This window comes from Salvia splendens, chromosome 5, assembly GCF_004379255.2.
Source record: "Salvia splendens isolate huo1 chromosome 5, SspV2, whole genome shotgun sequence".
In the NCBI taxonomy this organism is placed as follows: Eukaryota; Viridiplantae; Streptophyta; class Magnoliopsida; order Lamiales; family Lamiaceae; genus Salvia; species Salvia splendens.
Genome location: NC_056036.1, coordinates 25,268,881 through 25,340,969, shown reverse-complemented (window position 1 = coordinate 25,340,969; position 72,089 = coordinate 25,268,881). Strand labels below are relative to the sequence as shown.

The 72,089-nt window shown below is 48.9% G+C and overlaps 2 protein-coding genes across 2 annotated transcripts; both read left to right on the top strand.

Annotated features, from left to right (window-relative positions):
• The first annotated feature begins 31,660 nt into the window (after positions 1-31,660).
• On the top strand, positions 31,661-38,864 carry LOC121804014. The gene is made up of 4 exons (XM_042203569.1): positions 31,661-31,910; positions 32,052-32,309; positions 38,019-38,546; positions 38,622-38,864. The coding sequence occupies exons 1-4, from the start codon at positions 31,661-31,663 to the stop codon at positions 38,774-38,776; spliced, it is 1,191 nt and encodes a 396-aa protein (XP_042059503.1). The 3' UTR covers positions 38,777-38,864.
• Positions 38,865-41,513: 2,649 nt separating this feature from the next.
• Positions 41,514-42,564, top strand: LOC121804013. Its single transcript, XM_042203568.1, has 3 exons — positions 41,514-41,520; positions 41,714-42,241; positions 42,317-42,564. Exons 1-3 carry the CDS (start codon positions 41,514-41,516, stop codon positions 42,469-42,471), a joined length of 690 nt encoding a protein of 229 aa, XP_042059502.1. The 3' UTR covers positions 42,472-42,564.
• The last annotated feature ends 29,525 nt before the right edge of the window (positions 42,565-72,089 follow it).

Below are 72,089 nucleotides of genomic sequence, written 5' to 3'. Positions count from 1 at the left end.
CCCCCTCTTGAGGGAGAGCAAACCCCCTCGGACCAACAAATGAAGTTTTGCTCGAAGGAATCAAACTCCCCGAAGGAGCCGTCTAAGATAATGGCGCTGAAGGCTGCTAAAGCAAAGATCAAGGCTCGAAAGAGCACTCCGGCCCCGACTACTAAAGGGGATGGTCGGAAGAGGTACGTACTCTCCCCACTTCCCGAGGACAAGCAACTAAGGAAGAGAATCGACTTTGGGGAGGAAGATGGCGCCCCGGTTGTGAGCCCTAAATGCAAAAACTCGATCTTTCCGGTGCTTGTAAGTCCCAACATGGCGGACGCATTGCAAGAGGGGGAGAATGTGCAAGAAGAAGTTGAAGAGGAGATTGAAATGGAAAGGCCACATGTGGTCCGAGGCGCAACTTCCGACCTGGTGCTTTTCTCCGGCCAAGATTCCGTCCAAGTCGCCGGAGAGGAGATGGCCGACCACGACATGGAGCCTTCTCAACCGAGCCATGACAAATCCATTGTACTTGGTGCTGCAAAAGTACAAGGAGCCTTGGGGGAGGAGATGGTCAACTTGCCCGATAAGGATATGGGAACAAAAATGCTTTTGGAAAGTAGGTTGGTCCCTTGCCAAAATGGAGAGTCACATGATGCACTAGCCGTTAGTGAGTTTTTGCAGCCTAACCCTACCAACCTTCTCCATGTTGCCTCCTTGGATGCGGCGGACATGCTAGACACCTTGGCGGCGCAGCCACTTCTCAACGCCGGCACGGCGGAGTCCGGCCGGCCGGCGGCCGAGCCAAACCATGCACCTCAATTTGGTTTGAACGTCCCCTTGCTATCACCTTCAACCGCTTTCAAGGCCTACCAAACGGAGTTCCCACCCTTGGAGAAAGGTCGAACTCTAAAGCTACGTGATTCCTTTGAGCGTGGCCGACCGAAAGGTGCCGAGATGGTGCCGAGTCCGTGCTCGAGTCAGCACGATCTCCCTTACACGCATGTCAAGCCGGGTGCGGGAGAAGGCCCCACGGTCTCGGCCAGCATGCCCGAGCCCCCGAAAATTGGGGCGAGCCCGTCATCATCTCCTAACTCCGGGGTAATGGCTGACCTCTTTAAGGTAACTCCATCAGCCACAATGAATGGACCACAGTGTAGTAGAGAAGAGGGAGCCGGGGTCGGTTCGAACGGCAACTTGCCGGCCAATGGTGCCGAGATGGGCTCGGTAACCACAAATGCATAGCGCTCAATGGCGGACCTGATCAAGGGAGCCCCCGATCCGAATGGACCGCAAGTGTTTGTGGCCGACAAGATCCAAACCATTGGATTAGCATCAGTCTCAAATGGGATACCATCAATCTACTTCTCGGGGCTGGAAATCCGGAAGCTTGCCGAAAACGTAGGGCACGCCATTGTAGGTAAATTCTCACACTCTATCCCGACAGCCGGACAAATTCAAAAGGCTCTTAATAACATGAAATTTCAATGTGGCTTTACTTGGAAATACATTAATGCCAAGCACATTCTTATTCAATGCGAGGACTTGGCGGATTACAAAAGGCTCCTTGGTGGCCCGAAGGGGACGCCGGTGTGGCTCATCGATCGGCATCCAATGAGGGTGTTCAAATGGTCTCCGGATTTTGATGCCTATTGTGAGTCCCCGATTGCAGCAATATGGTGTAACCTAATTGGCCTTCCGATCCACCTTTTCGATCAATCAGCCCTCTTCGCCATTGGCAAGCTCCTAGGGACGCCAATACAAGTTGACCGAGCCACCGCGAACAAAACAAGGCTCTCCTTTGCGCGCATTTGCGTCGAGATTGATATCACGAAACCACCCCCCGAAGAAATCATACTTGATATTTGTGGAAGAGAGACGGCCCAACAAGTGCGGTGGGATAAAATTCCAGCCTATTGTCGGGAGTGTAAGCACGTCGGCCACTCGAGCAATGTTTGCTATGCTGTGGGAAAGACCGAGAGGCCACCGAAAAGAAACTACAACAATGCAGCCCCCCAAAAAGCAAATCAAGATGGAAACAGTCCCACGGAAAAGCAAGCCACGGAAAAGCAAGCCAATTTGGAGGCCAAGCAAAATGATAACAATGAGTAGAGACGGCAAAGGAGAAACAAAGGAAAGGGATCACCCCCGAAAGCTAGGCAGAGTGGGGAGGAGTCGGTCTGGGAGGGTCCGGACATTGTGGGCAACCTTCAAGAAGATGATGGGCTTGGGAAAGGTCAACTTAACACAAGGCCGGTCCAAGGTGAGGAAGCCGCTACTAAATACTCAATGGGGCCGAGTCGAATAAAATCGAAAGATGAGGAATCAACGGGTGTGCCGTGGGAACATGGAGACACAAGCCGTCGGATGGCTTTGAGCTCCCGAGGTGGGTCAAGAGGGGGCTCGAGAGGGCGAGGGTGACATCCCTCATCAAACCATGGAAGGAGTGAAGATGAGTGGACGGGCAATGTCATGAGCCTACTCGCTCATGGCTAACGGGGAATTTGACGTCGAAGCATGTGGCGAGATGGAAGAGGTGGAAATGGATTTCCAAACCTGTGGTGCACAACCTAAGGATGCCTTGCAACAAGTTGATGCCGACAATCACTCGATGGATGATGACCATCAGATTGTCATATTCCAAGGAGGGCCTTCAAACCTTCCGGGTACGACCCTACCTTGTTAATCATGTCTTACAACCTCATGTTTTGGAACGCTAGGGGAATCGCTAATGCGCCGACCCAAAACGTCCTTAAAAGACTAATCAAGTGTTATAATGTCATGTTTCTTGCAATAATGGAGCCACTCACTAATCCCGACCCGGATCGGTATTCCAAGGTGCTGGGACTAAATTTCAAAGGATCAAATACGTCTGGTAAGATATGGGTATTCGCCGAGGAGGGTGCCAACTTCATCATTGAGGAGGACTCGGACCAAGTCCTACACGGAAGGCTTACTTCGCACCGCATGGCGAATCATATCTCCATTTCGGCCATCTATGCTAAATGTAGTAGGTTGGAGCGACACCCTCTGTGGGATAAAATGAGGGAGATATCATTCAGGACGGAAGGAACCCCGTGGCTGATTGGAGGGGATTTTAATACGATCCTTGCACACGAAGACAGGGTTGGTAGTGAAACCAACCGGCAAGCAGAGATGATTGATTTTGCCGAAGCAATTGAAGATTGCCGGCTTTTGGACCCGGGATTCGATGGTGCGGAGTTCACTTGGGCTAAAAATGGCTTGTTTGAGAGGTTGGACAGGCTGCTTGTTAATGAGGCATGGTCTAATGCGTTTGAGGCAACAAGGGTGACTAATCTCCCAAGGGTTTCCTCGGATCATGGTCCGATTCTTGCAAGGTGTAAGATGCCGAGGCTTCCCTCCGGGGGCAGCGCCTTTCGTTTCCAAAACATGTGGGTCCGGCATGAAGGCTTCCTGCAGCTTGTGCAGAATATTTGGGCTCAACCAACATAGGCGAGTGGGCTATTGAATCTCCAAACTAAGCTTGCTAGAAGCAAAAAGGCCCTCAAGGCGTGGAACAAGGAGGTTTTTGGCAACATTCACGCCAATCTCAAAGGAATGGAAGAAAGAATCGCGCAGGCTCAAGCCGACTTTGAGGCTGATCCAACGCCACACAATAGATCCGAGATCAACAAAAGCATTGCCGAGTACATCCTTCTTCTCCGGATGGAGGAGGACTTCTGGAGGCAAAAGGCGGCTCTAAGGTGGCTAGCAGATGGAGATAAGAATACCAGATTCTACCAAAGCTGGGTGAAGCAGAAGAGAGTTAGACTCCGAATTCACTCTATCAATGTGAATGGCCGGGAGATTGCAGATGAAACTGAGATACGGCACTCGGCGGTCGAATTCTTTCGGAGCCTTCTCGCCCCGGACACCCCGGACCTTGAGGACCCGGACCTTGATCTTATTCAACAACTCCCCCCCTCAACGGATCTTGAGGAGCTACACTACCCACCGAACTCCGAGGAGGTGAAGAAAGCGGTTTTTGACATCTCCGGGGACAGTGCTCCAGGTCCGGATGGCTTCTCGGCCGTCTTCTACCAAACATGTTGGGGGATTCTTGGAACGGATGTGGTGGAAGCCATAAAACAGGTCTTTCTCGGGGCCTACCTCCCTCGGAGCGTTACGGCCACAAACATTGTCCTTATCCCGAAGAAGGCCTCGCCCGAGACATGGGCCGATTATCGCCCCATAAGCCTTTGCAACGTCCTCAACAAGATTATTACAAAAGTTCTAACCGCACGCCTTGCGCCTTTTTTGCCACAGGTTATCTCCCCGAACCAGAGCGGATTCGTGAAGGGGCGGCTCCTACATGACAACGCCCTCCTCGCCCAAGAGATGTTCCACGAATTAGCAAGGTGCTCCCCTGCACCGAATGTCGCCATTAAGATCGACATGGCCAAGGCGTATGATAGAGTGCAATGGAGCTTCTTGATCAAGGTGCTTCGGCGCATGGGTTTCTCGGATGCATGGATCGACCTGATTGAAAGGTGCATTGGTTCTTGTTGGTTCTCGGTCCTTATTAACGGTGTCCCAACTGGATTCTTCAAATCTACTCGGGGGCTCAGACAAGGAGACCCCATCTCCCCGGCGTTGTTTGTGATTGCTGCAGAGTATCTCTCCAGGGCCCTCGACAAGCTCATCCTTGGTAAAAAAGAGATGACCTTCAAAGCGGCCAGGAGGTGCATGGAAATCAGCCACTTAGCATATGCCGATGACATTATTATCTTCACTCAAGCAGCTGCAACCCCATTGCGTCGGCTTAGAGAATGCCTTGACGGGTATGAGAGAGTCTCCGGGCGGCAGATCAATCTTGCAAAAAGCAATTTCTATATTGCTGAAGCGCACGAGCATTGGGCGCATGAAATCCAAAACGAAGGAGGCTTTGCTCGGGGGTCCTTCCCATTCCTCTATTTGGGGGTCCCTATATACCGTGGAGTCAAGAAAACCGAAATGTTCATGTTCATTCGAGAGAAGATCGCTAGAAGGATTTCCGGATGGGCGCATCGTCATCTATCTTTTGGAGGAAGGCTAACTCTCATTAAGAGCACTCTTGAGGCAGTTCCTATCCACATCTTCCAAGCCATTGAGCCCACGGCCGGAACCCTTAAGCTACTCGATCAGCAATTGGCTCGCTTCTTTTGGGGCTCGACGACTGAGAAAAAACAGACACATTGGATCAGCTGGGACCAAATGTGCCTCCCCACCAAGGAGGGAGGGCTCGGGATCCGAAAGTTCACAGAAGTTCTAAGAGCATTCAACATTAAACTCTGGTGGCGGTTCAGAGAACAGAACTCTTTATGGGCCCGGTACATGATGAGAAAGTATTGCGCCAATTCCTCGCCACTTTCGCCAAGGATCAAGGGAAGGAATAGCCCGACGTGGAGGAGGCTGGCCAAAGCTTGGGCCCATGCTCACCCGCAGATTCGTTGGATTGTTGGTCAAGGTAAGATCTACTTCTGGGATGATATATGGCTTGGCAACGTCCCTCTTAGGGGGCTATGTTTCGACGAGAGGGGCAGCCCTACAACGATTGTCTCGGATTTTATCACGGATGGTGAGTGGGACGCTCCAAAACTCCAAGTTCTCCACGACCAGGCGGGCCTTCCCCAACAGATCATTGATCAAATTTGCAAAACCCCGATACTCCCCGGGGAGCCGGACATCCCACGATGGACGCTCACGAGGCGAGGAGATTTCTCGCTAGCCTCGACTTGGGAGACGGTCCGGTCGCCTCAACCCATCATCCAAGGGCTCGAGGAGATTTGGACGGCTGGCCTCACAACTACCATCGCTATCTTCAATTGGAGGCTCATATCTAACCGCATCCCTGTTGACGCAAAGCTACAATGGCGCAAGATTGAACTCGCATCCAAATGCCAGTGCTGCCCACACAGGCCTAGTACCGAGTCTCTTCAACATCTCTTCATTCAAGGAGTAGGTGCAACAAGAGTGTGGAGGGAATTCGACGGGTGGTTCGAAGGCTCGGCCCCCACTCTCGTGGTCAATGACACGATCCCAACAAGAATTGAGGTATGGGCGAGAAGAGTGCAGCAGCCGGGAAGGAAGCACCTCAGCCGTGCCATGCCTTACCTTACCTTCTGGTTCCTCTGGGCAGAGAGAAATAGAAGCCGCCATCATGATGTTCAATTCAAACCGAGCAATGTGATTTGGCAAATCCTCACTTTCGTCCGAAACAGCATGGCCAATGGGAGGCTTAAGCCAAAGCATTGGAGAGGGGTTAGGCTCGGAGTCAGTATCCCAAGCCATGCCGAACCTCAACGGCTACCGCGACTCGCTATGATGGTTAAGTGGGAACCACCGGATCAGGCCTGGATCAAACTTAATACAGACGGGTCCTTTAACGAAGCAACAGGAAAAGCTGGGGGAGGCGGCCTCATTCGAGACCATTTGGGTAAGGCGCTCGTCGCCTACGCGCTCCCTCTCGAAGCACATTCACCACTCGAAGCCGAACTACTCGCCATGCACCACGGCTTGATGCTAGCCTCGGAGCTTGAGAAACCAATTTGGCTCGAATCGGACGCCGAGCAAGCACTCAATCTCATTAAAGGGCCAAGTCGGGGGCCTGCTCACACTCGCCAAGCCATGGCCCACATGACCTTACACAAGCGTCAACTCACACTCCGAATTACCTTCATCCACCGTGAAGGCAATAAGGCGGCTGACTTACTTGCGAAGATTGGTGTCGACTTGAGTCACAGTCGAGTGTTGGAGGCCCAAGACTTACCGAGAGCCGTCCAAGATGTCATTCGAATGGAACAAATGGGGATTCCGAACTTCCGGGTCCGTGCCGAGGAAGATGCTTAGGAGGACACCGTAGAGTAGGCGGGTGTCGAGCCATTTGTGACACGACCCCCTACTTACTCTTGTGGTGATTTGGCCTTTTGATTGTAATAGTTAGTTGTAATAGCCGCTTGTAACCCTAAGCCTTGAGCTAGGCTAATTGTAACCGAGAAATATTTTGCTATATAGGGATGAGGGACCCACGAACCCTCCACCGTTAAGGTGTTTGACAAAAAAAAAAAAAAGTGCAAACCTTCATCCATAACAGTATGGCCAATGCTAGCATTAAGCCGAAGCATTGGAGAGGCATGACACTTAAGATGAGTGTTCCGAGCCAAGCTGCGCCGCGGAGGCCAAGACCGCTTGCCATGCAAATCAAGTGGCAGCCCCCGGACCATCCCTGGATCAAGATTAACACGGATGGTGCACTCTCGATGGCGACGGGCAAGGCAGGTGGGGGAGGGATTGTCCGAGAGTTTGCCGGGAAAATTCTTGCCGCCTTCGCGACCCCACTTGATGCACAATCCGCCCTTGAGGCCGAACTCATGGCCATCCTCCACAGCCTCGACATCGTTAAGGAGTTTAATCGGCCCATGTGGATTGAATCGGACCCTGAGCAAGCAATCAAGCTCATCAATGGCACAGCATGGGGCTCGGCACACATCCGCCGAATCATGGCGCGCCTAGCCATCTTCAAACAACAACACAACATCCGAGCCTCCTTCATCCATCAGGAAGGAAACAAGGCGGCTGATTGGCTGGCCAAGTTGGGCCTTGAACAATCAAGTTTCCGCAGCATATCCGAACAAACGGTCCCTAGAATGCTTAAGGCCATTGTCCGAATGGACGATATGGGAATCCCCAACATCCGGGTCCGGAATGGTGACCACGTGTAGTGATGGTGTCGAAGAAGGATGGTCGGATCATGAGCTCACCGGACGCTGAAGAGTACGTTGGTGTCGGGCCTTCCCTGGCATGTCCCCCTCTTACTCTTGTAGCGCAATAGTTCTAGCGGCTTTGTAATTATTTTTTGATTCCCTAGACTTGGATGGATCGGCCTCCTTGTAATCTCTCGATTGTAACCACTTTTGCAATGCACCATGAAGGTGTTTGATTAAAAAAAAACTAATGCACCATGTTTTGAGAAAATTCATTGGAAAATTTGTGGTTGTTTATTTTGATGATATTCTTGTCTATAGCAAAAATGTGGATGAACATCTTAACCATTTTGCGTGCAGTTTTGGATATCTTACGAAAAGAATCATTGTATGCAAATCTCAAAAAGTGTTCTTTTTGCATGGATAAAGTTGTTTTTCTGGGTTTTGTTGTAAGTGCTAATGGGATTGAAATGGAAAAGGAGAAGGTGAAACCTATTTTAGAATGACCAATTCCTCAAAATGTAGCACAAGTTAGAAGTTTTCATGGTCTTGCAAGTTTTTATTGGAGGTTTGTCAAGGAGTTTAAGTACAATTGCTGCACCTTTGAATGAAATTGTGAAAAAAGATGTTTGTTTTTATTGGGGAGAAAAACAAGAGCATGCTTTTAATATCCTTAAAGAAAAACTTACAACTGCACCAATTCTTTCTTTGCCTAACTTTGGTAACATGTTTGAGCTTGAATGTGATGCATCTGGAGTAGGCATAGGAGCTGTTTTGTTGCAGGATGGAAAGTCAATCGCTTACTTTAGCGAAAAGTTGAAAGGAGCTCAATTGAACTATCCAACGTATGACAAGGAGTTATATGGCATCATTATTTGTGGCCTAGAGAGTTTGTAATTCATACGGATCATGAATCTCTCAAGTACTTGAAAGGTCAAGGTAAGCTTAGCAAGAAACATGTTAAGTGGGTGGAATTCATTGAATCATTTCCCTATGTAATCAAATACAAAAAGGGAAAAGAAAACATTGTGGCTGATGCATTGTCTCGGAGGTACATTTTGATCACTACTTTGAGTTCTAAGTTGCTTGGTGTTGAGTTGATTAAGGAAATGTATGATAATGACCTGGACTTTTCTTCTATCTATTTAGCTTGTGAGTATGCTGCATTTGACAAGTTCTATAGGCATGATGGCTATTTGTTTAGAGAAAATAAACTGTACATTCCTAAAGGGTTCTATGCGTGAATGGCTTGTGCATGAAGCTCATGGTGGTGGTTTAATGGGGCATTTTGGAATCCATAAGACAATGGATGTTTTCCATGAACATTTCTTTTGGCCTAAAATGCGTGTGGATGTTGAAAGAATTTGTAAAAGATGCATAACTTGCATGCAAGCCAAGTCTAAATCACACCCACATGGTTTGTACAAAACCGTTACCAATTCCTAGTGCACCTTGGAAGGATATTTATGGACTTTGTCATTGGTTTGCCAAGATCAAAAAGAGGTAGAGATTCAGTTTTTGTGGTTGTTGATAGGTTTTCAAAAATGGCACATTTTATTCCATGTCACAAAACTGATGATGCATCTCATATTGCTGATTTGTTCTTTAAAGAAATTGTCCGTTTGCATGGTGTTCCTAGATCAATTGTGAGTGATCGAGATGCTAAATTTGTGAGTCATTTTTGGCGTGTGTTGTGGAATAAGTTGGGAACTAAACTCTTATTTTCTACTACTTGTAATCCACAAACTGATGGACAAACTGAAGTAGTTAATAGGACTTTGTCTCAATTACTACGAACTTTAGTTAAAAAGAACTTGAAAAGTTAGGAGGAATGCTTACCTTTTGCTGAATTTGCTTATAATCGAAGTGTTCATTCTACTACTAACTTTTCGACATTTGAAGTTGTGTATGGTTTTAATCCATTGAGTCCACTAGATTTGATTCTAATACCTATTGAAGAACGTGCAAGTCTTGATGGAAAAGTTAAGGCTGAAATGGTGAAAAGATTGCATGAAAGGGTAATACGACTTAACATTGAAAAGAGGACAGAACAATATGCAAAGCAAGCCAACAAGGGTCGAAAACAAGTCATCTCTGAGCCGGGAGATTGGGTTTTGTTGCATATGAGAAAGAAGAGATTTCCTTCGAAAAGAAAGTCCAAGTTGTAGTCAAGAAGAGATGGACCATTCCAAGTGATTGCAAAAGTCATTGATAATGCTTACAAACTAGACTTGCCTGGTGAGTTTAATGTAAGTGCTACTTTCAATGTTTCTGATTTATCTCCTTATGTTGGTGAATTAGATTCAAGGACGAATCCTCTTGAAGAAGAAGGGAATGATGGAGACACACCCAAGCTGATCTACAAGGACAAGAAGATGGATCCATTGATCATTCAAAGTGGGCCAATTACAAGAGCTAGAGCTAAGAAGATAAAGGAGTCCATGTTGCTTTTAGTTGCTGAAATAAAAACCCAATTCCAAGACCATTCTACATTGGGCCAAGTGGTGAATATTATTCAAGTTAGTGGGCAGCCCAAGGCATGAAGTTTTGGAGGCCCAAATTGATGATACGTGATGCATTTTCGTCCAAGTTGGAGTAGTCAAAATGAAAAGTCTTTTTTAGTTACATTTTATGCTAAATAAGTGACTTTTTTTTTCAAAAGCACCACGAGGGTGGAGGGTTAAGGCGGACCCACACCTGTGCATTTAAAAAGGGGCAATTGAAACAACAACCATAAACACCGAGCCGTCCAAAAGTGACGACTCGTCACAACCAATTAGATTACAACGATGGCCTCTCTAACAACTAGAGTGGTCATCTATATACTCTTAGGGCACCTATTACAATTACTATGATGCAGCCTGTGCATCAACAAAATCCTGAGTCGATCTCCTAACTAAGTCCCGCGATAGGAATACCTCCACAAGGGACGCATCCTCCTTGGTCAAGGTCCTCAATGAATCCTTCCATCTCCCGCTCAGGGGGGCCCACATTCTACACTCATTGAGCTAGTGCCCGGCTCGATCACGCCTGGTTTATCACTCTCAAATGTCACCGTAGCAACATTCTCCTTCAAATGCCATGCATCAATGTGTTGCGCTTTGAGGGGCACGTCACCCTCATGAACCTTGCCTTCCCTCTTTCTCGACACCAATTGGAATCTATCATCATCCACACTTGGTTGACACCTGATAGCCACTCTTGTCTTCGACGATTCTTCAACCGTTGATCCCTCCATGTTCCTCATTTGGTTGGTTCCTTCTTTGGCCTTGATCGAATGCCCATTACATGATGAAGTCCCTGCCCATGTGTCCACCTTTGGGCGCCACTCTTGGCGGGTGATCTTGGAGACATGGCTGGAGTAAAATGCCTTGGTAGGTACTCGACAACCTCTACCACTACCCCGGTCCTTCCTTCCCGAAGCATGGCAATCTTCTCTCACGTGCCCAACATGTATACAATTTGCGATATTGAGGATTATTTCTTCCGGCGGGGAGATCGAGATGTCAATCTCTACACATATCCTAGCAAAGAAGAGACGGCTTTGATGGATTGTGGCATGATCGGCTTGTAGTGGCTTGCCTAAGAGGTTACCGATTGCCATGATAGCCGATTCCTCAAAGAGATGCGCTGGTATGCCCACAATGTTGCACCAAACGGCTACAATCGGTGACTCGAAGAACGTATCGAAGTCCGGCGCCCACTTGAATACCCTCATCGGGTGACCCTCAACATACCAAATCGGGCTCCCATGAGGTCCATTTAACATCTTAACATAATCGGCCATCTCTTGGAATTGGATTAAAACATGCTTTGCATTCAAGTGTTTCCAACTAAAAGAGCCAACTAGCCCCAAACCTCCTAGGCTCTTTCGTATTTGGTAAGTAGTTGGGAGCGAATGAGAGAATTTTCCAACGACGGCTAGCCCTAGTTTCCAATTAAATAAGTGACTTTAGATGTCCTAGAGTTACACCAAAGGATTAGGAGTTATATTTCTTTTATTATGAGTCATTTTAAGTGTCTTAAGTTGTACTAATGATGTGAGACTTTCAAGAGTCCATTCTAGACTATAAATAGGCTTGTAAGCATGTCATTTGAAGACACCATTGATCAAATACGAAAATAGACTTTGTCTTGTGAGTTGAATTCTCTTTGTAGAGTTTTTCACTTGTTTGGAACTTATCAAGATACTTTGAGCAAGTTCTTGTGGCGTTCAATCATACCGAGGTTCTTGGCTGATCATATAGCGGGTCGAGGTTTTCCAAGCTCTGGAAGTGGATCAAACCAGATTATCAATCAAGGGAGTCCGCTGCCAAACCTTATACGTGGGGTTCTTGGATCAATATATTCAGCGGGTCCTTCGTCGTACAAAGGAAAAGGAACACAAAAAAAAAATTCTCTTCATTCTCTCTAACTTCTCTCTCTAGAACGCTTGCTCCATCGTTCCTTGGCGGTCTCCCCGTCGGACTAGACGACCGGAACCACCCAGCCATTCGCGGGGAGCTGGACGTCGACCATGGACGATTCGGCTACCGATGAGAGTGATGCAACGAGGGCCTTGTTCCAATCTGCTGGCGATACCATTACAAGTGCGACGGCGAGCAAAAAGGAGGCCCGTCGAAGTGTAGGAGACCGGCTGAAAATGAGGAAGTCCACTCCGAGGCCGGCAACGAAAGGTAACGGGAGGAAAAGATACAATGCGTCTCCCTCCCCGTCGACAAAACCGGAAGTCAAGAAAGCTTTTGCCGAGGACGACGCCGGGGAGGAGATCCGTACAAGCGGTCTCAAGAAAAACCTTATAGAGGAGCTTGACATGGCGGTGGGAAGCGCGGAAAGACAAGGAAGAGAAGGTAGCCATGGCCGGTCAAAGGAGAAGGCACCGGAAGAAGTGATACCAACTCGCAATGAGAGTGTTGTCTTCTCCGAACTCCCAAAGGACGGAACTGGTGGTGAGGAAGGCCCTCTCGAGGTAAGTAAAACGGAATCCCGAGCGTTAGAACTACCCGAACGGCTGGAATCTTTGAATTCCGACTCAGCCCTCATCCGGCGACAATATGACCGTTGCTATGGTGGCTGACAAGATGGTACACTCTAGGGAGCTAGCTTGCTTGGTTGGAGTGGAAACCAGACAAACAAAAGGTACTATGGTCAACTTTCCTGATATGGCAATAAAGACAAGACTCACGTGATTGCTTCATGGAAGAGTCACATGTGCAGCCAAAACAATCCCTTTTGCAACTAGCTAATCTCGATTCCGCTGAGGCCTTGGACCGGATTTCGTCACAACCCCTCCAACAAGTCGACGCCGGCAACGGGCATGGTTCAAGTGGGCCTCAAGCCGAACTAACCGCGGAGCAGGCTAGGAACCTTGACCCGAACCAGGAGTATCTCGAGCACTTCCCTCCTCTCGAAAAGGACTGAACCAAAAAACTATGTAGCTCGTTCGAAACAGGGGAGGCGTCATCATGGAAGGGAAGGCCGAAACACGGGCAAAGCTCGGCCGGTGGGGTTCAGCATGGGGTCTTGAACCTGGTGGAAAAGGTGCCTCGGGGGGAGCTTCATCCGACGGGAAAAGGCTCGCATCTCAACCCGAGTAAGGACCGAGGGCCGCAACCACAACCGACTATGGCGGATATCCTTCGCAACCAACCGGACCCGAAAGGCCATCACATATTTGAGCCGGAGAAAATAAAAAACATGGGGTTCGCTTCGTCGAGCAATGGCGTCCCGACGATCTACTTTTCTGGAAGTGAGACACAACAATTGGCCGACACGTTGGGATTTCCTATTGTAGGTAAGTTTTCACATTCCATTCCGGCTTCAAGCCAAATACAAAAAGCCTTAGACAATATGAAGTTTGTTAGAGGTTGGAATTGGAAATATATTAACGCAAAGCATGTGCTAATACAACTAGATGATCTTAATGACTGCGCGAGGTTGCTTAATGGTCCGAAGGATACTCCGGTGTGGTACGTGGATAGACACCCAATGTGAGTCTTTAAGTGGACTCCAGACTTCGACGTTTATTGCGAGTCACCGATAGCAGCCATATGGTGTAACCTTATTGGTCTTCCTATCCATCTCTATGACCATTCGGCCTTGTTTGCGGTTGGAAAACTCCTAGGAAACCCGATCCAAATTGATCGTGCAACCGCTAATAAGTCGAGGTTATCGTTCGCGAGAATTTGCGTGGAGATAGACATCACCAAACCGGTTCCGGAGGAAATTATCTTGGATATGTGCGGTAGGGTGTCCATCCAAAACATAAAATGGGACAAGATTCCTGCGTTTTGTTCGGAGTGTCGGCACGTGGGCCATTCGGCCGCAACATGTTATGCCTCTGGTAAGAAGGAGAAGCCTCCAAAGCGGAACTACAACATCCCGATGGCGAGGAGGAACTCGGAGACAAATCACAATACGGCTGGAAAATCACCTCACCATATTGGAAACAAGGTAATCACGGAATGGCATCGTCCGGAAAAGGAGGAGGCAAGTATACAGCCTATTCCCACGGCCCTGGTTTCGGTAGCTCAAGAGGTCCCATCTTACTCGGACACATGCATTCCGGATGTTCTTGAGCCGAGATAATGGGGGGAGAGAGGTCCTCATAATGGGGCCGGTGGATCGAGCAATAAGGGGAACGGGAGTTGGCAACCTCGTGGACGCTCCGCACGCAAGGCCTCAAGCGGACCTTCCTCTCCAATCAAACGAGGCACCCCGGCTAGGGGTCAAGAGGAGGATGGATCGATGGCACCCGAGGGGGACCTAGGAAACTTCATGAGCATTAATAAATACCATGCACTCATGGAGAAAGAAGCCTATGAAACGGATCATCCCGAGGAAGATGAGGTGATTGGAATGGAAATTGTGGTGCAACCAATCCCGAACACGGGGGAGGATGTAACCTCTTGCCTCAGCGAGAGTTCAAGGCACAAAAATGATCGGAAGATGGATGTAGCAGGGCGGTCTTCATCCCGCTCGGGTAAGTCCTCATCCAATTAATTATGTCCTGTAACCTTTTGTTTTGGAACGTGTGGGGAATTGTGAAAACCTCGTCCCGCAATGTTATCAAAACACTAATTGTTGTTCATAATATTTCTTTCATGGCAATAATGGAACCTTTCACCGCGCCAAACCCGGAGTTGTATTCGAAGCTTTTCGGACTCAACTTCAAAGGCGCTAACACGTCGGGGAAAATTTGGATCTTTACTAGAGAGGGAGTTAACTTTGATGTTATGGACGACTCCGAGCAAGCTCTCCACGGTATACTTCGCTTGGAGGCATGCAGCCAACCTGTGGCGGTCACGGCTATCTATGCTAAGTGTACTCGCGCGGAAAGATATCCACTTTGGGAAAAATTGCGGGATCTTGCGGACAACTTGGAGAGTCGGCCGTGGATTATTGGAGGGGACTTCAACACCATTCTTAACCCACGAGATAGGTCCGGGAGCGAGTCTAATAGGCAAGCGGAGATGTTGGACTTCGTGGAAGCAATCGAAGATTGTAGACTGGTCGATGTGGGCTTTGACGGTGCACCTTTCAATTGGGCAAAGAACAACCTATTTGAGAGGCTTGACAGAGTTTTTATAAATGAGCAGTGGACGAGTGTTTTCGAGGCAACAAGAATCACGAACCTGCCTCGCGTCGCCTCGGATCATGGTCCCATCCTGGTTCGATGCAAAACAGAGGTAACAGGGGAGCAAGGTAGGAACTTCCGATTCCAGAAAATGTGGTTGAGACACGAGGGGTTTCGAGGAGTCGTGGAATCCAGTTGTAGCCAACCCACCGAGGTCGGAGGACTACTTAACTTGCAAATCAAGCTCGCAAGGCTTAAGAAAGTCCTTAAAGAGTGGAATAGAGCAACTTTTGGAAACCTCCAATCCAACCTTAAAGAGGTCGAGGCAACTATAGTAGAGGCCCAGCAAGCCTTCGAAGCTGATGCGTCCCCGACCAATAGATGCCGAGTAAATAAGGCAATTGCGGACTACATCCTTTTACTAAAAATGGAGGAGGACTTATGGAGACAGAGGGCAGCGGTACGGTGGATCAAGGAGGGGGACAGAAATACGAAGTTCTATCAAAGTTGGGTCAAACAAAAGAGAGCCCGTCTTCGAATCCATGGCATACTTGCGGGAGACCGAACCATTACAGACGAGAGAGAGATCAAGGACTCGGCGTCTAACTTCTTTCAAAAGTTACTTGCACCATCGGCTCTCCCTCTGGCCGATCCAGATTTGAACTTGATTCGGCGACACCCACAGGCCCCGGACTTGGAGAGCCTCACAACTTCCCCCAATGAAGAGGAGATCAAACGGGCAGTATGGAGCATTTCGGCTGATAGCACACCGGGCCCCGACGGATTCACCGCGTCATTCTAGCATAGTTGTTGGGATATCATTGGTCGGGATGTGGGGGATGCGGTAATACAATTTTTTAACGGGGCTTTTCTCCCACGGAGCATCACCGCGACAATGATTGTTCTATTACCAAAGAAGGATAACCCGGCATCTTGGTCGGACTATCGACCAATTAGTCTTTGCAATGTGTCAGACAAGATCATCACAAAAGTCCTTGCCTCAAGGCTGGCCCCCATCCTCCCTAAGGTAATATCCCCGAACCAAAGTGGTTTTATTAAAGGGAGGCTTCTAAACGACAATGTCCTCTTAGCCCAAGAAATGTTTCACGAGTTATATAGAAGGAGGCCCGCGCCAAACGTTGCAATCAAGATTGATATGGCAAAGGCTTATGATCGGGTACAATGGCCTTTCTTGATCCAAGTCACGCGCCGTATGGGATTCCCGGAGACATTTCTTAGTCTCATTGTAAGATGCATTGAATATTGTTGGTTCTCGGTGTTAATCAATGGAGTACCGGCTGGTTTCTTAAAATCCACTCGTGGCTTGCGGCAAGGGGATCCTATCTCTCCTTCATTATTCATTATTGCCGCGGAATATCTATCAAGGGCGTTGGATGAGCTTATTTTGGGGAAGATGGAAATGACCTTCAAGTCTAAATGCGCATGCTCCAAGGTTAGTCATTTGGCCTACGCTGATGATATTGTTATTTTTACGCAAGCGGCCAATGAATCCGTCCAACGGGTTAGAGCTTGTTTAGACGAATATTTGGTCGTCTCCGGGCAGAAGATCAATCTATCGAAGAGCAATTTTTACATTACCGAGACTAACAGTGACTGTACGGGCACGGTGGAAACGGAGGGTGGTTTTACTAGAGGTACATTCCCCTTCCTCTATCTTGGTGTACCTATTTACAAAGGTGTCAAAAGGACCGACATGTTTCTCTTCCTCCGAGAGAAAATTTCAAGAAGAATTTCGGGGTGGGCACACAGACACCTATCATTTGGGGGCAGGTTGACCTTGATCAAGAGTACCCTCGAGGCCATCCCAGTACATGTGTTCCAAGCGATCGAACCAACAAAAGGAGCCCTTAAGCTCTTGGAGCAACAACTGGCAAGATTCTTCTGGGGCACTGTGGAGGGCAAACGACGTACACACTGGATTGCTTGGGAACAGATTTGCCTCCCCACTACGGAAGGAGGCTTAGGGATTAGGAAATTTGAGGATGTCCTGAAGGCCTTCAACGTCAAATTGTGGTGGCGCTTTAGAGAGCAAAACTCCTTATGGGCCTCACACATGTATAGCAAATACTGTGCCTCAAAATCACCTTTGGCTCGACTGAACTCGGGTAGGAGCAGCCCGACGTGGCGACGACTCGCGGCCGCTTGGCCCCTGGTCCAGCCAAACATCCGTTGGATCATTGGTGATGGACGAGCCCTGTTTTGGGACGACATCTGGCTCGGGGATAGGCCAATCAGAGATCTTTGCTTAGACACAAGGGGTGATCCCACGACAAGGGTTGCAGAGTTTTAGATGAATGGAAAGTGGGATGGGGCTAAGGTTGGCACCACATGCAACCAAACGGGTATGCCGCCTCACGTGGCTGAGGCCATCATGAGCACCCCTATCCTCCCTGACAGCCCCGATGTACCGAGGTGGACTTTGTCTCGAGGAGGAAATTTCTCTCTGTCCTCGGCATGGGATTCTAACAGGGCTAGGCGGCCCGTATCCCGGCTCTTGGAGACATCTGGCACGGTGGCATGTCAACAACAATCTCGGTTGTCATGTGGAGACTTATTTCGATAGAATACCGGTTGACGCAAAACTACAATGGAGGAACATCTCCTTGGCATCTAAATGCCAATGTTGTCCTAGGCAGCCGGGGTTGGAATCCATTCAACACCTTTTTATTAATGGACAAGGGGCGAGCATGGTTTGGAGGCTTTTTGATGAGTGGTTTCATGGTGCGAGCCATCCCCTTCGGCCATCGGACTCCATTCCATCTAGACTCGAAGCTTGGGCTAAGAGAATCAACCGGTCTACAAAGGACCACATGGCTTGTAACGTGGTATGGCAAGTCAGGCTATATGTCCAGAAACTGGTGGAAAGTGGGCGAGCACGGGCGAAGCACTTCAAGGATGTCCGTTTTGAGGGGTTAACACTCCCCCCCCCTCGGCCGAAGGAACCAACAAGAAGGGCCGTGGCTATCAAATGGCAACCCCCGGATGCTCCATGGCTCAAGTTAAACGTCATGGGCAGATACGATGCGACAACGGACAGAGCCAGTGGAGGTGGGATCATCCGAGACCATCTCGGTAATATGGTGGGGGCTTTCTATACGCCGATTGGTGCATACTCCGAGCTAGAGGCCGAGCTCGAAATCATTCACCGAGGTATGGCATTTGCCGAGAGGCAAGGCGCATTCATCTGGGTAGAGTCAAGTTCACATCAAGCTAGGGCAGCTATTGAGTCAAGGGATTGGGGACCGGCAGCATGTCGTCACACAATGGTACGAATCCAAGGCATTATGAAGGAGGGTAAGTTCAAACTCAACTATGTTCATCCGGAAGGCAACAAGGTGGCAGGGTACTTAGTATTCTGAGCTTTTGAGTTTTGTCGAATTGTAAGTTAGAGAGAGACGCTCTCCCTTCTCTCTAGAATCCCCCACCACGTTTTGAGTTCCCACATCGCCGCCCACCCCATTCTTGCTCGGCTCACCACTGTCGACGGTCCTCCTCACGCCCCCGCTCCACCAGCCACCCACCATCCTCCCGACCTCGGATTCTCACCAACCAACCACTCCCTTGGCTAAGGCACGAACAAAGCTCCGGAGCGGCTGGTGACTCGACTCATTCTCTCGATCATGCCGGAGCGCCTGCCGGATCCCCCCCCGGAGTCAGAAGAACCGCGCACCATCTCGGACCAGCTAATGGTCCTCCGGCCGGCCGAGGACCCTCTCTCGGACCAGCCAATGAATTTCACGTCGGAGGAGTCTCCCTCCATAATTTTTCCCTGCAGGAAAGTGGCGAGGAAAACTTTGAAAATGAAGGTGAAGGCACGGAAAAGTACACCAGCCCCTCCCATCAAAGGCACTGGTCGGAAAAGGTTCGTACCCTCACCGATGCCGGAGGACAAGCAACTTAGGAAGAAGATTGATTTCGGGGCCGAAGGGAGCTCGCCGGTCGGAAGCCCAAAATGCAAAGGCCCCATCTTCCCGACGTCGATGGAGCCCTCCCCTAATCTCAACGGTGAAGATGAAGCTAAGATTAATGAAGAACTTGCCGGCGCCAGAACTGTTGACAACGCTCCGGCCGATGACCTTGCGGCCGGCGCAAACGCGGGGACTGGTGACGGAGGAGAGCACAACCCCCCACATGATGGCTGCTCGGAGAGAGATGGCTCTAGCATGGGTCAAAAGGCCTGGGTGGACGCGCTAGTCAACTTGCCCGAAATGGGCACAACAACAAAATCACTTTCCGAAAGTTCCTTGGCGCCTTGCCACTTCGGAACACCACGTGATGCTGGCCCCAATGCATCCGTTGAGCCCCCAAAACAACAAAAATCTAGCTCCTTTTTGCAGCAACCCAACTTTCCCGAATTGGCTTGGAGACCAAAACCTCCTTCCGAAAGTGGGCTAACTCCTTTCCGTCCCAAGAGCTCACGTGAGACGATTGTCGTGGAGGCCCCAACGCAACCAACAAAGGCCGAAATCATCCACTTAGCCGCCTTGGACTCGGCGGAGATGCTAGACACATTGGTTGCGCAACCTCTCATTACGGCCGGCCACAATCCACTGGAGTTCCCCCTAAACCCTTCGGGATGCATGCAAAGTGTCACACACACACCTCGGGATGGAAATGGACCCTCTCTTGAGGACTTTCCCCCTCTCGAACGAGGACGAACTAGCAAGCTCCGAGCTACGTTTGAGGCTAGTTCGGAACATCATAGTGCGGAGTTCGGCCAGCCGCGACCGAAGTCGAACCCTAACGTCTACCGAGAAAAGCCTTTTATCGAGACGATGAACAAGGCCACGCCTAGTGCCGAGATGGTTGCAGTGACAAGAGACACACCAACACCCAACGATACGCCTATGGATGATGCCGAACAGACCCTCACCGAGAAAGAAAAAGGCGAGAAGATCCACACCGAGAAAGAAAAAGCCGAAAAGCCGAGAATGGAAAAGCCGAGAAGGGCACACAACGGCAACGTAGGTGCCGAGAAGATCCACACCGAGAATGGAGAAGCCGAACTCAACAATCCGAAGAGAAATGGAAACACACCTAAGTCCGCGACGGATGCCGCAACACAAGGGCTGAATGTAGTTAATCAATTTGGGGGGGTAGAAGCTACACTGGGGCCCTCGCCGTGGCCGAAATCGATGGCGGACTTGCTTAGGGGTACCCCGTCGGGCTCGGCGAGTAACACTCTACAAGGCCGGGGTGAAGGCGCCGCAAACCACCCCGGTCGGCCGAAAACGATGGCGGACATGCTCAAAGGCTCGACTGACCCTACCGGCCCCCAAGCCTTTGAACCGGATAAGCTCCAGAACATTGGATTTGCTTCAGTGTCCGACGGCATCCCGGCCATTTACTTCTCCGGAGCGGAAACTCAAAAGCTTGCTGAGAGCATGGGACACGCCATTGTGGGTAAGTTTTCTCACTCTATCCCTACGGGACTGCAAATCCAAAAGACCCTCGACAATATTAAACTTCGGTGTGGATTTAGTTGGAAGTACATTAATGCTAAACATATTCTCATTCAATGCGAGGACTTGGCGGACTATGCCCGAATCCTTGGAGGCCCAAGGGGTACGCCCGTTTGGCTCATTGACCGACACCAGATGAGGGTCTTCAAATGGTCCCCGGACTTTGATGCTTACTGCGAGTCCCCCATTGCGGCAATCTGGTGCAACCTAATTGGCCTCCCCATTCACCTTTTCGACCAATCCGCCTTATTCGCCATCGGCAAGCTTCTCGGCAATCCAATACAAATTGATCGAGCCACGGCAAACAAGACTCGGCTTTCATTTGCCCGAATCTGCGTCGAGATAGACATCACAAAACCACCTACCGAAGAGATAATCCTCGATCTTGGTGGGCGAGAAACGGTGCAGCGAGTCCGATGGGACAAGATACCATCATATTGCCGAGAATGCAAACATGTCGGCCATGCAAGTGAGGTGTGCTATGCGACGGGCAAGAAGGAACGGCCGCCAAAGAGAAACTATCACAACGGCCCGCCAAAACAGCCACAACCCGAGAGACAGACCGAGAAGGGGAAGCAAGATATGGGGAAGAATGCCTCCAGCTCCAACGAATGGAAACATCAGGGGAAGAAGCAAGGCAAGGCCGGTGATCGACCAAACAATAACAAAACAAATGGGGAGGACTCCGGTGATACTTCCTGGGAGGGACCGAACTCCAAGGGTGACTCTACTTTGGGGAGCGGACCGAGCTCCGGAACTCAGAATGCCGGGCTTATTGCCGGGATCGAGATTGGGAAGTCCCCACCGAACCGGGGGAATCCATTGCATCCCACCACCGAACCACCAACACCACGTGGGAACATGGACGTGGAGTGGGGCTCCCCCATTGCGAGGAGCTTGGTCTCACCAGTTCGGCGAGGGAATCCGAGAGGAGGCGCGCGCCATGCTTTGACAAGGGGGCGTGGGTTCTTCTCGGCAAAGAACCACATGAGCACCAACCAATATTATACTCTCATGGAGAACGGAGAATTTGATGTTGAGAATTGTGGGGATGCGGACGAAGACCTTATGGAATTGCATGTGGGGGCCGAGAAGTTAGGAGGCAACAGTTCGGCCGAGGACGCCGAGGAGGTCGCTCCGAACAAAGAGCAACACCGTACTGATTATCAAGGAGGGCCTTCAACCTCTTTGGGTACGCACCCTTCTTGTTAATAATGTCGTACAATCTCATGTTTTGGAACGTGAGGGGGATCGCGAATGCGCCCACTCAAAACGTTCTGAAAAGACTAATTGGTTGTCATAATGTTTTATTTCTTGCAATAATGGAACCGCTCACACAACCGGACCCGGACCGTTTCTCTAAGGCCTTGGGGCTGTCCTTCATTGGTTCGAACATGAACGAGAAGATTTGGATGTTTGCGGAAGAGGGGTCCACTTTTGATATTGAGGTTGACTCGGAACAAATTCTCCACGGGTACCTCAAATCCCACCGCCTTGCTAGGCCGGTGGCCATCTCAGCCGTGTACGCCAAATGTACAAGGGCTGAAAGACATCACCTATGGGACAAGATGAGAGAGATTGCCGGGCCTCTTGAGGGAACACCTTGGATCATCGGTGGCGATTTCAACACCATGCTATCTCATCAAGACAGAGTTGGAAGCGATACCAACCGGCAAGCCGAGATGGTAGATTTTGCGGAGGCAACGGAAGATTGTAGGCTGCTTGACCCTGGTTTTGATGGAGCGGCATTCACTTGGGCCAAGAATGGCCTTTTTGAAAGGTTGGATAGAGTGTTTGTCAGCGAGGATTGGACTAAGACCTTCGAGGCTACTCGGGTTACGAACCTCCCCCGGATTGCCTCGGACCATGGGCCAATTCTTGTCAGGTGCACGAAGATGAACACATCCGCTGGAGCCAAGGCTTTCAGGTTCCAGAACATGTGGATCCGACATGAAGGATTCATGGCCGTAGTGCAAAAAGCATGGGAGGAGCCCACGGGGGCGGGTGGAATCCTAAACATTCAAATCAAGCAGGCCAGAGTTAAAAAGGCCCTTAAGGAGTGGAACAAAGAGGTTTTTGGAAACATTCATGCTAATCTAAAAGAAAAGGAGGAAGAAATTGCTTTGGCCCAATCTTGTTTCGAAGCAAGGCCGACCCCGGATCACAGGACAGCGATCAACAAACACATTGCCGAGTACATCCTTTTGCTGAAAATGGAAGAAGATTTTTGGCGACAGAAGGCAGCTCTGAGGTGGCTTGCCGAGGGAGACAAAAATACCCGGTTCTACCAAAGCTGGGTGAAACAAAAGAGGGTTCGTCTCCGCATCCATTCAATACGTGTCAATGGGCAGGAGCTCACCGAGGAAGCCGAGATTAAAAAGTCCGCAGTGGAGTTCTTCCAACAACTCCTTGCCCCCAACAATCCGACACTTGAAGATCCAGACCTCGACCTAATCCAGCAGGTCCACTCAGCCGAGCAGTTCGCTGACATCGCAGATGCTCCAAGTGCGGACGAGGTCAGGAGTGCCACCTTTTGCATTTCCGGAGATAGTGCACCCGGACCCGACGGCTTCTCGGCCACCTTCTATCAAGCCTGCTGGCCTATTGTGGGACCGGAGGTAGTGGACGCAATCAGACAGTTCTTCAGAGGGGCCTTCCTGCCGAGGAGCATCACGGCCACAAGCATTGTCCTTATCCCAAAGAAGGCTTCGCCGGAATCATGGACCGACTACCGACCCATCAGTCTCTGCAATGTTTTAAACAAGATCATTACCAAGGTACTCTCCTCTCGACTCTCTCCTTTCCTCCCACAGATCATCTCCCCAAACCAAAGTGGATTTGTCAAAGGTCGGCTCCTTAACGACAACGCACTTCTGGCTCAAGAGATGTTCCATGAGCTTGCTAGATGCTCCCCAGCGCCTAATGTGGCAGTAAAGATTGACATGGCTAAAGCCTATGATAGGGTCCAATGGCCATTCCTCTTCAAAGTTTTACGCTGTATGGGTTTCCCGGACTCATGGATTTCACTTATGGAGAGGTGTATTGGGTGTTGCTGGTTCTCGGTCCTTGTTAACGGGGCACCCTCGGGCTTCTTTAGATCAACTCGAGGACTTCGGCAAGGAGACCCGATCTCCCCTGCTCTGTTCGTAATCGCGGCGGACTACCTGTCCCGAGCATTAGACAAGCTCATCCTCGGCCAAAAGGACATGACGTTCAAAGCCTCCCGGAGATGCATGGAGATCAGCCATCTAGCCTATGCGGACGACATTATCATCTTCACTCAAGCGGCGGCAAATCCTATGCGCCGGCTAAGAGCCTGTCTCGAAAAATATGAAAGAGTCTCCGGCCAACAAGTCAGCCTCGCCAAGAGTAATTTCTATATTGCCGAGGCCCATGAACACTGGGCAAACTCGATCCAGGCGGAAGGAGGCTTCTCTAGAGGGGCCTTTCCTTTTCTCTATCTCGGTGTCCCTATCTACCGTGGTGTCAAGCGCACGGACATGTTCCTCTTTCTACGGGAAAAGATTGCAAGAAGGATCTCAGGATGGGCACACCGTCACCTATCCTTTGGAGGAAGGCTTACGTTGATTAAGAGCACTCTTGAAGCGATCCCCTTGCACATCTTTCAAGCCGTCGAGCCCACGGCCGGTACCCTCAAGCAACTTGATCAACAAATGGCCCGATTCTTTTGGGGGTCTACGAATGAAAAGAAGCGGACCCATTGGATTGGATGGGAACAAATGTGCCGGCCCACTGATGAAGGAGGCCTTGGGATCCGAAAAACTATGGAGGTCCTCCACGCTTTCAATATCAAACTGTGGTGGCGATTTCGGGAGCAAAACTCCCTTTGGGCAAGATACATGATGGCAAAATATTGCTCCAACTCCACACCGCTCACCTTGAGATTGCCGAGCAGGAGTAGCCCTACGTGGAGAAGGCTCTCAAGAGCATGGCCCCTCGCGCAACCGCACATGAGATGGCTAGTGGGACAAGGGGACATCTACTTCTGGGATGACATTTGGCTTGGCAATAGCCCTCTGAGGGAACTTAGCCTTGATGATAGGGGAAGACCAACCACCCGGGTCTCGGAGTTCATTACAAATGGTGGTTGGGATGTGCCCAAGCTTCAACTCCTTCACAATCAGGCCGGCCTCCCTCAGCATGTTATCGATGGCATCATTAATACACCGATCCTCCATGACGAACAGGATATCCCGAGGTGGAACCTCTCTAAGCATGGGGAATTCACGGTGGCTTCGACATGGGACACACTTCGAGGACGAAACCCGATCATCCATGGTTTGGGGGACGTTTGGAAGGTAGGCCTCACCAACTCAATAGCCATCTTTATCTGGAGGCTTCTCTCCAATCGGGTGCCGGTTGACACGAAACTTCAGTGGCGGGAGATTGAGCTAGCTTCTAAGTGCCAATGCTGCCCCCACAGACCGAACACTGAGTCACTCCAACACCTCTTCATCCAGGGATATGGAGCTCGCAGAGTATGGAGTGAGTTCGACGGCTGGTTCACAGGCCCGTTCCCACGCATCCATATCAATGACACAATCCCTACGAGAATCGAAGTGTGGGCGCGAAGGTGCCAACAGCCGAACAAGAAACATCTTAGCCGAGCCACTCCATACCTTATCCTTTGGTTTATTTGGTCGGAGAGAAACAGGAGCCGCCACCAAGGCACACAGTTTAAACCACAAAACGTGGTATGGCAGGTCCACATGTTCATTCGGAATGCTATGTCTAATGGAAGCTTGAAGCCGAAACATTGGAAGGGAGTTAAACTTGGAATCAATATTCCTCAACAAGCGGCGGCAATCAGGGCGCTACCCCTAGCCATGGCAATCAAATGGAACCCCCCGGATCAGCCGTGGATAAAGCTCAACACGGATGGCTCCTATAATGAAGCGAACGGCAGTACAGGGGCTGGCGGGATTATTCGAGACCACTCGGGTAAGATGCTCGTCGCCGTCAGCACACCCCTTGAAGCCCACTCGGCGTTAGAAGCGGAGCTGTTGGCCATGATCCACGGGCTAAATATAGCCAAGGAATACGGCCTACCAATCTGGATTGAGTCAGATGCAGAGCAAGCAATCAAATTGGTCAATGGGACGGGATGGGGGCCGGCACTCGCTCGGCAAGCGGTGGCGCAACTAACCATTCTCAAACGCCAACTCAAATTCCGAGCCACCTTCATACACAGGGAGGGGAACAAAGCGGCGGACTTCCTTGCGAAAATGGGGCTAGTCCAAGACAGTGGCCTACGAATGCACTACAACTCAGCACCGAGAGAACTATTGGACTTGGTTAGATTGGACGAGATGGGAGTGTCGCACATCCGAAACCTAGACGGGGACGGGCATCAAAGTTGATCATGAGACGACGGGAGACAATAGTGACTAGCTTTGTGGTTAATTGTTTTTTGGAAAGGAGTATGATGAGGTCCGAACCTTGTGGGATCGGACCGCATACTACTCTTGATTTTGTTACGGCACACCACTTTTGGGTGTGGCCACGCCTTGTAATTATCTCTTGTGGAAATATAGGGATGAGGGACCCACGAACCCTCCACCGTAGAGGTGTTTGATTAAAAAAAAAAAAAAAAAAAAAAAAAAAAGGTGGCAGGGTACTTAGCTAAATTAGGAAAGGAATCGCCGCATCATCAAGAGTTAAATATAGAGGCCGCTCCTAGGCTACTAACCGCCATGGTTCGCCTTGAACGGCTTGGAGTGTCGAACATCCGCTTGGAAGAAGACGATAATGGATAAGCAGGAACAGATGGGGATCCCCAATGCCCGAGCCCTAACCGAAGAAAGAAGTTAGAAGAGGTTTGCTTGTGATTGGCTCGACTAATTTATTCTGGAGATTTTTTGGTATGATTGGCTTTGTAAGATTTGTAATAGGTTTGATTTGGTTAGACCTTGTGATAGGATTACTGTTGGGAGTATGATGAGGTCCGAGCACAGGCCCTGGACCGCCTACTACTCCTATTTTTTATGTTGGCACATCACTTTTGGGTGTGGCCACAACTTTGTAATCTGCTCCTTTTTGATATATAGGGATGAGGGACCCACGAACCCTCCACCGTAAAGGTGTTTGATATAAAAAAAAAAAAAAAAAAACGGGTCCTTCGTCGTATCCCAATCTATATCATTTGGTATCAAGAGCCAACTAGTATTGATCTATCCTTAGCTCTATCTTACATTATTTATCTTTCATATCCTTGAAAAAAAAAGAAAAAAAAACCGAAATAAACCCCAAATACATATTTCACCTCATATTTTTTTCTTGACCATTTCCTTTCATCCTTCATTCAAGGGCTGAAGTTTGGTTGGTCGTTATTAGTTCTTATTTGTCCTTGATTTGTTTTTACTTGTGTTATCTTTGCAAAAGAGAAAGAGTGATAAAAGGCTTGAGTGGTGAGATTATTTGAGGGGAGGTAAAAGCCAACGAGTGATATACACGAGTGTTTTGTGAGGTTTATTTTTGTGTGATACACGAGTGAACTGTGAGGATGGATTCTACTGATGACAATCAAATTGATCCTACGTTGAAAGCCATGCAACAACATTTTAGAAGGCTTGGACGTGTTCTGGAAAGTGTTTCAGAGCGCTTGGAGAGGCTGGAATTTCAAGCAAATGCAAACAATAACGAGGAAGAAGAGAGTGGAGGAGAGGATAATGCTTCATATAGGCATCGAAATGAGAGACACGGAAACGGTAGAAGAGGGCATACAAATGAAGTTGATGGTGATTTGAGAAGCATCAAACTGAAGATCCCAACATTCCAAGGAAGGAGTGACCCTGAAGCTTATTTGGAGTGGGAGCGAAAGGTGGATCTCATCTTTGAATGTCACAACTATTCCGAGGAGAAAAAGGTTAGACTTGCTGCTATTGAATTCACTGACTATGCTATATATAGTTTGGTGGTATCAATTGACAACCAGTACAAGGCGATATGGAGGAAGACCAGTTTCGACTTGGGAAGAAATGAAAGGCATAATACGTAAGAGATTTGTACCTTCTCATTATTTTCGTGAATTGTATCAAAAATTACAATCTATGAAACAAGGTACTAAATCTGTTGATGAGTACTACAAAGAGATGAAGATTGCTATGATTAGGGCAAATGTTGAAGAAGATAGAGAAGCAACCATGGCTCGATTCTTATGTGGGTTGAATAGGGAGATTGCAAACATTGTGGAGCTTCAACACTATGTGAAGTTAGAGGATATGGTTCATATGGCCATGAAGGTGGAGGGACAATTGAAGAAGAGAACAATCCAAAAGAATTTTTCAACAAGTTCTCATTCTTCAAGGACAAAAGAGTGGACTTCATCCAAATCCAATTTTGGGGCAGCTTCTAAACCCCAAAATGAAGCTTCGACATCCAAGTCCAAAGAATTTGAGAAGGGTAAAGGTATTTCTACTTCTACTTCTACTCGAAATAGAGATATCAAATGTTTTTTTTTAATCAAACACCTTTACGGTGGAGGGTTCGTGGGTCCCTCATCCCTATATTTCCAAAAGAGATAATTACAAGGCGTGGCCACACCCGAAAGTGGTGTGCCGTAACAAAGCCAAGAGTAGTATGCGGTCCGTTCCCACAAGGTTCGGACCCCATCATACTCTTTTCCAAAATACAATTAACCAAAAAACTAGTCACTATATTGTCTCCCAACGTCTCATTACCAACTTTAGTGTCCGTCCCCGTCTAGGTTTCGGATGTGCGACACTCCCATCTCGTCCAACCGAACCAAGTCCAGCAATTCTCTCGGTGCTGAGTTGACGTGCATTCGTAGGCCACTGTCTTGGTCTAGCCCCATTCTCGCAAGGAAGTCTGCCGCTTTGTTTCCCTCCCGGTGTATGAACGTGGCTCGGAATTTTAGTTGGCGTTTGTGTAGGATTAGTTGCGCCACCGCTTGCCGAGCGAGTGCCGGGCCCCATCCTGTCCCATTGACCAATTTGATTGCTTGCTCTGCTTCCGACTCAATCCAGATTGGTAGAGCGAATTCCTTGGCTATGTTCAAACCGTGGAGCATGGCCAAGAGCTCCGCCTCTAACGCCGAGTGTGCTTCGAGGGGCGTGCTGAAGGCGACGAGCATCTTACCCAAGTGGTCTCGAATGATCCCTCCAGCCCCTGCTTTGTCGTTTGCTTCATTAAAGGAACCATCCGTGTTGAGCTTTATCCACGGCTGATCCGGGGGATTCCATTTGATTGCCATGGCTAGGGGTAGCACCCTGATTGCCGCCGCTTGTTGAGGAATGTTGATTCCAAGTTTAACTCCCTTCCAATGTTTCGGCTTCAAGCTTCCATTGGACATAGAATTCCGAATGAACATGTGGACCTGCCATACCACATTTTGTGGTTTAAACTGTGTGCCTTGGTGGCGACTCCTATTTCTCTCCGACCAGATAAACCAAAGAATGAGGTATGGGGTGGCTCGGCTAAGATGCTTCTTGTTCGGCTGCTGATATCTCCGCGCCCACACTTCAATTCTCGTAGGGATTGTGTCATTGATATGGAGGCGGGGGGATGGGCCTGCGAACCAAGCGTCAAACTCACTCCATACTCTGCGAGCTCCATGTCCCTGGATGAATAGGTGTTGGAGGGACTCGATACCCGGTCGGTGGGGGCAGCATTGGCACTTGGAAGCTAGCTCAATCTCCCGCCACTGAAGTTTCGTGTCGAGCGGTACGCGGTTGGAGAGGAGCCTCCAGATGAATATGGCTATGGAAGTAGTGAGACCCGCCTTCCAAACATCGCCCAATCCCTGAATGAGCGGGTGCTGCCCTCGGATTGTGTCCCATGTCGAGGCCACCGTGAATTCCCCAGGCTTAGAAAGGGTCCACCTCGGGATGTCCTTTTCACCGTGGAGGATCGGGGTGTTGAGGATGGGATCAATGATGTGCTGTGGGATGCCGGCATGATCATGAAGGAGTTGGAGCTTGGGTTCATCCCATGAGCCATTCCTAATATACTCCGACACCCGAGTGGTAGGACTCCCCCTTTCATCGAGGCTGAGCTCCTTAAGTGGGGTGTTACCGAGCCAGATGTCATCCCAAAAATAAATATTACCTTGGCCCACTAGCCACCTCATATGCAGTTGTGCGAGGGTCCTGGCTCCAGAAAGCCTCCTCCATGTGGTGCTACTCCTGCTCGGTGTTCTTACGGCAAGAGGTGAGGAGTTGGAAGAGTATTTAGCCATCATATATCTCGCCAAAAGGGAGTTTTTCTCCCGGAAGCGCCACCATAGTTTAATGTTGAAGGCACGAAGGACCTCCTTAGTTTTGCGGATCCCGAGTCCCCCTTCATCAGTGGGGAGGCACATTTGGTCCCATCCAATCCAGTGGGTCCGCTTCCTCTCACTCGTAGAGCCCCAGAAGAATCGAGCCATTTGTTGATCGAGTTGTTTGAGAGTATCGGCGGTAGGCTCAATGGCTTGAAAGATATGCAAGGGGATCGCTTCAAGAGTGCTCTTAATAAGCGTGAGCCTCCCTCCAAAAGATAAATGCCTGTGCGCCCACCCTGAGACTCTTCTTGCAATTTTCTCACGGAGGAAGAGGAACATGTCCGTGAGCTTTACACCTCGGTAGATGGGGACGCCTAGGTCGAGAAACGAGAAGGCCCCCCTAGAAAAACCCCCTTCCGCTTGAATCGAGCTTGCCCATTGCTCATGAATTTCCGCAATGTAGAAGTTGCTCTTGGCAAGGCTGATTTGTTGGCCTGAGACTTTTTCATAATTTTCAAGACAAGCTCTGAGTCGGCGCAAGGAGGTAGCCGCCGCTTGTGTGAATATAATTAAGTCATCCGCGTAGGCTAGATGGCTGATCTCGATACATCTTCGGGAGGCTTTGAAGGTCATCTCCTTTTGGCTGAGTATGAGCTTGTCTAGTGCTCGCGACAAGTAGTCCGCTGCTATCACAAACAAGGCGGGGGATATCGGATCACCTTGGCGGAGACCTCGTGTTGATCTGAAGAAACCCGATGGTGCCCCATTGATAAGAATCGAGAACCAGCACGAGCTAATACACCTCTCCATAAGCGAGATCCATGCGTCCGGGAATCCCATGCGTCGAAGCACCTTCAATAGGAAAGGCCATTGGACCCTGTCGTAGGCTTTGGCCATATCAATCTTCACCGCTACATTAGGCGCTGGGGAGCATCGTGCAAGCTCATGGAACATCTCTTGAGCCAGCAGCGCATTATCATTGAGAAGCCGCCCTTTAACAAAGCCGCTTTGGTTTGGACACATTGCATCTCAATGTCCAAACAAAAGGGTGATGATTTTGAAGCCAAATGGAGAGATAGAATCTGAAAGTGAACGTGAAGATGATGAGGAGGAGGATAAACAATTGGAGGAGATTGGACCAGAACATGGAGAACTTTTGGTGGTTCGAAGGGCTCTAAACATGCAAAACAGAAACGATGATCAACAAAGGGAGAACATCTTCCACACAAGGTATTTGGTCCAAGGTAAACTTTGCATAATGATTATTGATGGTGGTAGTTGTGCAAATGTTGCAAGTTCTGAAATGGTGGAAAAGTTGAGCTTAACAACGGAAAAACATCCTAATCCGTACAAGCTACAATGGCTTAATAAGTGAGAGAAGTTCTCCCTTCTCTCTAGAATTCGACCTCTCTCCCTCCCTCCCCTTTGAGGGAGGTGAAATGTGATTGTTTCATCCGACACATGGTGAAGTCCGGTGGTGACCTGCCGAAGGGGGAGGCCACGGCCTTGATACACACGAATGCAGCCCCCTTCCTCGCCGGAGTGGAAGTTTCGTTCGATTGCACGGCCCAAAACCAAAAGGGATGGCATGCCCCAACCGGAGAAAGCTCGACAAGCTCTCAAACGAGCCGGTCTTGAATCTGGTTCGGAGGTGAGTCGTGCTAAGAAGAAGATGGTGTTCGAAATGGCTGATGGACTCGTCAGCAAACTCCATGGTGAAGGGAGGGGGTCGCCGGATGTTAAGCAAGCTCTTATTGGGGAGATGTTGAGCTCCTTAGCTCAAATGGCAAAGAATGAGAAAGCTTCGACAAAATATTTGGAAGGTCTTCATGGTGAGGGGATGGCCGGAATTGCGCCGGCGCCGGCGCCGGCTGGCCGGGACCTTGATGTCTCATGCTTGGAGTATGAGATGGTCAACAAGGAGACCAATGCAAGTACACCCCTCCATGTGACACCTAGGCTAGAGGATGGGTTAGCATGTGACTCACAAAAGAAGGAAAAGACAAAGGTTACTTTGCTTGAGCAAGAGAATGATGGTCCATTTGAGGTAAATGCCATTTTGAATTCAAATTCAGCACCATGTGCTATCCACACCCAATTCGGCATTGATGGAGACAAGAGGGACCATGGCACCGACGGCCGGCCGCCGGAGTACCCGCCGGAAAACCTGGTCCCGCCGGCGAATGCATGGAAGGAGGCTAAAAACTTGTTCGCACATTGGGGGACGGGGTGCAAGGTGGGAGCCTCAACACCACATAAAACCCATAAGGACGAGCCAATCCCACTCGACGCCGGCAAGGTCACACCTTTGGGGACAGCTGGAGACTTTGAAGGTACACCTTATCTCTCCTTTACCGATGTTGAAACGGAATATCTCTCGGAGAAACTAGGACTAGCCATTGTTGGGAAGTTTTCCCACTCACTCCCTTCTTCTTTCCAAATTCAAAAAAGTTAAGGGGTATGGGGCTAGTTGGTTCTTTCACTTGGAAATACTTGAATGCCAAGCATATCCTACTTCAATTCCAAGATATGGCTGATTATGCTAAGGTCTTAAGTGGCCCTAATGGGAGTCCGGTTTGGTTTGTTGACATTCACCCAATGAGGGTGTTCAAATGGGCGTCGGACTTTGATACGTTCTTTGAGTCGCCCATCGTTGCCGTGTGGTGCAATATCATGGGACTACCGGCCCATCTTTTTGAGGAATCGGCCCTCATGGCGATCGGCAAGCTATTAGGCAAGCCGTTACAAGCGGACCATGCCACAATCAATCAAACCCGGCTCTCTTTTGCTAGGATATGTGTTGAGATTGATATCTCCAACCCCCCAACGGAGGAGATCATGCTAAACATCCTAGGCAAAAATTCAAGACACAAAGTAGCATGGGACCGTATCCCATTGTTTTGCGAGAATTGTAAGCATGTTGGGCATGTCATTGATGAGTGTCATGCGTTGGGAAGGAAGGGGCGAGGCAAGGATTACCGAACACCAACCAAGGCGTTCTACCCTAGCCACGATCACAGGATCATCCGTCGAGAATGGCGTCTAAAGGCTGCGATTAGGGTTGGCACCTCACCGAACATTGATCACACGAACAAGGAAAAAGATAGTGGCAACCAAGAGAAGAACAAGGAGGGTACAATGAACGTCGATCCGTTGGCTCCTCGAGCGCCCCTTGGGAGTCAACCAAGCATGGACGAGGATGGATTCCAATTGGTGTCGAGGAAGAGGAAATGCGAGGCACATAAGGGAGACATGCACTCCAAAGCTCAACACATCGATAATTTGCGTTTGAAAGACAATGTCGCCACGGTGTCATTCGATCGGGATGACTCTAGTGCGAACGAGCCGAGCACTTGCTCAATGAATGTCTCATGTGGGCTCCCCAACCGGGAGAAGGAAGGCTTCATCAAGGAACTTGATCCGGGAGGGATCATTCATCGCGGGGGTATCCCTATTGTGGGCCTCAATTAAGTGACGGATCTTGGATTTTGTGATGTGAAGGTTACACCATGTTAATTGTAATAGAATAGTGAAGAGTACATTGATGACCACTCTAGTTGGTAGGGAGGCCCTCGTTGTACTCTAATTGGTTTTGGCGAGCCGTCACTTTTGGGCGGCTCGGTGTTCCTAGTTTTTCGTTGCAATTGTCCTTAGTAATGCACAGGTGTGGGTCCGCCTGAACCCTCCACCCTCGTGGTGCTTTTGTTTAAAAAAAAAAGCTACAATGGCTTAATGAATGTGGAGAAATTCGAGTGACTAAGCGAGTTCTAATTTCGTTTTCAATTGGCAATTATAAAGATGATGTTCTTTGTGATGTTGTGCCAATGCATGCAAGTCACATTCTTTTGGGGAGGCCATGGCAGTTTGATCGTAGGGCGACTTATGATGGATTTCACAACCACTACATCTTTAAGCACAACAACAAGTCTATTATGCTTGTCTCATTGACACCTCAACAAATTCAAGAGGACCAACAGAAATTGTCACAATCAAGGAGAGCTCGTAGGTTGAGAGAAAAAAAAGTGAGGGCATTGAAAAAGAGTCGACTGAAAAAAAAGAGTCGAGAGAAAAGTAAGAATGAGAAAAAAAAAGGTTAGGGCATTGAAAAAGAGTCAAGTGAAAAGAGTCCGAAAGAAAAAAAGAATTTTTATGTGGGAGCAAAAGAAATAAAGAGTGCAATAGTTGAAAAAGAGAGTGTTTTCATCTTAGTGTACAAACAGTCCTTGTTTACCACTAACGAATTAACCACTTCTTTGCCAAGTACTTTTGTGTCTCTTTTATAGGAATTCGAAGATGTTTTTCCCGTGGAAGAATCAAGTGGATTACCTCCATTAAGAGGTATTGAACACCAAATTGACCTTGTTCCCGGGGCAGTTCTACCAAACCAACCAGCCTATAGAGCCAATCCCGAAGAGACCAAGGAAATTCAAAGGCAAGTTCAAGAGTTGTTGGAAAAAGGAAAAATCCGTGAGAGCATGAGTCCATGTGCTGTTCCGGTAATTGTTGTTTCTAAGAAAGATGGATCATGGAGAATTGCATCGACTGCCGAGCTATCAACAAAATCACGGTGCTAAACAACCGGCTTTCCCTGAGGCTAATAACGCGAAATGATCTCCCTTCTCTCTAACTTCTCTCTCGAAAAATCCTCGACGTCGACGGTAACCTAGGCGTCTTCCGCGCCGACGGGACAGCCGAGGGGCACGCAAGGTCTCTCGGCCAAGGTATCTCTTGTTTGGCCGGAGGTGACATGTGCTTGCACCTGATTCCATGGTGAAATCCGGTGGTGAGCTTCCAGTTGGGGGATGTCACGGCGGTCAGCTCCACAACGCAACCCCTCTCCTTGACGGAATGGAACTTCCCCTCGATTTCAAGACCTAAAACAAAGCGGGCAGGTACGCCGAATCCGGAGAAGCCACGCCGAGGCCTCATTTGTGCCGGTTCAGAATTTGGGTCGGATGTTTGTAGGGCCAAAAAGAAGATGGCATTTGAAATGGTAGAGAACCTAGCCGCCGAGGCACATGGTTGACGGAAGGGGATCGCCGGAACTTGGGCAAGCCCATATTGGGGAGATGTTGAGCTCGTTAGCTCAAATGGCGAATGAAGGGCGGCGTCCCCCTATGATTGTAATGAAAAAGCCCACCTCCGAGGAAATGGCCGGACTGTAGCCGGCGCCGGCGTGCCGGAGTGAGCTGGACCACCAGTCGACCGTTGCAAGTACAATGCATCACATGGGTCCTAAGCTAGATGATGGGGTGGCATGTGATGTGTTGGAAACATGTGACTTGCAAAATGAGGTAGAAACAAAGGCTACTTTGCATGGGAAAGAAAGTGTTGGTCCAAATGTGGAAAATGACAATTTGTAGTCCAAAGCATCACAATGTGCTACTATCTCCACCTTGAGGCCGATGCATGCAAGGAAGACCGTGCCCCCGTGGCACAGCCGCCAGAATCTTCACCGGAGATGCTGGCACCGCCGGAGTCTTTGCCGGAAAAGCTGGCCCCGTCGGCGAATGTGCGGAAGGCGGCGAGGAATCCTTCACCCGTGGGCGGACCGGGGCCGTGGAGGGCATACCGGCCCTAAACAACCATCGAAGGCCCGAGCCAATCCCCTTGGACGCCGGCAAGGCCAAGCCTTTGGGGACAACCGGCCTTTATGAAGGTACTCCATCTCTCTCTTTTTCTGATCTAGAAACGGATTACCTCTCGGAGAAACTATGGCTTACCATTGTCAGGAAGTTCTCCCATTCGATTTCGTCCACAACCCAAATTCACAAAAGCCTTAGTAGCATGGGGTTATTTGGTGCATTCACATGGAAATACTTGAATGCTAAGCATATTTTACTCCAATTCCAAGAGGTGGCTAAATGGTCCTAATGGGAGCCCGAATTGGTATGTTGATATCCATCCGATGAGGGTGTTCATGATACGAGGTGGCGGGTCTACAGGAGAGGAAACCGAGCGGTCGTTTGGCCAACAAATCCGCAGGAGTAACAAGAAGATTTGGAAGCTGGAAGACCGCAAGCTTCTCGGCAGTTTGTTAGGGAGAGTTGTTTTCTTTCGTTGTTTCATTTCCTTAGTCTATAAATAAGTGAGCTGATAGAGATATCAATCATCTTGGAAGATCAATTGTAATTGGACGACTGAAGTCGTAGGCCTCTGCGGAGGAGTGTTCTTCTTTATTCTTTTGCAATACAATTGATTCAATTTCCTATCACTACTAGCTTCACGTTACATATTACAAATTCTGTGCACACCTCGTGCTTCCTACCTCTCCCCTCGTCTTCACTCCTAACAGTTCACATGGGCGCCAGATTTTGACACCTTCTTTGAGTCGCCAATTGTTGCCGTTTGGTGTAACATCATGGGAATCCCGGCTCACCTTTATGAGGAATCGGCCCCCATGGCAATCGGTAAGCTCCTTGGCAAGCCACTACAAGCTGATCATGCCACAATTCATCAAAGTCGGCTCTCCTTTGCTAGGATATATTTAGAGATTGACATCTCAATTCCCCCAACGGAAGATATCATCCTCACTATCCGAGGTAAAGATTCAAGGAACAAAGTGGCATGGGATCGTATCCCATTATTTTATGCCAATTGTAAACATGTTGGGCATGGGAAAGATGATTGTCATGTATCGGGAAAAAAGGTTCGAGGTGGAGGCAAGGACCGCCACGCTCCAACCAAGGCGATATGCTCGAGCCTCGGCCCAAGTTAGAGAGAGACGCTCTCCCTTCTCTCTAGAATCCTCCCCCACCTCAAGAGTTCCCCCACCTGTCACGCCCGCATTTTCTAAGGATAGAAAACACAGTTGATCGCGACTAGGGGAGGATTAAAGAAGAGGGGAAGAAAGGGGAAAACAACACAACTCAACCATAGCCCGAAACAAATGGGAATAGCTCGAATAAAATCAGAGTATCTCAACAATCAACAACTCAAAAATGAATACTATCTCAACGATACAAGAACTCAAAAGAAAGACAACTACTTAGCGGAAGCATTTGAGAGAAGGAATATGCCACGTGTGAAGACATGACACATTCTACACACTTAAATTTCTTCAACGGTCTTGCTCAACACCCACCGCACCCGTCACGCTCAACCTGCAATTTTTAAAAAGAAAAGCAGGGCTGAGTACTTGATGCACTCAGTGGACTCATGCCGAAAACATTTTATAAAAAGATATTTATCATGCCACCATTGAGTGGACCTTGGGGTTTTAACTTTAGAAATCGCCCAAGACACTAAAATCATTTCCATCTTAAAATTCGATTGATCAACCATTTTCCCATAGATGTCTACCATATCTGATCCATTGATGACAAGGAACGTGGCCACATTCCAGGTGACTAGATCGGCCGACCCAAAAGACGGCTCACGATCCCCATTGGTGTACACTAGCCTGAATAGGGACTCACTCCCTAGACAGACCCGAATTCAATTATCCATTGATGGCAAAAGCCACATCAAATAGGTTTCCATAGAATAAAACAAAACACGGCATGACAAATATTCATATCATTTTCACATAAAAAAAGTATACTTAGGGCATTGCCCTTATTTAAAAAGAAAGTCCACCTCAAGTTCTTAATTCGAAATTATTTCCTTTCCCTTGATATCACGTCTCGCTTGCAAGGAATCACCTTTAGCATTTAAATAACACATAAATCAACACAATGAATCAAGTAAATAAATAAGATGCATGCACCGTAATTAAAATCGTTTATCTCGTTTCATGGTTTTCGATTATTCGGTGGCCACGTTCCTCCGTTGGCTCCTCGTATTTCCACCACGATGTCGGAAAAAAATTCCCAAAATTATATAAGCACTTAACCGAATTATGACAAGTATTTCCACTCGCAATTACATTTATTAAATGAAGGAAAAGAAAAAGGATTATTACCTATGCTCTCAGCCAAAAACGTATTACTCCCTCGACACTATTTTATTTAACATAAAAAAAAATATTACTCTCTCAACACTAAACCTATACTCCCTGCCGTCAACTACTTTAATTAAAATATACTCCCTGACAAAACAAGTCTACCCCCCATATGCACCCTACTGTCTCAAATTCTTACGCCCTCCCTGCTTAATTCAAATTGACAGTAAGAACACCAAGCAACAAACTCTCTTCCTCTCACAGTTTCGTTCAAAGCTCTTCAAAGAACGCACCCAGATTTTCTCAAATTTGCAACACTCAGAATTGGGGATTTACAGAAGCACACACACAAAATCCCTCTCCCTTTTCCTCGCGCACCTTTCTTCCCCAACTCTCATCTCTGTCTCTCGCTTTCTCTCACAAAAAGGAAGAAAACAAGATCCCCAAATTTTCGTCGCCTCTTCTGATTCTCTCCATGCCGCCGGCCACTGCTCGCCGGGAGGGAACGGTGCTGCTGTCACCGTGCCTGGAAGACGCTGCTGTCACCGCCGGGAAGAGCTGCTGCTCGCCGCGTCCACCCCGTCGCTCAGCGCCATCGCCGTCTGCAGTCGCCACGGGTCTGCTCGCTGTTCGAACAGCCCCGAAACGACACCGCGCAGCCCCGAAACCAACCCGAACCACCCCGCAAGTAAAGTTCTTACGTTGATTTCGTGAAATTAAAGTTCGATTCTTTGATTCGGTTTTGTTTTGGTTTTCCAATTAGAGATTTATTTCAGATTCCATGAGATGCACAAGAATGGAATAGGAATGAGGTGGAAGAAGTGTATACCCGCTGTTGGTGAAAGGTTTTGGCTGGCAAAGATTGTGTTGTCAACCCTCCTTGAACTTGATCCGATGGTAATTGATTTGAGGGATTGATTGTATATAGGCAAAACTGATAGATATTGATAGATTTGGTGGTTGGAGAGATTTTAGGGAAGATGAAGATATGTGGAAATCGTTTATTGATGGGTTTGGAGAAATGTATTTGACCAAGTCAACTATGAAAAGATTTAATTAGATTTATTTGATTTTTTTTTTCTTTTTATTTTTTACGGGTGTTACAATCTACCCATCTTAACAAAAATTTCGTCCCGAAATTTGCTTACGTCCTTCGAATACAGAATTTCTCCATCATCTTGTCTTCCAAGCAGCTTCCTCATGTCGCTTAATTAACATTGTAGTTGAAAGTCACATCGCTGCCACTTTTAATAAATTACGCGAGATTAGACTATATTAAATTAAATTGCGCACTTCGCATCATCCCTCCTTGTCTTGCACCCTCTTTTGCATTTGAACTTCATTTCGTCTTCGCTATCTTCCACTTCTTGAAATCTTCTTCGTCTTCTTTTTGTTCTTGTCGTTCATGGAAAACGTAGGAAATAGTAAAATAGTTCACACATCAAGCTTGCTCGAACGTTTCACGCAATTCCAAGAAAAAGTTTCATGGTCCACCGGCATCCATTCGCACTCTCAATCTCCTTGCCTCGTTGTGCCTTGACAAATTAGGGGTTCTCCCCAAACTTTCAGATTTTCGTTCGTTTTCGTCATTCGGGAAAGTGATAGATTATCTCAACTTAAAACTACGGTTTGCGCGTATTCAACCTAACCTACAACGTAAGCACTCTATGTTCGCAACATACTTAATCATCTTACATCTCAACATCTACCATAATTAACGCCATTCATACCACCAGATAAAACACACAACATTTTCACATCCATAACAAAAGACTTTCGAACTTCACATTTATATTCAAAACTTTTGAAACAAAATTTCTTTACACTTTCACACTTTCCTCAAAAATTTCCACATCTCACTTTTAAAGTAAAAGTTTTGACTCAAAACTAAACGTACTTTCACATCAACTTTCATCCTTCGTATAAGACACTCCATAGAATAATGCATTATACTTGGCACCTCATAACATAAATAACATCACACTTCTATAGCTTAATTTTCCAAAGAAAAAGTTAAAACTATTTTTCTCGAAACTCAAAATTTTTTGAACAATTCATAAACACAACATTTTCCATTGATCAAATCTTTTCACAACAGATAAGTCACCCCATTGCATAACATATCGCGAAACACACACGCGCATATATTTTTATATAACCATAGCTCCTCTATCCCGTTGTAAAACATACTTTGTTTTCATAACCATAGCTCTTCTATCCCATTATAAAACATACTTTGTTTTCATAACCATAGCTCTTCTATCCCATTGTAAAACATACTTTATTTTCATAACCATAGCTCTTCTATCCCATTGTAAAACATACTTTGTTTTCTCTTCTATCCCATTGTAAAACATACTTTGTTTTCCTAACCATAGTTTCTCATCTCCTTTCATGAAAACTTTCTCATAACAATTTTTCACAAAAATAAATTACCTCTTTCTTGATTGAGCGCGGCGAAGCGGGATGTTGAGCCTTTAATGTATAATTATTATCATTATTATTTTAGTCTAGCGAAACAAGTCTAGACTAAGACAGAAAAAGACTCTCGGGTCCAGAGCGGAAGGAAAAATTGCTCTGATACCACTTTGTCACGCCCGCATTTTCTAAGGATAGAAAACACGGGTTGATCGCGACTAGGGGAGGATTAAAGAAGCGGGGAAGAAAGGGGAAAACAACACAACTCAACCATAGCCCGAAACAAATGGGAATAGCTCGAATAAAATCAGAGTATCTCAACAATCAACAACTCAAAAATGAATACTATCTCAACGATACAAGAACTCAAAAGAAAGACAACTACTTAGCGGAAGCATTTGAGAGAAGGAATATGCCACGTGAGAAGACATGACACATTCTACACACTTAAATTTCTTCAACGGTCTTGCTCAACACCCACCGCACCCGTCACGCTCAACCTGCAATTTTTAAAAAGAAAAGCAGGGCTGAGTACTTGATGCACTCAGTGGACTCATGCCGAAAACATTTTATAAAAAGATATTTATCATGCCACCATTGAGTGGACCTTGGGGTTTTAACTTTAGAAATCGCCCAAGACACTAAAATCATTTCCATCTTAAAATTCGATTGATCAACCATTTTCCCATAGACGTCTACCATATCTGATCCATTGATGACAAGGAACGTGGCCACATTCCAAGTCACTAGATCGGCCGACCCAAAAGACGGCTCACGATCCCCATTGGTGTACACTAGCCTGAATAGGGACTCACTCCCTAGACAGACCCGAATTTGATTATCCATTGATGGCAAAAGCCACATCAGATAGGTTTCCATAGAATAAAACAAAACACGGCATGACAAATATTCATATCATTTTCACATAAAAAAAGTATACTTAGGGCATTGCCCTTATTTAAAAAGAAAGCCCACCTCAAGTTCTTAATTCGAAATTATTTCCTTTCCCTTGATATCACGTCTCGCTTGCAAGGAATCACCTTTAGCATTTAAATAACACATAAATCAACACAATGAATCAAGTAAATAAATAAGATGCATGCACCCTAATTAAAATCGTTTATCACGTTTCATGGTTTTCGATTATTCGGTGGCCGCGTTCCTCCGTTGGCTCCTCGTATTTCCACCACGATGTCGGAAAAAAATTCCCAAAATTATATAAGCACTTAACCGAATTATGACAAGTATTTCCACTCGCAATTACATTTATTAAACGAAGGAAAAGAAAAAGGATTATTACCTATGCTCTCAGCCAAAAACGTATTACTCCCTCGACACTATTTTATTTAACATAAAAAAATATTACTCTCTCAACACTAAACCTATACTCCCTGCCGTCAACTACTTTAATTAAAATATACTCCCTGACAAAACAAGTCTACCCCCCATATGCACCCTACTGTCTCAAATTCTTACGCCCTCCCTGCTTAATTCAAATTGACAGTAAGAACACCAAGCAACAAACTCTCTTTCTCTCACAGTTTCGTTCAAAGCTCTTCAAAGAACACACCCAGATTTTCTCAAATTTGCAACACTCAGAATTGGGGATTTACAGAAGCGCACACACAAAATCCCTCTCCCTTTTCCTCGCGCACCTTTCTTCCCCAACTCTCATCTCTGTCTCTCGCTTTCTCTCACAAAAAGGAAGAAAACAAGATCCCCAAATTTTCGTCGCCTCTTCTGATTCTCTCCATGCCGCCGGCCACTGCTCGCCGGGAGGGAACGGTGCTGCTGTCACCGTGCCTGGAAGACGCTGCTGTCGCCGCCGGGAAGAGCTGCTGCTGGCCGCGTCCACGCCGTCGCTCAGCGCCATCGCCGTCTGCAGTCGCCACGGGTCTGCTCGCTGTTCGAACATCCCCGAAACGACACCGCGCAGCCCCGAAACCAACCCGAACCACCCCACAAGTAAAGTTCTTACGTTGATTTCGTGAAATTAAAGTTCGATTCTTTGATTCGGTTTTGTTTTGGTTTTCCAATTAGAGATTTATTTCAGATTCCATGAGATGCACAAGAATGGAATAGGAATGAGGTGGAAGAAGTGTATACCCGCTGTTGGTGAAAGGTTTTGGCTGGCAAAGATTGTGTTGTCAACCCTCCTTGAACTTGATCCGATGGTAATTGATTTGAGGGATTGATTGGGTATATATAGGCAAAACTGATAGATATTGATAGATTTGGTGGTTGGAGAGATTTTAGGGAAGATGAAGATATGTGGAAATCGTTTATTGATGGGTTTGGAGAAATGTATTTGACCAAGTCAACTATGAAAAGATTTAATTAGATTTATTTGATTTTTTTTTCTTTTTATTTTTTACGGGTGTTGCAATCTACCCATCTTAACAAAAATTTCGTCCCGAAATTTGCTTACGTCCTTCGAATACAGAATTTCTCCATCATCTTGTCTTCCAAGCAGCTTCCTCATGTCGCTTAATTAACATTGTAGTTGAAGTCACATCGCTGCCACTTTTAATAAATTACGCGAGATTAGACTATATTAAATTAAATTGCGCACTTCGCATCATCCCTCCTTGTCTTGCACCCTCTTTTGCATTTGAACTTCATTTCGTCTTCGCTATCTTCCACTTCTTGAAATCTTCTTCGTCTTCTTTTTGTTCTTGTCGTTCATGGAAAACGTAGGAAATAGTAAAATAGTTCACACATCAAGCTTGCTCGAACGTTTTACGCAATTCCAAGAAAAAGTTTCATGGTCCACCGGCATCCATTCGCACTCTCAATCTCCTTGCCTCGTTGTGCCTTGACAAATTAGGGGTTCTCCCCAAACTTTCAGATTTTCGTTCGTTTTCGTCACTCGGGAAAGTGATAGATTATCTCAACTTAAAACTACGGTTTGCGCGTATTCAACCTAACCTACAACGTAAGCACTCTATGTTCGCAACATACTTAATCATCTCACATCTCAACATCTACCACAATTAACGCCATTCATACCACCAGATAAAACACACAACATTTTCACATCCATAACAAAAGACTTTTGAACTTCACATTTATATTCAAAACTTTTGAAACAAAATTTCTTTACACTTTCACACTTTCCTCAAAAATTTCCACATCTCACTTTTAAAGTAAAAGTTTTGACTCAAAACTAAACGTACTTTCACATCAACTTTCATCCTTCGTATAAGACACTCCATAGAATAATGCATTATACTTGGCACCTCATAACATAAATAACATCACACTTCTATAGCTTAATTTTCCAAAGAAAAAGTTAAAACTATTTTTCTCGAAACTCAAAATTTTTTGAACAATTCATAAACACAACATTTTCCATTGATCAAATCTTTTCATAACAGATAAGTCACCCCATTGCATAATGGTCCTCCGGTCGGCTAAGGATCCTCTCTCGGATTAGCCAATGACATTCACGTCGGAGGAGGCTCCCTCCACAAACCTCCCCTCTAAGGAAACGTCGAGGAAAACCATGAAAATGAAGGTGAAGGAACGAAAAAGTACACCAGCCCCTCCCACCAAAGGCACTGGTCGGAAAAGGTTCGTACCCTCTCCGATGCCGGAAGACAAGCAACTTAGGAAGAAGATTGACTTCGGGGCCGAAGGGAGCTCCCCGATCGGAAGTCCAAAATGCAAAGGCCCCATCTTCCCAACGCCGATGGAACCCCCCCTAATCCCAATGGTGAAGATGAATCTAAGAGCAATGAAGAACTTGTCGGCGCTGGAACTGATGGTGACGCTCCGGCCGACGATCTTGCGGCCGGCGTAGGCGCGGGGACCGGTGACGGAGTCGAGCACAACCTCCCACATGATGGCCGCTTGGAGAGAGATGGCTCTAGCATGGGTCAAAAGGCCTTGGTGGACGCGCTAGTCAACTTGCCCGAAATGGGCACAACAACAAAAAACTAGCTCCTTTTTGCAGCAAGCCAACTTTCCCGATTTGGCTTGGAGACCAAAACCACCTTCCGAAAGTGCGCTAACTCTTTTCCGTCCCAAGAGTTCACGTGAGCCTACTGTCGTGGAGGCTCCAATGCAACCAAAAAAGGCTGAAATCATCCACTTAGCCGCCTTGGACTCGGCGAAGATGCTAGACACATTGGTTGCGCAACCTCTCATTACGGCCGGCCAGTCGGGACCCGAGTCCATGACTACTGAGCCTTACCCCACACCATGGCCGAGAGTCGAACCACTAAAACCCCCAAGGGGTGCTCCAAACTTCCCTTCCCTTGAAGAATTCCCTCCCCTAGAAAAAGGGAGGACGCTTAAGATCCGAGACACATTTGAAGCCGGAAAGTCGCAACCGAGGGAGCACCATGCCGGCCTTCCTCCCTTGATCGAGGGTAACTCAAGGGTAAGGGCGGCAAATCCCAAAGGAGCCGAAGGGAATGAAGCGGACCTGAGAGAATCGAACCAGCTGATGGACACGATAGACCCAACCCGGAAGGCCGCACCTTCGGGCTCGACGAGCGGCAACCAACAAGGGGGGACTAAAGGCACCTCGGGCCATCTCGACCGGCCGAAATTGATGGCGGCTATGCTCAAAGGCTCAACCGACACCATCGGCCCCCAAGCCTTCGAGCCAGAGAGGCTCCAAAACATTGGATTTGCCTCCGTGTCCAACGGCATCCCGGCCATCTATTTCTCCGGGGCGGAAACTCAAAAGCTTGCCGAAAGCGTGGGTCACGCCATTGTGGGTAAGTTCTCTCATTCTATCCCAACAGGTATTCAAATTCAAAAGGCCCTTGATAGTATTTAACTTCGGTGTGGTTTTAATTGGAAATACATTAACGCTAAACACATTCTCATCCAATGCGAGAACTTGGCGGACTATGCCCGGCTCCTCGGAGGACCAAAGGGTACGCCCGTATGGCTCATCGACCGCCATCCGATGAGGGTTTTCAAATGGTCCCCGGACTTTGATGTATATTGCGAGTCCCCGATCGCGGCAATTTGGTGCAACCTAATCGGCCTCTCAATTCATCTTTTTGACCAATCCGCCTTATTCGCCATCGGCAAGCTCCTTGGCACCCCAATTCAAGTTGATCAAGCCACGGCCAACAAGACTAGACTTTCCTTTGCTCGAATTTGCGTCGAGATAGACATCACAAAACCGCCCCCCGAAGAGATAATCCTCGACCTTTGTGGTCGTGAAACGGTGCAGCGAGTCCGGTGGGACAAGATACCATCATATTGTCAAGAATGCAAGCACGTTGGCCATGCGAGTGATGTGTGCTATGCGACGGGCAAGAAGGAACGACCACAAAAGAGAAACTACAACACCGCTCCGCCAAAACAGCCACACCCCGAGGGCCAAGGCACAAAAGGGAAGCAAGACATGGGCAAGAACGACCCCAACCACAATGAATGGAAACGCCAAGGGAAGAAACAAGGCAAGACGGGCGATCGACCAAGTAATAACAAAACAAATGGGGGGGATGCCGGTGGTACTCCTTGGGAAGGACCGGACATTATCGGTGACCCTCCAATGGGGAGCGGAATGCGCCCTGACACACAAAGCGAGGGGCCCAAATTCGGGGGCGAGGGAGGGAAGACCTCGCCGAACCCGTCGAACTCATCGCACCCCATCATCGAACCATCAACAACTCACGGGGTCACGGATGCAGAATGGAGCCCCGCCAACGCGAGGCGTACGATGTCACCGCCTAGGCGAGGGAATCCGAGAGGAGGCGCACGCCATGCAATGACAAGGGACGCGGCTATTTCTCGGCTAAGAATCACATGAGCACCAACCAATACTATTCACTCATGGCGAATAGAGAGTTTGATGTTGAAAATTGTGGAGATGCGGATGACATGGCTATGGACATGCAAGAGGGGGACGAGAGGGTTGGTGGCAATCTTCCTCCGGGCAATGCCGAGGGATACGCAAAGAACAAAGCGCAACAAATCTTTGAATATCAAGGAGGGACTTCATCCCCTTCGGGTACGTCTCCCACTTGTTAATAATGTCTTACAACATCATGTTTTGGAACATGAGGGGAATCGCTAACGCGTCCACCCAAAACGTCTTGAAACGCTTAATTAAATGTCGTAATGTGTTTTTTCTTGCAATAATGGAACCGCTCACAACCCCTGATCCGGACCGGTTCTCCAATGCCTTGGGGCTATCCTTCATTGGCTCGAACACGTCGGGGAAGATCTGGTTGTTTGTGGAAGAAGGAGCTACTTTTGATATTGATTGTGATACGAAACAAATCCTACATGGGCGGCTTATGTCTCACCGGCTTACTAGCCCACTAGCTATCTCGGCCGTGTACGCCAAATGCACAAGGTCCGAGAGATACCCACTGTGGGATAGGTTGAGAGAGATTGCGGGGCCCCTCGAAGGAACACCGTGGATTGTCGGTGGTGACTTCAACACCATCCTCTCGCACCGGGACAGAATTGGGAGCGACACCAACCGGCAAGCCGAGATGGTCGATTTCGCGGAGACAATTGAAGACTGCAGGCTCCTCGACCCCGGGTTCGATGGGGCGGACTTCACATGGGCCAAAAATGGTCTCTTTGAACGATTGGATAGAGTGCTCGTTAGTGAAGGCGTCCCTTAGAAATAAGAATAATACTTAATTAGACTTAAGAAGTCAAATAAACTTAAACGTGAATGCATTCTAAGTACGTGGTCATTTTATTCTTTTTCTTAGTCTTCTAGGAAAAAAATGTTCTAGGAACCTTGAACATTAATTATGTGGAGGTTTAAGAAAAATAATTCCACTAACTTTAGGAGTATTATTTTTCCATGTATCTTGTTCGAGATTAAATTATCATCTGAGGATTTAATTAGCAACCCTCTCATGGACCAGGGTCTTTGAGGCCACTCGGGTTACGAACCTCCCAAGGATTGCCTCGGACCACGGCCCAAATCTAGCAAGATGCAAGTTGTCGATCTCTACCAATGGAGGCAAGGCGTTCAGGTTCCTAAACTTGTGGATCCGACACGAGGCTTTTATGGCTGTTGTACAGAATGCAAGGGAGGAACCCAGGGGGCTGGGGGACTTTTAAACATCCAAATCAAGCATGCTAGAGTTAAAAGAGCTCTAAAGAAGTGGAACAAAGAGGTTTTCGGGAACATCCATGCGAACCTTAAGGACAAGGAGGAAGCTATCGAGCTGGCCCAATCCGAGTTCGAGGCAAGGCCAACGCCCGAGAATAGGACAGCGATCAATAAACACATTGCCGAGTACATCCTCCTGCTGCGAATGGAAGAGGACTTTTGGCGGCAAAAGGCAGCCCTGAGATAGCTAGCCGAGGGTGACAAGAACACTCGGTTCTACCAAAGCTGGGTGAAACAAAAAAAGGGTCCGGCTGCGTATCCATTCGATCCGTGCCAATGGACAAGAGCTAACTGAGGAAGAGGATATAAAAAAGTCAGTGGTGGACTTCTTCCAACAACTTCTCGCGCCTAGCAATTCGGCACTCAAAGAACCAGACCTCGACCTAATCAATCCAGCAAGTCCATTCAGACGAGCATTTTGCAGATATCGCAAAGGTACCGGACGTGGAAGAGGTCAAGAGTGTCGTCTTCAGTATCTCCGGCGATAGCGCACCCGGACCCGATGGATTCTCTGCCACCTTCTATCAAGCCTGTTGGAACATCGTGGGTCCGGAGGTGGTGGAAGCTATTGGGCAGTTCTTCAGGGGGGCGTACCTACCACGAGGCATCACGGCCACAAGCGTCGTCCTCATCCCAAAGAAGGCGTCACCTGAGTCATGGACCTACTACCAACCCATCAGCCTTTGCAACGTCCTGAACAAGATCATCACCAAGGTACTCACGAACCGACTCTCTCCTTTCCTTCCGCAGGTCATTGCCCCAAACCAAAGCGGCTTTGTTAAATGGCGGCTTCTCAATGATAATGCGCTGCTGGCTCAAGAGATGTTCCATGAACTTGCACAGTGCTCCCCAGCGCCTAATGTAGCGGTGAAGATTGATATGGCCAAAGCCTACGACAGGGTCCAATGGCCTTTCCTATTTAAGGTGCTTCGACACATAGGATTCCCGGACGCATGGATCTCGCTTATGGAGAGGTGTATAAGCTCGTGCTGGTTCTCGATTCTTATCAATGAAGCACCATCGGGTTTCTTCAGATCAACACGAGGTCTCCGCCAAGGCGATCCGATATCCCCCGCCTTTTGTGTGATAGCAGCGGACTACTTGTCGTGAGCACTAGACAAGCTCATACTCGGCCAAAAGGAGATGACCTTCAAAGCCTCCCGAAGATGTATCAAGATCAGCCATCTAGCCTATGCGGAAGACTTAATTATATTCACACAAGCGGCGGCTACCTCCTTGCGCCGACTCAGAGCTTGTCTTGAAAATTATGAAAAAGTCTCAGGCCAACAAATCAGCCTTGCCAAGAGCAACTTCTACATTGCGGAAATTCATGAGCAATGGGCAAGCTCGATTCAAGCGGAAGGGAGTTTTTCTAGGGGTCTTCCCGTTCCTCTACCTAGGCGTCCCCATCTACCGAGGTGTAAAGCACACGGACATGTTCCTCTTCCTCCGTGAGAAAATTGTAAGAAGAGTCTCAGGGTGGGCGCACAGGCACTTATCTTTTGGTGGGAGGCTCACGCTTATTAAGAGCACTCTTGAAGCTATCCCCTTGCATATCTTCCAAGCCATTGAGCCTACAGCCGGTACTCTCAAACAACTCGATCAACAATTGGCTCGATTCTTCTAGGGCTCTACGAGTGAGAGGAAGCGGACCCACTGGATTGGATGGGACCAAATGTACCTCCCCACTGATGAAGGGGGACTCGAGATCCGCAAAACTAAGGAGGTCCTTCGTGCCTTCAACATTAAACTATGATGGCTAAATACTCTTCCAACTCCTCACCTCTTGCAGTGAGAACACCGAGCAGGAGTAGCACCACGTGGAGGAGGCTTTCTAGAGCCTGGACCCTCGCACAACCGCATATGAGGTGGCTAGTGGGCCAAGGTAATATTTATTTTTGGGATGACATCTGGCTCGGTAACACCCCACTTAGGGAGCTCAGCCTCGATGAAAGGGGGAGTCCTACCACTCGGGTGTCGGAGTATATTAGGAATGGCTCGTGGGATGAACCCAAGCTCCAACTCCTTCATGATCAGGCCGGCATTCCACAACACATCATTGATCTCATCCTCAACACCCCGATCCTCCATGGTGAAAAGGACATCCCGAGGTGGACCGTTTCTAAGCATGGGGAATTCACGGTGGCCTCGACATGGGACACAATCCGAGGGCAGCACCCGCTCATTCAGGGACTGGGCGATGTTTGGAAGGCGGGTCTCACTACTTCCATAGCCATCTTCATCTGGAGGCTCCTCTCCAACCGCGTACCGGTCGACAAGAAACTTCAGTGGGGGGAGATTGAGCTAGCTTCCAAGTGCCAATGCTGCCCCCACCGACCGGGTATCAAGTCCCTCCAACACCTATTCATCCAGGGACATGGAGCTCGCAGAGTATGGAGTGAGTTTGACGCTTGGTTCGCAGGCCAGTCCCCCCGCCTCCTTATCAACGACACAATCCCTACGAGAATTGAAGTGTGGGCGCGGAGATATCAGCCGCCGAACAAGAAGCATCTTAGCCGAGCCACCCCATACCTCATTCCTTGGTTTATCTGGTCGGAGAGAAATAGGAGTCGCCACCAAGGCACACAGTTTAAACCACAAAATGTGGTATGGCAGGTCCACATGTTCATTCGGAATTCTATGTCCAATGGAAGCTTGAAGCCGAAACATTGGAAGGGAGTTAAACTTGGAATCAACATTCCTCAACAAGCGGCGGCAATCAGGGTGCTACCCCTAGCCATGGCAATCAAATGGAATCCCCCGGATCAGCCGTGGATAAAGCTCAACACGGATGGTTCCTTTAATGAAGCGAACGACAAAGCAGGGGCTGGAGGGATCATTCGAGACCACTTGGGTAAGATGCTCGTCGCCTTCAGCACGTCCCTCGAAGCACACTCGGCGTTAGAGGCGGAGCTTTTGGCCATGCTCCACGGTTTGAACATAGCCAAGGAATTCGCTCTACCAATCTGGATTGAGTCGGATGCAGAGCAACCAATCAAATTGTTCAATGGCACAGGATGGGGCCCGGCACTCGCTCGGCAAGCGGTGGCGCAACTAATCCTACACAAACGCCAACTCAAATTCCGAGCCACGTTCATACACCGGGAGGGAAACAAAGCGGCGGACTTCCTTGCGAGAATGGGGCTAGACCAAGACAGTGGCCTATGAATGCACGTCAACTTAGCACCGAGAGAATTGCTGGACTTGGTTTGATTGGACGAGATGGGAGTGTCGCACATCCGAAACCTAGACGGGGACGGACACTAAAGTTGGTAATGAGACATTTTTTTTTATTTTAAACACCACGAGGGTGGAGGGTTAAGGCAGACCCACACCTATGCATTGCCAAGACCATTGCAACGAACAAACAAAACACTGAGCCGCCCGAAAGTGACGACTCGCAAAGACCTATTAGAGTACAATGAGGGCCTCCCTATCAGCTAGAGTGGTCATCTAAATACTCTTAACAACCCTTTTACAATTACAATGATGCGATCTTTGCAAAACCAAAACCTAAGACCATGATCCGAGGATACCCTTGGGAGATTAGTCACCCTCGTTGCCTCAAACGCATTTGTCCATGCCTCATTGACAAGCAGCCTGTCCAACCTTTCAAACAGGCCATTTTTAGCCCAAGTGAATTCCGCACCATCAAACCCCGGGTCCAGAAGCCTACAGTCTTCAATGGCGTCGGCAAAATCAATCATCTCTGCTTGCCGATTGGTTTCACTACCAACCCTGTCTTCGTGTGCAAGGATCGTATTAAAGTCCCCTCCAATCAGCCACGGTGTTCCTTCCATCCGAGTTGATATCTCCCTCATTTTATCCCACAGGGGATGTCGCTCCAATCTATTGCATTTAGCATATACCGCCGAGATGGAAATATAGTTCGCCATGCGGTGCGAAGTTAGCCTTCCATGTAGGACTTGGTCCAAATCCTCCCCAATGATGAAGTTGGCTCCCTCCTCGGCAAATACCCACTTCTTTTTGGGGACATGCCTTGCTTTCTGCAAGCCATATTTTAGACAATTTACCATCAAAATCCGTACCTACTACTCCTTATGAGTTGTGGACTGGGCGCAAGCCCAATCTAGCACATCTCAAGATTTGGGGTTGCCCGGGTCATGTATTAGAAAAGGATCCAACTAAGCTAGGATCAAGGACGGAGGTATGTTTGTTTATAGGATACCCCATAGGAACGAAAGCTTATGAATTCTTTAGTCTCCGAGATAAGAAAGTAATTGTGAGCACTCATGCCACATTCTTAGAGGAAGACTATGTAATGAATCATAAACCCAGCAGTGAAGTGGCTCTTGATGAGCTAACTTCTGTCACAAATTCCATTATCTAAGAACGAGAACCAAGTGTACAAATAATTCCAGAAACTTCAACTTCTATTCCAAGAATTGTAGTGCCGCGCCGCAGTGGGAGGGTCTCACATGAGCCCGAAAGATACATTGGTTTGGGTGAATCTATGGTTTGTGGAAGCGCAGGCAGATGTCGATCATTGCGAATGGGTGAAAGCAATTGATTCGGAACTACAATCTATGATAAACAAAGACGTCTACGATTTGTCCGTCCTACCCGAAGGCTGTACTGCCATTGGGAGCAAGTGGATATATAAACGTAAATGTGGACCCGATGGACGAGTTAAAGTCTTCAAGGCAAGACCAGTGGCTAAGGGGTATACCCTAAAGGAAGGTGTCAATTACGACGAGACCTTCTCCCCAGTGGCCATGCTCAAATTGATCCGGATACTATTGTGTATAGCAGCTTATATGGATTGAGATGTATGGCAGATGCACGTTAAGACTGCGTTTCTAAACGGCGGTCTTGAGGAGACCATCTACATGGAACAACCCGAAGGTTATGCCATAAAGGGCAAGGAACACATGGTTTGGAAGTTTAAGAAGGCCATTTATGGCCTTAAGCAAGCATCTAGATCATGGAACCAGTGTTTCGATCAAACTGTTCGCAAGTTTAGATTCGAAAAATGCCCAAGTGAAAGCTGTGTGTACAAGAAGGTTGAAAAGGGAAAAGTGAAACAACATCCATTGTACCTTCCTTACGCTTCTCTTGGTTGGCACATTCTTTATCCTTGTTTCTATGCTCATAACTCGTTGAAGTGCCGGCCCAAGTATCCACCTTTGGACGCCATTCTCGGTAAATGATCTTGGAGACATTGCTCGAGTAGTGCGTCTTTGTTGGGGTTCGGTGGTTCTTACTACCATCACGTTCCTTCCTTCCCAAAGCATGACACTTATCAATGGTGTGCCCAACATGCTTACAATTGGCACAAAACAAAGGTATACGATCCCATGCCACTTTGTGCCTTGATTCTTTACCTAAGATATTGAGAATAATCTCTTCCGTAGGGGGCATAGAGATGTCAATCTCAACGCATATCCTAGCAAAGGAGAGTCGGGATTGGTTAATTGTGGCATGATCGGCTTGTAATGGCTTGCCTAGGAGCTTGCCGATCGCCATAAGGGCCGATTCCTCAATGAGATGCGCCGGGATTCCCATGATGTTACACCATACGACAACAATCGGTGACTCAAAAAAAGTATCAAAATCCGGCGCCCACTTGAACACCCTCATCGGATGTATATCAATAAGCCAATTCGGATTCCCATTGGGGCCATTTAGCACCTTAGTATAATCAGCCACTTCTTGGAATTGTATTAAAATGTGCTTAGCATTCAAGTGTTTCCATGTGAAAGCACCAACTAGCCCCATACCCCCAAAGCTTTTTTGAATTTGAAACGTAGATGGGAGCGAGTGGGAGAACTTCCCGACTAAGGCTAATCCTAGTTTCTCCGATAGATATTTCATTTCCAAATCGGTAAATGAAAAAGATGGGGTACCTTCGTGACAGCCGGCCGTTCCCATAGGCTTGGCCTTGCCGGCATCAAGTGTGATTGGCTTGGCCTTTTGACTATTGTACAAGGTTGAAGCTCCCTCCACATTCCCCATCCCTCCATGGGGGAATAATTGTTTTGCCTTCTTCCAATCAACCGCCGGCCGGACCAGGTTTTCCGGCGAGGATTCCGGCGGTGGTGCGTCGGAGCCGTGGTCATCCTTGCCCCTATCTTTGCCGAGATGAGGATGCATAGTACATGGTGGTGATTTTGAATTCAAAATGGCATTTTCCACAAATGCACCAACATTATCTTGCCCATGAAAAGTGGCCTTTGTCTTTTCTTCCTTTTGTGAGTCACATGCACCCACCAACTCACATGCCACCCCATCATCCTTCACGTGGGGCATGGTACTTGCAATGGTCAGCCGGTTGACCATCTCTTTCTCCATGCTTGATCCACCAAGATTCCGGCCTGCCGGCGCCGGCGACATTCCGGCCATCTCCTCACCATCAAGCCCTTCCATTCCACTCGTCGGGACGCTCCCTTCCTTGGCCATTTGGGCTAGAGAGCTCAACATATCCCCAAAAGGGGCGAGCTTGCTTTCCGACGTCCCTTTCCTTTCACCATGGCGTTCCGCAATGAGAATATCCACCATTTCAATTACCATCTTCTTCTTAGCCCGACTAACCTCCGAACCAGATTCAAGGCCAGCTCGTTTGAGGGCTTGTCGAGCTTTCTCCGGGTGAGGCGTGCCAACCCTTTTGGTTTTAGACCGTGCAATTGAATGAAACTTCCACTCCGGCGAGGAGATGGGCTGCATCGTGTGTTCCAAGGCATCGGCATCTTCCTCCGGCAACTCACCGCCGGACTTCACCATGTATTGGATGCAACAATCACATTACACCTCCCTCAAAGGGGAGGGAGAGGGAGTGGACGAATTCTAGAGAGAAGGGAGAGCTTCTCTCTCTAACTTTGAGTAAGTTGGTAATGAGACGTTGGGAGACAATAGTGACTAGTTTTTTGGTTAATTGTATTTTGGAAAAGAGTATGATGGGGTCCGAACCTTGTGGGATCGGACCACATACTACTCTTGGCTTTGTTACGGCACACCACTTTCGGGTGTGGCCACGCCTTGTAATTATCTCTTTTGGAAATATAGGGATGAGGGACCCACGAACCCTCCACCGTAAAGGTGTTTGATTTAAAAAAAAAACATAAGGGCGATACGTACATCAATGGCCCACACATCGACAATTGGCATTTGACCGGGAATGTTGCTACGGTGACATTTGGGAGTGACAAATCGGGAATGAATGAGCGGGCATTAGCCCAATATGTGTCGCATGTGGGGCCCCCATCCGGGAGATTCAGGGCTTCATCGAGGACCTTGACCCAGGAGGGTGTGTCCCTTGTGGCAGTATCCCTATTGCTGGCCTTAACTAGGATATGGACTAAGGTTTTGAGGAAGCACAGGCTGCATCAAAATTGTAATAGGGTTTTTGAGAGTATATAGATGACCTCTCTAATTGTTAGGGAGGCCCTCGTTGTACTCTAATTTGTCATGGCGAGTCGTCACTTTTGGGCGACTCGGTATTTGTTTGGTTGTTGCAAATGGTTTTTGGTAATGCACAGGTGTGGGTCCGCCTCAACCCTCCACCCCTAGGGCTGTTTATTTAAAAAAAATCAACAAAATCACGGTAAAGTATCGCTATCCTATTCCTAGGCTAGATGATATGCTTGATGAATTGCATGGATCTGTTGTGTTTAGTAAGATCGATTTGAAAAGTGGTTATCATCAAATTCGAGTTAGAGAAGGAGACGAATGGAAAACAGCCTTTAAAACAAAATTTGGTCTATATGAGTGGTTAGTAATGCCTTTTAGTTTAACTAATGCACCAAGTACTTAACACACCTTTCAATAAGGCCAATCCAGCCCCACTCTTGGTCTTCATCTCTGATGCGGATGTTGGGGATGCCCATCTCATCCAAACGGACAATGGCCTTTAGCATTCTTGGGGCAGATTGAGGAGTCAGACGAAGGTAGGAGGGTTGTTCCAGGCCTATTTTGGCTAGCAAGTCTGCGGCCTTGTTTCATTCTCGGTGGATGAAGGTGGTTCTGACGATCTGTTGTTGCTTGAGGATGGCTAATCGTGCCATGATTCGGCGAGTGTGGGCCGGCCTCCATGAAGGCCCATTGACAAGCTTAGTGGCTTGTTCGGCATCGGACTCAACCCATATGGCTTGTTCGGCATCGGACACAATCTCAAGCTACAGCACACCATCCGAGCAACCTTCATTCACCGGGAGGGCAACAAGGCGGCTGATATGCTTGCCAAGATGGGACTTGAACAAACTTCTTTGGACGTCGTAGAATGTTCAAAGCCATCATTCGCCTGGATGAGATGGGAATCCCCAACATCCGTGTCAGAAATGAAGACCGCGAGTAGTGCAAGGACCGCGGAAGGTCCCACCGATCCTAACCTTATTGGACGTCGTAGAGTACGCAGGTGTCGAGCCATCATTGGCATGTCCCCGACTTACTCTAGTGGTGTAAATGGGCTATTGTATTTGTATTTTGATTTTGACAACCTAGACATAGACTGATCGGCCTACTTGTAACCTTTGATTGTAAATCTTTTGTTTTGCAATATAGGGATGAGGGACCCACGAATCGTTCACCTTGAAGGTGTTTAGGGAAAAAAAACAATTTGGCTCGAATCGGACTCCGAGCAAGCGCTCGAACTACTCAACGGTGCAAGTCGGGGACCGGCTCATACCCGACATGAAGTTGCACGCCTGACGGTCCTCAAGCGCCAAATCAATCCTCGCTTCTCCTTCATCCACCGAGAAGGCAAAAAGGCGGCTGATTTCCTCGCCAAGATGGGCATGGAGAAAACTGACCTATACCGCATGACTGACCTCACTGCCCCTCGGCTCCTCAAGGCCATGATCCGCTTGGAAGAAATGGGGATTCCTAATATCCGAGTACAAGGAGACGACCCCAACTAACATTGGAGCCCTCATGCTGTTTTAAATGTATTTTTGAAGAGAGTATGATTAGGTCCAGGGCATGTAGGCTCGGACCTTGCACTACTCTTGTTTAATTTGTGTAGGCGTGCCACTTTTGGGCGCGGCCTTGTCTTGTACAACTTTTGCCATGAAATATAGGGATGGATGAGGGACCCACGAACCCTCCACCGTCAAGGTGTTAATATATATAAAAAAAAGTGGTTTGTTCAAGTCCCATTGGCTAGCCAATCAGCTGCTTTATTTCCTTCCCGGTGGACGAAGGTGGCCAAAATGTGAGCTGCCTCTTGGTGATCACTAGGCGTGCCATGGCTCGGCGTGAATGGGCCGGACCCCATTTCGATCCATTCAAGAGACTAATTGCTTGTTCAGCATATGACTCAATCCATATAGGCCGGTCGAAATTCTTAGCTAGCACCAAACCATGTTGTAAGGCCATTAGTTCGACCTCCAGGGCTGAATGTGCGTCGAGGGGAGTTGCAAAGGCCACGAGCATCTTGCCCGTGGAATCCCTGACGACCCCGCCCCCCGGCTCTATCTGTTTCCACATTATATGCTCCATCCATATTAACTTTGATCCACGATCGATCCGGGGGGGATCCACTTCATCGTCATGGCCAGCGGCCTCCCTATTCTTGTATCAGCTCAGCTCGGAATATTGATTTTAAGCCGTACTCCCTTCCAGTGATTCGCCTTTCTCTCCGTTGGACATGCTATTCCGGATAAACATTTGTACCTACCACACCACGTTAAACGGTTTGAATTGTACCTTTTTCTTAGTATCTCAAATATATGTTTCAACAAATAAAAGAAACAGAGGATGACTAATGTACGAATTCGGTTGCAATCAACACAGCATAAGAAAGTTGATCTTCATGGACTAATTGTATATAATATATTTCTCATGCATAACTATTCATCCCAATGGGAAAACTAATGTCTGAAAGCATCCAAAAGCATGCCTAAGTAGTCCTCCTAACCAGGAAAAGAAAAATGACAAGAATAACAACCTTTGGACCTCCACAATCTCATTTTTCAAATCTTTGTCAGGTGGAATCCTTCCCTTCAGCACCACTGTAACTCTGTCCTTGCACTCATTCATTGTCCTTCTATGTACCTGCCACACCACGTTAAACGGTTTGAATTGTACTTGTTGGTGTCTGCTTTTGTTTCTTTCCGCCCAGATAAACCAGAGGATAAGATATGGAATGACACAACTCAGGTGCTTCTTGTTTTGTTGTTGGGTTCGCTGAGACCACACTACAAGCCTCTCCGGAATTGTTTCGTTGATCCGGAGATGTGGGGATGCGCCCCCCAACATTCAAATCAACATCATAGGCCAATCTTCTTTGCATTCTTCTCGATCTTCCTGTCTAGTCTTCGTCTTCATCACGGACCCAAATGTTTGGGAGTCCCATTTCATCCATGTGAATGATGTCCTTGAAGGTTGCTCGAAAATTGGTTTGTCACTTGTGAATGGCCAAGTATGCCACGGCTTGCTAGGTGTGTGCCGGCCCCCAGCTTGCTCCTCTGATTAGTTTGATTACTTGTTCGGCATCCGACTCAATCCAGATCGGTAGATCAAACTCCTTAGCCAGGTTCAAGCCATGGTACATGGCTAGGAGCTCGGCTTCCAGTGCTGAGTGCGCATCAAGAGGGGTAGTGAAGGCTGCGAGCATCTTTCCCAAGTGATCTCGGATGACTCCTCCTCCTCCTACTTTGCCTGTTATTTTGTTCAAGGAACCGTCCGTGTTAAGCTTTATCCAGGGCCGGTATGGGGGATTCCATTTGATCGCCATTGGCTAGGGGTTGCGGTCCTCTTGTTTCGGCCACTTGTGGGATATTAATACCAAGCTTGACTCCTTTCCAATGCTTCAGCTTCAAGCTCCCATTAGCCATGCTGTTCCCGGCGTACATGTGGATCTACCACACCACATTGTACGGCTTAAATTGTGTGCCATGGTGACGGCTTCTGCTCCTCTCTACCCGTAGAAACCACAGGATAAGGTAGGGTATGGTTCGACTGAGGTGCTTCTTGCTTGGCAGTCGGCTCCTTTGTGCCCACACTTCAATTCGTGTTGGGATTGTGTCATTTATCCAGAGGGAAGGGGAATGGCCCTCAAACCATGCGTCAAATTCTCTCGAAACATTGGTTGCCCCGACACCTTGTATGAAGAGATGTTGGAGAGGTCCTATGCTCGGCCGATGAGGACAATGCTGGCATTTGGAAGCCAAGTTAATCTTCCACCATTAGAGCTTTGTGTCGACTGGAACTCGGTTGGAGAGGAGTGTCCAGATGAAGATGGATGTGGTAAGTCCAGCCTTCCAGATGTCATCCAAGCCCTGGTTGGCTGGCCTTTGGGTTCGAATTGTATCCCATGTCGAAGCCAGCGAAAAATCTCCACGCCGGGAGAGGGTCCACCTCGGGATATCTCGTTCTCCGGAGATGATCAGGGTAATGAGGATGTTTCCAATGATATGCTGTCCCTTAAGGTGCAATTGCCGAGCCATATGTCGTCCCAGAAAAAGATCTTGCCTAGCCCCACCACCCATCTGATGTGCGGCTGTGCTTGCACCCGAAATTTCATGAGCCGTTTCCAATTAGGGCTACTTCGTCCCGAGGGCCTAGCCACAAGAGGGGAAGCCATGGTACAGTACTTGGTCATCATATAAATAGCCCAAAGAGAGTTTTGCTCCCTAAATCGCCACCACAATTTGACATTGAAGGCTCGGAGAACCTCCTTTGACTTGCGGATGCCAAGGCCGCCCTCGGCGGTGGGTAGGCAGATTTGATCCCACCCGATCCAATGTGTCTTCTTCCTTTCATTTGAGGATCCCCAGAAGAACCTAGCCAGCTGTTGATCAATCTGTTTGAGAGCGCCGGCTGTTGGCTCGATGGCTTGAAAAATGTGAAGGGGAACCGCTTCCAGGGTACTCTTGATTAGTGTTAGCCTCCCCCCGAACGAGAGATGCCTATGAGCCCATCCCGAGATCCGCGACGCCACTTTCTCCCGGAGGAACATAAACATATCCGTTCGTTTAACTCCTCGAAATATGGGTACTCCCAAGTAAAGAAAAGGGAATGTACCTTGAGAGAATCCTCCTTCCGAGTGGATTGATCCTGCCCAACCATCATGAATCTCGGCAATGTAGAAATTACTCTTAGCAAGGTTGACTTGTTGGCCCGAGACCTCCGCATAATCTTCAAGGCATGCTCTTAGGCGCCTAATAGAGGGCGCCGCCGCTTGGGTGAAGATGATGATATCGTCGGCATAGGCTAAGTGGCTAATCTCCATGCAGTGCCGGGCCGCCTTGAAAGCCATCTCTTTGTGTCCCAAAATAAGTTTATCAAGCGCCCTAGAGAGGTATTCCGCCGCAATCACAAACAGGGCCGGTGAGATAGGATCGCCCTGTCGGAGCCCTCGGGTAGACTTGAAGAAGCCCGAGGGGGCGCCATTAATTAGCACCGAGAACCAACAAGTGCCAACACATCTTTCAATGAGGGAGATCCAAGCTTCCGGAAATCCCATTTGTCGTATGACCTTGATGAGAAACGGCCATTGGACGCGGTCATAGGCCTTTGTCATGTCAATTTTAAGAGCAACATTCGGGGCAGGGGAGCACCTTGGAAGCTCGTGGAACATTTCCTGGGCCAGGAGCACGTTATCGTTCAAAAGTTGACCTTTCACGAACCCACTTTGGTTTGGGGCAATGACGTGGGGATGGAAAGGAGTAAGCCTTTTCGTAAGGACCTTTGTAATGATCTTGTTGATCACATTGCACAAGCTGATGGAGCGATAGTCCCCCCACGATTCAGGAGTGAGCTTCTTGGGGATCAGGACTATACTTGTTGCTGTGACACTCCGCGGGAGGAACGCCCCAAGGAAGAATTGTCTAACCGCATGAACCACATCTTGTCCCACGATACCCCAGCACGTTTTATAGAAGGTAGCCGTAAAACCATCCGGTCCTGGTGCACTATCCCCAGATATATCAAACACAGCTCGCTTAATTTCATCCCCCTCAGGTGGTGTAGGAAGATCGCAGGGTTGTTCCGAAGGTGGGAGCTGGCGGATCAAACTAAAGTCCGGCACGCCGAGGGCCAAGGGTGGGGGTGCTAGGAGGTTCTTGCAGAAATCAACCGCCGAGTTCTTGATCTCTTCCTCCCCAGTGATTTCCACTCCATTCACGGATATTCTATGAATCCGCAATCGAATCCTCTTCTGTTTAACCCAGCTTTGATAGAACCTTGTGTTCTTGTCTCCATCCGCTAGCCATCGGAGGGCCGCTTTTTGTCTCCAATAGTCTTCCTCCATATTGAGGAGAAGGATGTAATTGGCAATGAGCTTGTTTACCAAGGCTCTGTTTTCGCCCGACGGGTTTATTTCAAACTCACTTTGGGCCTCAGCCACCTTTTTTTTTTTTTTTTTTTTTTTTTTTTTTTTTTTTTATCAAACACCTCTACGGTGGAGGGTTCGTGGGTCCCTCATCCCTATAATTCCAAAGGCGGTAATTACAAGGCGTGGCCACACCCAAAAGTGGTGTGCCGTAACAAATCAAGAGTAGTATGCGGTCCAATCCCACAAGGTTCGGACCTCATCATACTCTTTTCCAAAATACAATTAACCAAAAAGCTAGTCACTATTGTCTCCCATCGTCTCATTATCAACTTTAATGCCCGTTCCCGTCAAGGTATCGGATGTGCGACACTCCCATCTCGTCCAATCTAACCAAGTCCAACAGTTCTCTCGGTGCTGAATTGTAGTGCATTCGTAGACCACTGTCTTGGACTAGCCCCATTTTCGCAAGGAAATCCGCCGCTTTGTTCCCCTCCCTGTGTATGAAGGTGGCTCGGAATTTGAGTTGGCGTTTATGAAGGGTTAGTTGCGCCACCGCTTGCCGGGCGAGTGCCGGGCCCCATCCTGTCCCATTGACCAATTTGATTGCTTACTCTGCATCGGACTCAATCCAGATTGGTAGGGCGAGTTCTTTGGCTATATTTAGCCCGTGGAGCATGGCCAACAGCTCCGCCTCTAACGCCGAGTGTGCTTCTAGGGGTGTGCTGAAGGCGACGAGCATCTTACCCAAGTGGTCTCGAATAATCCCTCCAGCCCCTGTTCTACCGTTCGCTTCATTGTAGGAGCCATCTGTGTTGAGCTTTATCCACGGCTGGTCCGGGGGGTTCCATTTGATTGCCATGGCTAGGGGTAGCGCCCTGATTGCCGCCGCTTGAGGAATGTTGATTCCAAGTTTAACTCCCTTCCAATGTTTCGGCTTCAAACTTACATTGGACATAGCATTCCGAATGAACATGTGGACCTGCCATACCACGTTTTGTGGTTTAAACTGTGTGCCTTGGTGACGACTCCTGTTTCTCTCCGACCAGATAAACCACAGAATGAGGTATGGAGTGGCTCGGCTAAGATGTTTCATGTTCGGCTGTTGGTACCTTCGCGCCCACACTTCGATTCTCGTAGGGATTGTATCATTGATATGGATGCGGGGGAACGGGCCTGTGAACCAACCGTCAAACTCACTCCATACTCTGCGAGCTCCATGTCCCTGGATGAAGAGGTGTTGGAGGGACTCGGTATTCGGTCGGTGGGGGCAGCATTGGCACTTAGAGGCTAGCTCAATCTCCCGCCACTGAAGCTTCGTGTCAACCGGCACCCGATTGGAGAGAAGCCTCCAGATAAAGATGGCTATTGAGTTGGTGAGGCCTGCCTTCCAAACGTCCCCCAAACCTTGGATGATCGGGTTTCGCCCTCGAAGTGTGTCCCATGTCGAAGCCACCGTGAATTCCCCATGTTTAGAGAGGTTCCACCTCAGGATATCCTGTTCATCATGGAGGATCGGTGTATTAATGATGCCATCGATAACATGCTGAGGGAGGCCGGCCTGATTGTGAAGAAGCTGAAGCTTGGGCACATCCCAACCCCCATTAGTAATGAACTCCGAAACCCGGGTGGTTGGTCTTCCCCTATCATCAAGACTAAATTCCCTCAGAGGGCTATTGCCAAGCCAAATGTCATCCCAGAAGTAGATGTCCCCTTGTCCCACTAGCCATCTCATGTGCGGTTGTGCGAGGGGCCATGCTCTTGAGAGCCTTCTCCACGTAGGGCTACTCCTGCTCGGCAGTCTCAAGGTGAGCGGTGTGGAGTTGGTGCAATATTTTGCCATCATGTATCTTGCCCAAAGGGAGTTTTGCTCCCGAAAGCGCCACCAAAGTTTGATATTGAAGGCGCGGAGGACCTCCATAGTTTTCCGGATCCCAAGGCCTCCTTCATCAGTGGGCCGACACATTTGTTCCCAGCCAATCCAATGGGTCCGCTTCTTCTCATTCGTAGACCCCCAAAAGAATCGGGCCATTTGTTGATCAAGTTGCTTAAGGGTACCGGCCGTGGGCTCGACGGCTTGGAAGATGTGTAAGGGGATCGCTTCAAGGGTGCTCTTAATCAACGTAAGCCTTCCTCCAAAGGATAGGTGACGGTGTGCCCATCCTGAGATCCTTCTTGCAATCTTTTCTCGTAGAAAGAGGAACATGTCCGTGCGTTTGACACCACGATAGATAGGTACTCCGAGGTAGAGGAAAGGGAAAACCCCTCTAGTGAAGCCCCCTTCCGCCTGGATCGAGTTTGCCCAATGCTCATGGGCCTCAGCAATATAGAAATTACTCTTAGCAAGGCTGACTTGTTGGCCGGAGACTCTTTCATACTTTTCAAGACAAGCTCTTAGCCGGCGCATAGGATTTGCCGCCGCTTGGGTGAAGATGATAATGTCGTCCGCATAGGCTAGATGGCTGATCTCCATGCATCTCCGGGAGGCTTTGTACGTCATGTCCTTTTGGCCGAGGATGAGCTTATCTAATGCTCGGGACAGGTATTCCGCAGCGAGCACGAACAGAGCGGGGGAGATCGGATCTCCTTGCCGAAGTCCACGAGTTGATCTAAAGAAGCCCGCGGGTGCCCCGTTAACAAGGACCGAGAACCAGCAATACCCAATACACCTCTCCATAAGTGAAATCCATGAATCCGGGAATCCCATACGGCGTAAAACTTTGAAGAGGAAGGGCCATTGGACCCTATCATAGGCTTTAGCCATGTCAATCTTTACTGCCACATTAGGCGCTGGGGAGCATCTAGCAAGCTCATGGAACATTTCTTGAGCCAGAAGTGCGTTGTCGTTAAGGAGCCGACCTTTGACAAAACCACTTTGGTTTGGGGAGATGACCTGTGGGAGGAAAGGAGAGAGTCGAGAGGTGAGTACCTTGGTAATGATCTTGTTTAAAACATTGCAGAGACTGATGGGTCGGTAGTCGGTCCATGACTCCGGCGATGCCTTCTTTGGGATAAGGACAATGCTTGTGGCCGTGATGCTCCTTGGCAGGAAGGCCCCTCTGAAGAACTGTCTGATTGCTTCCACTACCTCCGGCCCCACAATGGACCAGCAGGCTTGATAGAAGGTGGCCGAGAAGCCATCAGGTCCGGGTGCACTATCTCCGGAAATGCAAAAGGCGGCACTCCTGACCTCGTCCGCACTCGGAGCATCTGCGATGTCAACGAACTGCTCGGCTGAGTGGACCTGCTGGATTAGGTCGAGGTCTGGGTCTTCAAGTGTCGGATTGTTGGGGGCAAGGAGTTGTTGGAAGAACTCCACTGCGGACTTTTTAATCTCGGCTTCCTCGGTGAGCTCCTGCCCATTGACACGAATTGAATGGATGCGGAGACGGACCCTCTTTTGTTTCACCCAGCTTTGATAGAACCGGGTATTTTTGTCTCCCTCGGCAAGCCACCTCAAAGCTGCCTTCTGTCGCCAAAAATCTTCTTCCATTCTCAGCAAAAGGATGTACTCGGCAATGTGTTTGTTGATCGCTGTCCTGTGCTCCGGAGTCGGCCTTGCCTCGAAACTAGATTGGGCCAGAGCAATTTCTTCCTCCTTTTCCTTTAGATTAGCATGGATGTTCCCAAAGACCTCTTTGTTCCACTCCTTAAGGGCCTTTTTAACTCTGGCCTGCTTGATTTGAATGTTTAGGATTCCACACGCCCCCGTGGGTTCCTCCCATGCTTTTTGCACTACGGCCATGAATCCTTCATGTCGGATCCACATGTTCTGGAACCTGAATGCCTTGGCTCCAGCGGATGTGTTCATCTTCGTGCACCTGACAAGAATTGGTCCATGGTCCGAGGCAACCCGGGGGAGATTCGTAACCCGAGTAGCCTCGAAGGTCTTAGTCCAATCCTCACTGACAAGCACTCTATCCAACCTTTCAAAGAGGCCATTCTTGGCCCAAGTGAATGCCGCTCCATCAAAACCAGGATCAAGCAGCCTACAGTCTTCCGTTGCCTCCGCAAAATCAACCATCTCGGCTTGCCGGTTAGTATCACTTCCGACTCTGTCTTGGTGTGATAGGATGGTGTTGAAATCGCCACCGATGATCCAAGGTGTTCCCTCGAGAGGCCCGGCAATCTCTCTCATCTTGTCCCATAATTGATGTCGTTCAGCCCTTGTACATTTGGCGTACACGGCTGAAATGGCCACCGGCCTAGCAAGGCGGTGGGACTTGAGGTAACCGTGAAGGATTTGTTCCGAGTCATTCTCAATATCAAAAGTGGACCCCTCTTCCGCGAACATCCAAATCTTCCCGTTTGTGTTCGAACCAATGAAGGGCAGCCCCAAGGCCTTAGAGAATCGGTCCGGGTCCGGGTGTGTGAGCGGTTCCATTATTGCAAGAAATAAAACATTATGACAATCAATAAGTCTTTTTAGAACGTTTTGAGTGGGCGCATTCGCAATCCCCCTCACGTTCCAAAACATGAAATTGTACGACATCATTAACAGGAAGGGTGCGTACCCAAAGAGGCTGAAGGCCCTCCTTGGTAGTCAGTGCGGTGTTGCTCTTTGTTCGGGGCGACCTCCTCCGCATCGTCGGCCGAACTGTTGCCTCCTAACCTCTCGACCCCCATGTGCAACTCCATGGGGTCTTCGTCCGCATCCCCACAATTCTCAACATCAAATTCTCCGTTCGCCATGAGAGAGTAATATTGGTTAGTACTCATGTGGTTCTTTGCCGAGAAGAACCCACGCCCCCTTGTCAAGGCATGGCGCGCGCCTCCTCTCGGATTCCCTCGACGAGCTGGTGAGGCCGAGCGCCTCGCATTAGGGGAGCCCCACTCCACGTCCATGTTCCCACGTGGTGATGGTGGTTCGGAGGTGGGATGCAATGGGTTCCCCCGGTTCGGTGGGGACTTCTCAACCTCGGTCCCGGCCTTGAGCCCGGCATTTTGAGTTCCGGAGCTCGGTCCGCTCCCCAAAGCAGAGTCCGGCATTTTAGAGTCCGGTCTTGAGCCCGGCATTTTCGAGTTCGGTCCCTCCCAGGAAGAACCACCGATATCCTCCCCATTTGTTTTGTTATTGTTTGGTCGATCACCGGCCTTGCCTTGCTTCTTCCCATAACGTTTCCATTCATTGGAGCTGGGGGCATTCTTCCCCGTATCTTGCTTCCCCTTCTCGGTTTGTCTCTCGGGTTGTGACTGTTTAGGCGGGCCGTTGTGGTAGTTTCTCTTTGGCGGCCGTTCCTTCTTGCCCGTCGCATAGCACACCTCACTTGCATGGCCGACGTGTTTACATTCTTGACAATATGATGGTATCTTGTCCCATCGGACCCGCTGCACTGTTTCTCGCCCACCAAGGTCAAGGATTATCTCTTCGGTAGGCGGTTTTGTGATGTCTATCTCGACGCAAATTCGGGCAAATGAGAGCCGAGTCTTGTTTGCCGTGGCTCGATCAATCTGTATTGGAGTGCCGAGAAGCTTGCCGATGGCGAATAAGGCGGATTGGTCGAAAAGATGAATGGGGAGGCCAATTAGGTTGCACCAAATTGCCGCAATGGGGGACTCGCAGTATGCATCAAAGTCCGGGGACCATTTGAAGACCCTCATCGGGTGACGGTCAATGAGCCATACGGGCGTACCCCTTGGGCCTCCAAGGATTCGGGCATAGTCCGCCAAGTCCTCGCATTGAATGAGAATATGTTTAGCATTAATGTACTTCCAACTGAATCCACACCGGAGTTTAATATTATCGAGAGTCTTTTGGATTTGCAGTCCGGTAGGGATAGAGTGAGAGAACTTACCCACAATGGCGTGTCCCATGCTCTCAGCAAGCTTTTGAGTTTCCGCTCCGGAGAAGTAGATGGCCGGGATGCCGTCGGACACTGAAGCAAATCCAATGTTCTGAAGCTTATCCGGCTCAAAGGCTTGAGGGCCGTTAGGGTCAGTCGAGCCTTTAAGCATGTCCGCCATCGTTTTCGGCCGGCCGGGGTGGCTTGAGGTGCCTTCACCCCCGCCATGTAGCGTGTTACTCGCCGAGCCCAACGGAGTACCCTTAAGCAAGTCCGCCATCGATTTCGGCCACGCCGAGGTCCCCGGGGTAGCTTCTACCCCCCCATGTTGAGTAACTTCATTTGGCCCTTGTGTTGCGGCATTCGCCGAGGGCTTAGGTGTATTTCCTTTTCTCTTCGGGTTGTTGTGTTCGGCTTTTCCATTCTCGGTGTGGATCTTCTCGGCACCATCGTTGTCGTTGTGTACCCTTCTCGGCTTTTCCATTCTCGGCAGTTCGGCTTTTCCTTTCTCGGTGTGGACCTTCTCGGCCTCTTCATTCTCGGTGTGGATCTTCTCGGCATCATCCATTAGCGTATCGTTGGGTGTTGGTGTTTCTCTTGTCAAAACGCCCATCTCGGCACTAGGCGTGGCCTTGTTCGTTGTCTCGATAATAAGCTTTTCTCGGTTGGCGTTAGGGTTCGCCTTAGGTCGCGGCTGGCCGAGCTCCACACAATAATGTTCCGGGCTGGCCTCAAACGTAGCTCGGATCTTGCTAGTTCGTCCTCGTTCGAGAGGGGGGAAGTCCTCAAGAGATGCCCCACTCCCATTCCAAGGTGTGTGTGTGACACTTTGCATGCATCCCGAAAAGTTTTGGGGGAACTCCGGTGGTTTGTGACTGGCCGTCGGTAGGTTTCCGGCACGGAGAGGCTGCGCCGCCGCTGCATCGAGCGTTTCCACCGAGTCCAACGCTGCAAGATGAAGGATCTCATCTAGTTTTGGGTTCCTTGGTGGGGATCCAAACGATGCAACTCGTGCCATGTTAGAGGGGAAAGGGGGGGGGGCACTTTCAAGGGGGGCTTTTGTACTTAGTTTTCCATTCGTCTCCTTCTCTAATTCGTCCTCTCTAAAACCCTCTCAAAAATAACTCCCTATTGCATCGCCGGAAAACACCCACCCATCCCTCACGTCGCCACCCGCCCCTCCACCCTCACCACCCTGTCGGCCACCTCCCAATCCCACTCCGCCTGTCACCCCCGGCCCATCCCCGACGAAAGCCACTTCAACGTCGGACTTGGCTCGCGGCTCCCGTCAACCTCTACTCCACGTCTTGGCTATACATTGCCGAAGCCCGCCCGGCTGGCCGAAACAATGGGGCAACCGCCGGACCCCGACGAAAAGAGAGACACTCCGGCCCTAAATCCGGATCATTTGCCTGACATTGTTCCCGGGGATGAGGAAGCTCGGGTCCTCTCCGATCAGCAAATGGTCTTCCGAGCTGGTGAGGCCGCTTCCCTTCAACGTCCGACCAAATCCATGGAACTAAAAAAGGCTAAAGCAAAGCTCAAAGCCCGGAAAAGTACGCCGGCGCCTCCTACCAAAGGCAATGGTCGTAAGAGATTTGTCCCGTCTCCGATGCCCGAGGACAAGCAACTAAGGAAGAAGATAGACTTCGGTGAGGAGGAAGGACCTTCGGCCGGTAGTTCCAAATGCAAAGGATTCCTGTTCCCGGCGACTCCGTCCCTCGACTTGGGGGTCTCTCTCAGGTTGGAGGACCCCGACTTGCCACATAAGAAGGAAGAGGAAGTGGAGCATTGGAATGAATGTGAAGAAGTGTTCGATGCCCCCAACGGTAGAATCGTGCCGGAAGGAGGCGGCTCGCCGGAAACTGCTGCTCCCGCCGTCGAGCTTATGACCGTTTCCGGCGAAGTCCCCTCCCTCCACAATCCCCAGCCAAGACTTGCTAGGTCACGTGAAGCACAAGCTGCACCATGTGCTGTCCTTGCCCCAATGGAAAGTGGAAAAGCAAACCTACCTAATCTGGAGGTTGGGACAAAAGTTGACTTTGAAAGCACTAATCCACCTTTCCTACCTAAGCCATCAGGTACAAAAGCAAACTTGCCTAAAATGATAGCAAGTACAAAAGCCCCCCTTGAAAGTGCCCCCCCCCCCCTTTCCCCTCTAACATGGCACGAGTTGCATCGTTTGGATCCCCACCAAGGAACCCAAAACTAGATGAGATCCTTCATCTTGCAGCGTTGGACTCGGTGGAAACGCTCGATGCAGCGGCGGCGCAGCCTCCCCGTGCCGGAAACCTACCGACGGCCAGTCACAAACCACCGGAGTTCCCCCAAAACTCTTCGGGATGCATGCAAAGTGTCACACACACACCTTGGAATGGGAGTGGGGCATCTCTTGAGGACTTTCCCCCTCTCGAACGAGGACGAACTAGCAAGATCCGAGCTACGTTTGAGGCCAGCCCGGAACATTATTGTGTGGAGCTCGGCCAGCCGCGACCTAAGGCGAACCCTAACGCCAACCGAGAAAAGCTTATTATCGAGACAACGAACAAGGCCACGCATAGTGCCGAGATGGGCGTATTGACAAGAGAAACACCAACACCCAACGATACGCTAATGGATGATGCCGAGAAGATCCACACCGAGAATGAAGAGGCCGAGAAGGTCCACACCGAGAAAGGAAAAGCCGAACTGCCGAGAATGGAAAAGCCGAGAAGGGTACACAACGACAACGATGGTGCCGAGAAGATCCACACCGAGAATGGAAAAGCCGAACACAACAACCCGAAGAGAAAAGGAAATACACCTAAGCCCTCGGCGAATGCCGCAACACAAGGGCCAAATGAAGTTACTCAACATGGGGGGGTAGAAGCTACCCCGGGGACCTCGGCGTGGCCGAAATCGATGGCAGACTTGCTTAAGGGTACTCCGTCGGGCTCGGCGAGTAACACGCTACATGGCGGGGGTGATGGCTCCTCATGCCACCCCGGCTGGCCGAAAACGATGGCGGACATGCTTAAAGGCTCGACTGACCCTAACGGCCCTCAAGCCTTTGAGCCGGATAAGCTTCAGAACATTGGATTCGCCTCAGTGTCCGACGGCATCCCGTCCATCTACTTCTCCGGAGCGGAAACTCAAAAGCTTGCTGAGAGCATGGGACACGCCATTGTGGGTAAGTTTTCTCACTCTATACCTACCGGACTGCAAATCCAAAAGACGCTCGATAATATTAAACTCCGGTGTGGATTCAGTTGGAAGTACATTAATGCTAAACATATTCTCATTCAATGCGAGGACTTGGCGGACTATGCCCGAATCCTTGGAGGCCCAAGGGGTACGCCCGTATGGCTCATTGACCGTCACCCGATGAGGGTCTTCAAATGGTCCCCGGACTTTGATCCATACTGCGAGTCCCCCATTGCGGCAATTTGGTGCAACCTAATTGGCCTCCCCATTCATCTTTTCGACCAATCCGCCTTATTCGCCATCGGCAAGCTTCTCGGCACACCAATACAGATTGATCGAGCCACGGCAAACAAGACTCGGCTTTCATTTGCCCGAATTTGCGTCGAGATAGACATCACAAAACCGCCTACCGAAGAGATAATCCTTGACCTTGGTGGGCGAGAAACAGTGCAGCGGGTCCGATGGGACAAGATACCATCATATTGTCAAGAATGTAAACACGTCGGCCATGCAAGTGAGGTGTGCTATGCGACGGGCAAGAAGGAACGGCCGCCAAAGAGAAACTACCATAACGGCCCGCCTAAACAGTCACAACCCGAGAGACAAACCGAGAAGGGGAAGCAAGATACGGGGAAGAATGCCCCCAGCTCCAATGAATGGAAACGTTATGGGAAGAAGCAAGGCAAGGCCGGTGATCGACCAAACAATTACAAAACAAATGGGGAGGATATCGGTGGTACTTCCTGGGAGGGACCGAACTCGAAAATGCCGGGCTCAAGACCGGACTCTAGAATGCCGGACTCTGCTTTGGGGAGCGGACCGAGCTCCGGAACTCAAAATGCCGGGCTCAAGGCCGGGACCGAGGTTGGGATGTCCCCACCGAACCGGGGGAACCCACTGCATCCCACCTCCGAACCACCATCACCACGTGGGAACATGGACGTGGAGTGGGGCTCCTCTAATGCGAGACGCTCGGTCTCACCAGCTCGTCGAGGGAATCCGAGAGGAGGCGCGCGCCATGCCATGACAAGGGGGCGTGGGTTCTTCTCGGCAAAGAACCACATGAGTACTAACCGATATTACTCTCTCATGGCGAACGGAGAATTTGATGTTGAGAATTGTGGGGATGCGGACGAAGACCCCATGGAGTTGCACATGGGGGTCGAGAGGTTAGGAGGCAACAGTTCGGCCGACGATGCCGAGGAGGTCGCCCCGAACAAAGAGCAACACCGCACTGACTACCAAGGAGGGCCTTCAGCCTCTTTGGGTACGCACCCTTCCTGTTAATGATGTCGTACAATTTCATGTTTTGGAACGTGAGGGGGATTGCGAATGCGCCCACTCAAAACGTTCTAAAAAGACTTATTGATTGTCATAATGTTTTATTTCTTGCAATAATGGAACCGCTCACACACCCGGACCCGGACCGATTCTCTAAGGCCTTGGGGCTGCCCTTCATTGGTTCGAACACGAACGGGAAGATTTGGATGTTCGCGGAAGAGGGGTCCACTTTTGATATTGAGAATGACTCGGAACAAATCCTTCACGGTTACCTCAAGTCCCACCGCCTTGCTAGGCCGGTGGCCATTTCAGCCGTGTACGCCAAATGTACAAGGGCTGAAAGACATCAATTATGGGACAAGATGAGAGAGATTGCCGGGCCTCTCGAGGGAACACCTTGGATCATCGATGGCGACTTCAACACCATCCTATCACACCAAGACAGAGTCGGAAGTGATACCAACCGGCAAGCCGAGATGGTTGATTTTGCGGAGGCAACGGAAGACTGTAGGCTGCTTGATCCTGGTTTTGATGGAGCGGCATTCACTTGGGCCAAGAATGGCCTCTTTGAAAGGTTGGATAGAGTGCTTGTCAGTGAGGATTGGACTAAGACCTTCGAGGCTACTCGGGTTACGAATCTCCCCCGGGTTGCCTCGGACCATGGACCAATTCTTGTCAGGTGCACGAAGATGAACACATCCGCTGGAGCCAAGGCATTCAGGTTCCAGAACATGTGGATCCGACATGAAGGATTCATGGCCGTAGTGCAAAAAGCATGGGAGGAACCCACGGGGGCGGGTGGAATCCTAAACATTCAAATCAAGCAGGCCAGAGTTAAAAAGGCCCTTAAGGAGTGGAACAAAGAGGTCTTTGGGAACATCCATGCTAATCTAAAGGAAAAGGAGGAAGAAATTGCTCTGGCCCAATCTAGTTTCGAGGCAAGGCCGACTCCGGAGCACAGGACAGCGATCAACAAACACATTGCCGAGTACATCCTTTTGCTGAGAATGGAAGAAGATTTTTGGCGACAGAAGGCAGCTTTGAGGTGGCTTGCCGAGGGAGACAAAAATACCCGGTTCTATCAAAGCTGGGTGAAACAAAAGAGGGTCCGTCTCCGCATCCATTCAATTCGTGTCAATGGGCAGGAGCTTACCGAGGAAGCCGAGATTAAAAAGTCCGCAGTGGAGTTCTTCCAACAACTCCTTGCCCCCAACAATCCGACACTTGAAGATC

Bases quoted from the DNA above. Each gene is read 5' to 3' on its own strand.
- LOC121804013 (XM_042203568.1), top strand. The intron at 42,242-42,316 runs GTAAAGTTCTTA...TTTTCCAATTAG, and splicing joins CAACCCGAACCACCCCACAA to AGATTTATTTCAGATTCCAT.
- LOC121804014 (XM_042203569.1), top strand. From the start codon at position 31,661: ATGGCTGATGGACTCGTCAGCAAACTCCATGGTGAAGGGAGGGGGTCG. The intron at 31,911-32,051 runs GTACACCCCTCC...ATTCAAATTCAG, and splicing joins CAACAAGGAGACCAATGCAA to CACCATGTGCTATCCACACC. The intron at 38,547-38,621 runs GTAAAGTTCTTA...TTTTCCAATTAG, and splicing joins CAACCCGAACCACCCCGCAA to AGATTTATTTCAGATTCCAT.